Here is a 72089-nt window from a genome sequence, read left to right on the forward strand (position 1 = left end):
AAGTCTTGGAGTTGCATACACTTTACATTGTTGTAATAAAATGGGTCTACTTAATTAGTTGTTGTTTATCTCCTTGACTTAAAGTCTATTGAGTATAGTTGGACAGTCGGTATCACAAAAGGATGGTATCTGTAGTCCCTCACGCCTCTCCTTGGGCTCAGTAGTGCGGGCTCGGGGCGGGGTGCGACAGCACATCCAATTTCTCTAATTTTTCCCACTCTCTCTTTTCCATTCTTTTAAATTAAAAGTATACACCTTCCTTCCTTCGTTGTTTTCTCTTTCACGGTCTCTCTTTGAAATTCAAAACATATTATTTGCTCTATCTTCCTAGTGCTATTGATGAAAAGGCTAGGAATTTTAAGCAAAAATGGTTGATACATGTAGTTGAAAAAATTGGCGTGGATGTTGAAGTTTGTGCATTTGGTGAAGGAAGAAAAGTGAAATGCTTACACATGTATATTATAGAGAGTAAAGTATTTATGAAAATGAAAATTAAGAGAACAAGTGGTTGACATATCGAAGAGAAGTATCTTGTTTGTCATACACAAGTGGTTTTACTATTTTGTTTGTTAAACTATATTTAATAAGATACAAGTGGTTCTACAATTAGTTATTGGCATGTATTCGTATGTGTTTAGTTTTAGTTTATTCAATTAAAAATATAGACTTAAATTCTCAACAAAATATATGCATGGCTATCACTCCAATCTCCTCCCTAAAGATTATTATGAGTTTTTTCCTTCCTCCCTCATTCTCAATCTTCTCCTCCCATGATTTATCCCGCTTATTCTCTTTTCTCTAGAAAAAGCCCATCTTCATCTAAGATAATTACATAAACATATAAACTTTCAATGGACACCATAATTATCTCTGAATTGGATTATTTGCCTATTACTGTTCTCTTCTTCAATCCTATGAATCTTATCAAATCGATTTCTCTTTTCTTTTCTTTTTTTTAAATCCAAAGTCTTTAAATTACATGTGTCCATAAAAGGATTACGAAATTAGAGTGGATTAAAAGAGGAATCGGAGTGGAGAAACTACTGAAGTGTGAGCATGCCAAATTTATATCTATATATATTTCCAAACTAAAGAGACGGTTGGAAAGAGAGGTTGGAATTTGAAATAGAGAAGATACAAAGGGAAGTGGAGATTTACACATGTTCATCGTTGGTTGATTTAAATTGCAAATAGAATTACATTTACGCATGTATCCCTAATAAATAGAGATTGCATTTAGACTTGTCATTTTTATATGATATCCTAAAAAAATGTATTTAAATTAGGTGTAGACGTGTGTCACAAATGATTTTAAATATAATATTTTTCTTTAATATATTTTATTGATAATATAAATCCAATTTTTCTAATTCACTCCGGATCTCTTTCATTCTTTTAAAACAAACAAACTTCTTCCTTGGCATAATCCACACCTCTATAAAAACTAAATGGACGAGTCATTAAAGAGAGAAATAGGAAATTGAAACATAGAGAAAATTTCTTTTGTTGAAGAGACGTAAGTATAATATTATACTAATAATAAATTTTCTTGTGGATGAAGAATTTGAGTTTCAATTTCCTATTTTTCTCCTTAATACATCACCATATTATTTATAGAGGTGTGTATTAGATAAGGAAGAAAGATTGTTTTAAGAAAAAAGAAATCACGGGTAAATTAGAGATATTGAATTTATATTATCAATTAAATACATTAAAAACAAAGATTATATTTAAAATCATTTGCGATACCTATCAATACCTTATTTGTATATATTTATGGATAGCATAAAAATGACACTGACACTCCCCTAAATGCAATCCCTATTTATTAGGAATACATGATTAAATTAAAATCTCTTTTGCGGTTTCAATCAACTAACTGTCAACATGTGTAAATCTTCACTTCTATATATCTATATCTTATCCATTTCAAATCTCGACTTTTCTTCTAATCTCTTTAATTTGAAAATATATATAGATATAAGTTTTCCATAGCCACACTTCAATCTAGTCTCTCCACCCAATGATCATGATCCAAAAAAAGAAAAGAAAATATTGACAATTTGGATTTATATTCTCAAACAAATAAACTAAAGCAAAAAATTATAATTAAATTTATTTGTTACACATCCAACAATTAATTTTGAATGATTATGATTTTTGATCAATTAATCCTTAAATATTATGCATGTATCCCTAATAAATAGGAATTGCATGATAGATGCCACTTTTTCTCTTAAAAATATAATAGACCATCTTCTCTATCGTAATACATACTTCTATAAGATCTTAGTCGAAAAAAGATGGTGAAGGAGAGAAATAGTAAATTGAAACTCAAAATTCTTCATCCACGATGAAGTTTCTTTTGTGAAGTGATGTGAGAATAATTTCAAGGCAAATTTGTTTTAGTGCAAAAGGGATTGGGATCCTAAAGGAAATTCAAGAGGGAGAAGATATCATAAAATATTTTGTTCAATTAAAACAACTAAGAAGATATGCATTTGGGATCACAATATATTTATTATATCTACTCAAAGATCTCTCTCCTACAATTAAAGTGGGCACAATTAATGGAGATTCAAATCATATTATTTACTCAATCTTTTATCTTTTTATTGTTAGGTTGATGAAAAGGCTACTAAATTCAAGCCAAAAATTGTTGATGTAAGTGAAGAAAAAAATGCTACTAAGATAGTGAAGTTTGAGCATTTAATTGGAGGAAAAAAAAAGTAAAATGTTTAGACATCTAGACTATATATAGATTACACATATTTATTAAAATTAAAGTCAAAAGAACAAGTGGTTAATATTCAAAAGGAAGTATCTATTTTAACGCATGTACCCCTAATGAAATATTGATGTATTATGATCGACATCCCATAAAAGTATCTCTGTTCTACATCTTCTCTCTCTTATATATATATATGTTTTGGATTATTATTCATTACTTATTTGTCTATCCTTCAAACACAACATTAGTTTTCCTCTAAAGCTCCAAGTTCTTATATGTTTGTGGGAAATTGTTGATTTAAGGAGAAAATTTCTACAAATGGACATTGAAATTGGAGTATTTGATTAGGTGTTGGAAGAGAATGGTAATAAATCAAAAGAGGAAAAGAAGTGGAGAGACGACATTGAAATGTGGGTATGTCAAATATTTTTGTTTTTCTGAGATAAAAATTTGTAACTTGAAAGGGAGAAGCTAAAGGAGATGATATCTTCATTAGTGATAGATAGAGGAGACAATAAAAAGAAAGAGATCATGAAATAGTTTGTTAAGAAATTGTTTTAATTTTAGTTTAAGTTGGATATCTCTCTAATAACATCGAAAAATTAATCTTAGTCTATATTATTATTCTCCCTTTGCTAAAGAATAAAAGAGATTTGTTTACACTCTATTCCACATAGAGCACAAATTTTCATACATACTTGACACGTGGTTGATTAAATCTACAAAAGACTAAAAATATTACATTTATGCATGTATCCCTAATATATAGGGATTGCAACTAGATAGAAATAGGAGTGTCAGTATCATTTTTCTACTCTCTAGAAATTCATACAAATTAGATGTGGACAAGTGTCATTGATGATTTTAAATATAAGATTTTATTGATAACAAAAATCCAATTTTTCTAATTTTTCAACGTTATCTCTTTTCTAGAGAACAAGAACATAAAAAGAAAAAAGGAGAAAAATGTAAATTGCTTTAGTGCAATATAAAAAGGAAAATAATGAAGAAATCAAGGAGATGGAAAATTTGGGATTTTCGATGGAATTCAAAAATCAAAAGAGAGAGAGGATCGTGATAAAATATCTTTTTGAAAATTTGCATTATAATGTGAGAGTTTCTAAACCTAACTTAGATGGTCAAATAGAATGCAAACAATCAACAGAAATAAATCGAAAACAGATAATCAACGAAATCACCAATCTGTAATTTGAAGTATCCACTGATATCGAGAGATCCGCACACAACGTCGCCTCTGAAAACGGAGAACAACCCGTTGCAAAACAGCCCAAAATAGCGTACTACCCGCCTCTGACCGGCGAACCATGCGCAGACCCACGCGTATCTCTCACCGACAACCGTTGCCAGATGAATCGCTGCTTAGACCGAACCTCTCCAGACAGGACCGTCCGAACCCCACACTGACGGAAACCCGCCCACGCCTTGAGCTTCCCAGACCGGACCGCCACCGACGCTCGAACTGGCGCTGCTCTTCTCCGAACCGCCGCCCAAGAACCAGCCAAGCGACTCCAAGATCCAGCCGAGTGACTCTTCAAGGACGGCTACTCACAGGCGGCTTCAGGCGTCTTCTTCTTCAAGTCGGCCGCGCGCCTCCTTTCCTTCACAGACGGCTGCAAATTTCGTTTCTAAAAAAAAACACGCAATACTGCCTAAGAGGAGAAGAAAAGGGTAATTACAAAAATGCCCCTGCTAATGCCATTGGCCTTTAATTTTTCAAAAAACCCAATAAAATCCACTTAAAAAACTTTATTTTCTACAAATAATAAGATCATTAAGAAATACTTTACATGTAACACCTCAAACCAACTATTAACAATTTTCGTAGGTACATGACTATTATGTGCAAGTCAACATATGGCTATCATGTGCACATTTTCACCCTTTTGTTTTTCCTTTTCAAAGAAATTAATTAGGAGATAAAGTTGTTGTGATTTGGAAATTGTTTTTATGTTTTCAATTAATTAGAAATTAAACATCTATACGTATACTTATTTGTAAAACTTTTTGGGTATAAGAAAATTCTACTGCCAAAAAAATTACCCAAATATTTTCTCTTAGATATTGAGAAAGGAAAAAGAGGATTTGGGGATAAATTTTTGGGTTACAACCTGACAGATTAAATTTGAAATGTAAAAGAAAACAAGTATACTATTTAATAAAAAAATCCTTTATTAAAATTATAAAAATTGGCAAATAGTGAAAATTTAATGGAAGCTTATGCAAAACATTGTTTTTTTTTTNTTTTAACTTGATAGAAATAGTCTATGTTTTTAAGTAGATATCTCTTTCATAACATCGGAAAACTATTTTCATCCAAATTATATATCACCACGAGAAGTTAATCAATAGTATTTTGATTTGTTATTTTCTCAATATCTATCATGCTCCTTCATATAAAAGATTTTTGTCCCCCTCCTTGTTAAGAATAAAAACAAATATTCTCTTCACTTATCTAGACCACACAAAGAGCAAATTTACAAAATAAAAGATCACACAAATCTATGCAAACATTTTTATTTAAACGCTAAAAAGATTTATTTATGCAAGTACCCTTAATAAATTGGGATTGTAAATATTTAGATAGATACATGCATATTAGTATAATTTTAAATACATATATATTAGTTGTGGACATGTGTCACAAAAGAGTTTAAATATAAATTATGCTTTAATATATTTGATTGATAATGTAAATCTAATATCTCTATTTTCTTCAAAGCAATGATTTGGGGTCACATGACAAATTTTTACTTGCGGCAGTTATTTGTCTCCACAATCTTTCTCCTATTCTTTGTTTTTTTTTCTAAAACAAAATTTTTCATATTAGTAAAATGCACCTCTATTTAAATTGGGTTATTTACTCAATCTTACTCGTTGTATTAAAATTCTTCCTAAAAATCGATTTTGTGAAGGATGTTAAAATGGAAAAAATGTAAATTGTTTAAATATAGATTTTATTGAAGTTTATTTGATTGAAATTATAAATCCAATTGGTCAACTAAAAATTTATGCTAAAAATTCTTTGTAAAATTTTCTTTGATGAGAGATGGAAGGAGTTGGGATTTGTGAGGGAATTCAAGAGAAAGGGGATCACTATAAAATATTTTGTGGAAAAAATGCATTAGTATGTTCATTTAAATAACTAAAATATTTCATTTTAAAATATTTATTAAAAAACTAAAAAGATAATTATTTATACTTGATTTTTTTGTTTATAACAATTGCTTTTCCTTAACTATTATCAAATAATTTAAATTAAACAATATAGCATAGAATTTAAACCATATAAACTTGTTAACAATTGATTTATTATATAATAGGATATTAATAATCAAAATACAAATAATATTCATGTGATTGGTCAAACACTTTAATCTACTTTTTCAATTTGAAATTTTAGAACTTTCACATTCTTCTAAAACCATATATATACCCGTCATTACCTTAAAACCTACAATATCAATCACAAACTAATTCTTAGTCACTATCTATTTTATCTATTATTGTGAAACCCAGATTTTCATTATTCCTACTTAAGCAGGTGGTTAAGGAAATTAACTAAGTAGAAGTTAAATCCTATGTTGAAGTGAAGGAAATTTCTAGGTGTTGAATAGATTTTCCTTGAGTAATTTTGAGTTAAGTTTTAATTGATGAAATTTGGCTAAGTATAAGGTCAAAAGGACCCATGCGTGAAGTATTAGGAGACATTAACGAATAAGTTGAAAAGGCAACCATGCGTTTGTAAGGTTGGACGCATGATTGGCTGAAGTAGTGGCAAGAGGCATTACCAAGAGTTGTCATGCGTTGGAAGCCAAGGAGAAAAATGGCTAAGTATTGGACTATGCGTTGATGTGGTGCTATGCATTGGCCATAAGATCTTGGAGAGATTATTTGGGCAAAGGGAGGAGAAAAAAGGGAATTTGGAAGCTTGACTTTTGGGAAAAAAACTTGGAAAATTTTGGCTAAGTATAAAATTTTGCGTTGGATGATGGATGTGTTGGATGCATTGGATGCATTGGAAGCGTTGGATGCGTTGGATGTGTTGGATGCGTTGGATGCGTTGGATGTGTTGGATGATGGATGCGTTGGAAGGGACCAATGCGTTGGAAGGATTGTGTTGATGTGTTGGAAGGGTTGTTGGTGATGACATGCGGCTGAAGGAAGAAAGATGGAGGTGACGCATTGGAAGGCACAAGGGTAGGTAAGGCATGCATTGGAAGGTAGCCCATGCGTCAAGCGGTCGAAGCCAAACGCCCTTGCCCCTGTCTCTTATACACATCTAGATGTGTATAAGAGACAGGCTATGTGTTGATTATAGGCTATGCGTTGATTATGGACTATGTGTTGAACATCCAAGAGTTGGACGCATATAAAGGATGAGATCACCTAAAAAACGTCATTAAATCATGTGTCTTCTTAGGAGAAAGCCTTAAGCCTTAAGAATTTGAGGTGGTTGCATCAGATTGGAAGCTCATGCGTTGGCTACATAGGAGAAGGACACTTAGATTGCGTTGATCAAAGAATTGCGTTGTTGGTGTGAGGAGAAAACACTTAGACATGCAGCCAAGTAGGAGGTGTCGACTTTGGAGAAGGTTTGGACACCTATAAATAGGGCCAAAAGACTTCATTTTCAGATTAAAAAGAGTGGGAGAGTTAAGCAAACCTTGTGTTGAGGCCAAAATCCATGTGTTAATCATAGAATTTCAAAGAGAACACATTGGACAGTGAAGCTTGGAAAGCAGCATCAATTTGGAACGAGAAGTTCTCCCAATTTACTCGTGTGTTTGGAGTGATTCTAAAATGATCTGAAAGCTTCGGAAGTCTAGTTTTCAGGGTAGGGCTTCTGGAGAAAAAGCTCGAAGGGATCGGGCTGGAAATTAAGAAGAAAGCAGAAGGGTCAGATTGTCGGATAAGCTTGGGCCAGTCTTGATATTTTGATTTTTTCAGCCAAACCACGAGGAGTTAGGAGTTAATATTTTGAGGTAAGCTTCCTAAGACATTTTAGAGCATATTTGTGGAAGGAAGTATCTCGAGATAAAGCCTAGAACTATAAGTAATCTGAGCTTTAAATTGAATTTGGATTTTAGGGTTCAAAAGGGATCCCGAGGTGACAAAGGAACTTCTAGAGAGAGAGGTTCCTAAACGATCAAAGTGAGTGACTAAATTATTTAAAATGTTTTAAGAAACCACGTGCTAAAGAAAGATCTTTCAGATAAATACATGTTTTCTAAGTTTTATTAAAGAAAGTCATTGTATGACTAGTTTTACTTGAAACTCGATACCAAAGGACATTTGAGAAGGTATCTGAGTAGCTCGATACTGAAGGACACAGTTGAGAAGGTATCTGAGAAAAAGTACCCAAGTGTGGGGTAGTTCTTTTGATAAAAATCAGTTTTCTAGTCACTCACTGGGCTTTATAGCTCATGTTTTCCAAATGTTTTTTTTTTCTTCCCAGGTAGCGAAAGGTGAGGAGTTCCAGGGTGCTGCTAAGGTCAAGGTCTGCCACATGCCACAGTTACACTTCTGGAGGATTTTACAGTTGTTGTTGTAAACTTGTAATTAAGTCTTGGAGTTGTATAAATATTACATTGTTGTAAAATAAAATGGGCCTACTTAATCAGTTGATTGTTCAATTTGTACATTGGTATCAGAGTTATTTTAGCAAGAGTTATTAGGTAGTAAGTGTCAACGAAAGGGTTGATAACTGTTGCAGTCATGCCCTTCCTCAGGCTCAGAGGGTAGTCTGGGGCGGAGTGTGACAATTATACACTTATATTGGAATGGTTATTGTTCTTTTAATTTAGTTGAATTACTTATTTTTAAATTTTATTCAAGTCATAACTTTTTCTCATAACATCGAAAAATTATTCATTCTGTAGTGGTGTTGGTTTTGGTTATTAGTCACTACTCATCATGCAACTTCATAGTGAAGAGTTCGGACTTCCCTTCCTTGATTAAAATAATAATTAAAAAGAATAATTTCTTTTGCACATCTAGACTGTATAGAGTAAATATTTTTTTAAAAAAAGGTTAGGAGAACAAGTGGTTGATATGCAAAAGGGAAGTATCTAAGTATAGCACAATAGTGATGTTTTGCTAGATAGATGCATGTAGAAAGTAGAATTTGTACTATTTATGCATGTATAAAATTAGTCGTTGACACATGTCACAAATTAAGTTTAATAATAGTTTTGACTTTATATTATTTGATTGAAAATATAAATCAAATTTGTCAACCAAATATGATTATCACATCTCTTCTCCTCCTTGTTAAAATCAAAATATAGTTTTTCATTCTCTAATATCTTCATCTTTGTGATTTCTCTTTATTCTCTTTTCGATAAAAGACCAATCTTCTCTATTTAGGACGATCACATAAAGGAATAATATTTTAATGGACAAAATGTTAATTCTCAAATTGGATTACTATTCTCTTCTTCATATACAGTTATATTTATTCCAAATATCTCTCAAACCCATTGGGTTTTCTTTCCTTTGAGTTTCCAAGTTCCTATTTTTTGTGGTGTGATGAAAAGAGCTAAGGAAGATAGAAGTGGAAAATTGTTGATTAAGAAGAAAATTTCAAAATACGAGAGTTGTCGAGAGTCTTGAAGTGCTTTTTCATATTAGGTGTTGAAATATAGTGTTTAAATGTTTGTGTTGTGAGAAGGGATAAGAAAAAATGAGGTGACATAAGTATTAAAATGTTTACATATATAGATTAGATAGATCAACACACATACAAAGGAGAACAAGTGACTGATATATAAAAAGAGAGAGGAGAGATCTGTTAATTAAGGTAAATCAAGATGGTACTATCTAGACATGTATATAATTAGCCGTTGACATGTATCCGTATATGTTTAATTTTAGTTGATTTAATTAAAAATATAAAGTTGAAATAGTCAAACAAAAACATATCTCCTCCTCCCATGGTTTCTCTCTTATTATCTTATCTATAAAACCAATCTTCTCTTATTTAGGATGATTTCGTAAAGGTATAAAATTTCAATGTATATATATAAATACTACTTTAGTCCTATACTTTTTGTTTTGGTTTATTTTGGTCCTTATACTCTCAAATTGTTCATTTTGGTCATTATACTTTCAACTTTGGTTCATTTTGGTTTCTATTTAAAAATGTTCATTTTAGTCTTTTAATTTTGGTTCATTTTGATCCTTATACTTTTAAAAAGTTGTCCTCTCATTTTCACTTGGATAAAAAAAATATTTTTTTTAGTTCAAGGACCAAAATGAACAAAAGTTACAAATACAAAGACTAAAATGAATAAAAATCAAAAGTACAAGGACCAAAGTAGTATATATATATATATATATGAACATTGAAGTTGGGTATGGAAATCTTTTTTCTTTTTCTTTTTACTTCACCATTTCTCTCCTTTTCTCTTTTAAACAATTTCTCGGATACAAAATGGAGATTCGAAGTATGTCAGTGCTCAATCTTCATTGTTGTGTTGATGAAAAATAAGCTTAGGAAATTAAACCTAAAATAGTTGATGTAGTTGAAAAAATAGATGTGTGAATGTTGTAGTTTGAGCATTTGGTGAAGTAAAATTGTTTACACACATGTGTAAACTATATAAATTACACATATTTACAAAAACAAAAATTGGAGTGGACAGAGACGAGATTGAACTATGGACATACTAAATTATGCTAAATTTATATTTACGTATATTTTCAAATTAAAGAGATCAGAGAATATAAGAAGGGAGATTGATAGATTTGCAATAGATCATAAGGATATATAGCAGATATAACATAATGTAAAAAAAATTATAAATGTGACCAAATTTAAATAGTCACAGTCTATCGCTGATAGAAGTCTATCGCTAATAGACTTGGGAGTCTATCAACGATATAAGTCTATCGTTGATAGACTTGACTATATTTGTAATTTTTTTAAAAATGATGTTATACACTTAGTTATTATTCTTAAAAATGCTACCAATTGAAATTACCCTAGATAATATACGATTCCATCTCAAAAACAATTAACAATGAAAAGAATAGTCACACATGATAATCAATTAATAGGAATAATAGGTGCAGCTAGTAACGGAGGCATAGTTTAGGATTGATATTGTAGATTTAAAGGTAATTATTGACAAACGTGCTTTTAGAAAAACTACTCATAACATAAAATTATTGTATGAAAATTTTCCATTTTAAAATTGAAAAAGTAGGGATTATAGTATTTGACCAAAGCATACATATTATTTGTATATTGATATTTAATATCTAGTTTATATCAATTAATTGTTAAGAAATGGATTATGATTTAAATTTTACGTTATTTTGTTTAATTTAAATTATTATCATTCTTAGAACCAAACCAAAACAAATGGATCAATTAAAAAAAATAGGGCAAATTGCAAAAACCACCTCTAAAGTATGGTCATAGTTGCAATTATACCCTTAAATTTTCAATAGTAACAATTTGGCCCCTAAACTTCTAAAAATGTTAAAATTGGATACTCAAACTTACAATAATTGTAAAAATTGAACCCACATATGATAAAAAAAATGAACTCTCAATCTTGTACAAGTGTTACAATTTACACAATTATATAAGTTTAAAAGTTCAATTTTAACATTTGGATAAGGTTGAGGGTTCAATTTTTAAATTTAAAAGTTTAAGAATATAATTGGAACTATCATCATATTTTAAGGTTAGTTTTACTATTTGCCAAAGAATTTGAAAGGATAGAATGTGAATTTTTATAATATTATATTATTTCTAGGAAAGTTGTTTTTAGAAGTTGTTACACTTTAGACATGATTTTTAATATTAATCAATATTAGTGATACTTTGTTGACATTTTAGTTACATTTTTCGATTTTTCTATAATATAATGAAACGTTATATACCTTCTGTTAATTTTGAACCTATAAACATATGAATAGGTAGGTAGAAAATGTTGACATAAATTTAAACCCTACCCAAAATTGACTGGGGATAAAAAATTAATAACCCAAATAATCTTTTCACCACACGCATTTTTTTTCATTTGTCGTGTGTATATTTACAAAAGCAATTCTTTTTAAGATACTATATATATAATATTTAATAGTTTTTTAGAGAATAGATATCATAAGGAAAAATTAGAGAAGTTTGATTTATATTATCGATCAAATATATTAAAGAAAATCTTAAATTACAAATCATTAGTGGTCATTAGTGACACTTGTCCACACTTAATTTTTATGGATTTCTAGGTAGTGGAAAGACGGTACAAAGTATGTCAAATACTATTGGGTGTTATCTACACATACTATGTCAGCATGCCAAATATTTTTCATTTTCTTTTTTCACTCTTTTTTTCTCCTAGAAAAGAGATTAAAAGATACAAAGTTTGTGATTTGAAAGGAAGAAGAGAATATATCTTAACTAATGAAAGATAGAGGAGAGAGTAAACGAAAGAGATCGTGATATGTTTAATTTGTTAAGAAAGCACATTTAAATAAAAGAAAAAAAAATAGGAATAACATTGAAAAACTAACCTGAGTTCATAACACATTATTATCTATAAAAATTTAATTAATGAATAGTATTTTGATTGATAAATTATTCGCGATCTGTTATGCCTCTTCATATTATATAGAAGCATTTTGCCCCTCTCATTGTAAAGAATAAAAGAAATTTATTTCCACTCTATTCCATATAGAGCACAAATTTACAAATACATTTGACTATTGGTTGATTTAAACTATGAAAGACTAAAAATATTACATTTATGCATATATTCCTAATAAATAAGGGATGCAGTTAGACATAAATAGGAGTGTTAGTACTCATCTAGAAATCTATACAAATTAGGTGTGGACAAGTGTCACTAATAATTTTAAATATAAACTTTTGTTTAATATATTAATTCATAATACAAATTCAATTTCTCTAATTTTCCCACTTTTTCTTTTCTATTCTCTTAAAAAATATACACCTCCCTTCCTTCCTTCGTTATTTTCTCCTCCACGATCTCTCTTTTTCTCTTGGATACAATGGAGATTCAAAGCATATTATTTGCTCTATCTTCATAGTTATATTGATGAAAAGGCTAGGAATTTGAAGAAAAAATGGCTGTTGCATTTAGTTGAAAAAAATTGGTATGAATGTTGAAGTTTGAGCATTTGGTGAAGGAAGAAAACAGAAATACTTACACATGTATACTACAGAGAGTAAAATATCTATAAAAATGAAAATTAAGAGAACAAGTAGCTGATATGTCGAAGAAAAATATCCTTGTTTATGATATACGGATAGTTCTACCATTTTGTTAATTAAACTACATTTAATTAGATAAAGGTGATTCAACCATTGGTTATTGCATGTGTTTAGTTTTAGTTTGTTCAATTAAAAATATAAACTTAAATTCTCTACAAAATATATGCATGGCTATCATTCCATCTCCTTCCTAAAGATTATTTTGAGTTCTTTCCTTCCTCCATTCTCAATCTTCTCCTCCTCTCTCTTATCCTCTTTTCTCTTTTTTTTTTTTAAAAAAAAAAAAAATTCCATATCTTCATCTAAGATAATTACATAAACATATAAATTTCAATGGACACCTTTTCAAAAAGAAAAACTTTCAATGGATACCATAGTTATTTACTTGTTAGGCCTCTTCTTCTTCGACCACCCTATAAATCTTATCAAATTGATTCTCTTTTCTTTTCTCCTTTTTTAAACTCCAAAATCTTTTAATTCTATGTATCGATGAAAGGGCTATGAAATTAAATGAGAGTGGAGTGGAGATATTGAAGTGTGGTTATGCAAAAGTTAGTCAACATTTTTATATGATATCCAGAAATAATGTAATTAAATTAGATGTAGACAAGTGTCATAAATGATTTTAAATATAATTTTTTTCTTTAATATTTTTGTTGATAATATAAAATCCAATTTTTTTTTTTAATTTACTTATGATCTCTTTTTTTCCCCTTTAAAAAAAACAAACAAACTTCTTCCTCAGCATAATGCAAACCTCTATAAAAAAACTAAAATGAAAAAATATGATGAGGTATCAAAGAGAGAATAGGAAATTGAAACTTAGAGAAAATTTCTTTTGTTGAAGAGATGTAAGTTATAATATAATACTAATAATAAATGAAATTTTTTTGCAAACAATACAAATTTCTTGGACACGCTCTCTTCTCAAAAGCATATTGTTTTCTTAATCTTCATAACCACAAAAGAAAATTTTCTTGTGGACAAAAAATTGAGTTCGATTTCCTATTTTTCTCCTTAATGCATCACCATATTATTTATAAAGGTGTGTATTAGATAAGGAAGAAAGTTTTATTTTAAGAAAAAAGAGATCACAGGTAAATTAGAAATATTAGACTTATATTATCAATTAGATACATTAAAATCATTTGTGACACTTGTCACTACCTAATATGTATGCATTTCTGGATAGTATATAAATGACACTGACACTTTTCCCTAAATGTAATTTCTATTTATTAGGGATACATGTATAAATTAAAATCTTCACTTCTATATATTTACATCTTCTCCATTTTAAATCTTAACTTGTCTTCTAATCTCTGTAATTTCTGTAATTTGGAAATATGTACAGGTATAAATTTTCCATGGCCACATACCTCTCCACCCAATGATCATGATCCAAAAAGGAAGGAAAAGATGTGATAAACTCATTTGTTTGACAATTTGGATTTATATTCTCAAGCAAATAAACTAAAACAAAAATTATAATTAAACTTATTGTTACACATGCCAAACAATTAATTTTACACATGTCTAAAGTAACAAAGATTCTTCTATCAATAAAAATACTTTTGTGGTAGTTTTAGAAATTTGAAACAGATATATCTCTAATGATACATGCATAAATGTACTTTAACAAACACGAATTTTATCAATGAAATAAATATTTTTCTTTTGCATATCTGTCAAGATGGATATGTTTCTAATGTTTCTAATATTTTTTCAATCGAATAAACCCAAAGAATATTTTTAAACTCATATGGAAAATTTTGTCAACAATTAATCCGACACAACATGAGTAACAAAAAAAAATTCTATGCATGTCACGATGGATACTTATGTATTCGATTTTAGGATACTTGTATAAATGTTATATGGTCTAGATATGTAAAGATATCCTTATAGACATATATCATTTCACAAAGAGAGAGAATGAGAACTGGTAAAATTTTCAGTATTACAAAAGTATAGTACTCTTTATATTCATACTATAATTCTACTTTCATACCTATTCTTTTAATGGCAGTGGACCCAACTTATTTTTAAAAGAAGGCTGATATATGACAACCAATTAATGGGAGTTATAGGTGTAGCTAGTGACTAAGGCTAGTTAGGATTGATGTTGGTAGCTTTAAAAGTAATTATTGACAACCGTGCTTTTAGAAAAACAATAAATTAGTGTGTGAAAATTTTCAATTTTAAAATTGAAAAAGAAAAGAATATAGTATTTGACCAAAGCATACATGTTATTTGTATATTGGTATTTAATATCTAGTTTATAATCAATTAATTGTAAAGAAATTTATTATGATTTAAATTTTAAGTTATTTTGTTTAATTTACTATGATTTAAATTTTAAGCTATCAATCAAATATATTAAAGAAAATCTTATACTTGAAATCATTAATGACATCTATCCACGCTTAGTTTGTATGGATATGTAGATAGAAATGTCTATATGTTGATATAAATTTAAGATACTCAAATTGATTGAGGATGAAAATTAATAACCTAAATAATCTTCACACAAATTCCTCTCTTATTTGTCTATCGTACTTCAAACACACCATTGGTTTTTTCTTTGCCTTTAAAGCTCCAAGTTCTTATTTGTTTGTGGGAAATTGATGACTTAGAGAGAAAATTTCTACAAATGGACATTGAAATTGGAGTATTTGATTAGGTGTTGGAAGAGAATGGTAATAAAACAAAAGAGGAAAAGAAGTGGAGAGACGACATTGAAATGTGGGTATGTCAAATATTTTTGTTCTTATACCTCATTTTTACCCAAAAAAAGAGATTAGAGAGATAAAAACTTGTAACTTGAAAGGAAGAAGATGAAGGAGATGATATCTTCATTAGTGATAGATAGAGGAGACAATAAAAAGAAAGAGATCATGAAATAGTTTGTTAAGAAATTGTTTTAATTTTAGTTTAAGTTGGATATCTACCTAATAACGTTGAAAAATTAATCTTAGTTTACATTATTATCCTCCTTTTGTTAAAGAATAAAAGAGATTTGTTTACACTCTATTCCACATATAGCACAAATTTTCAAATACATTTTGACACTTGGTTGATCTAAATTATGCATGTATTCCTAATAAATAGGAATTGCAGTTTGACAGAAATAGGAGTGTCACTATCATTTTTCTACTCTCTAGAAATCCATACAAATTAGATGTGGATAGTACTTTGTACCATTTTTCTGTTATCTAGAAATTCATACAAATTAGTTGTGGACATGTGTCACTTATAATTTTAAATATAAAGTTTTATTGATAATAACAAAAATCCAATTTTTCTAATTTTTCTACACTATCTCTTTTCTATTCTCTAAAAAAATATTTTATATGCATATATATAAGTAAGAAGAAAACAAGAATATAAACAAGAAAAAAAAGGAGAAAAATGTAAATGGCACTAAAAATATAAATTGGTTGAGTGCACTATACAAAGAAAAAGTGGAGAAATTTAGGAGATGGAAGAATTGGGATTTTTGATGGAATTATAAAATCAAAAGAGAGAGGATCTTGATCAAAAATCTTTTTGAAAATTTGTATTATACGTTCAAATGGAATTAGATAACTAAAAATATATATTTTAAAAAATAATAAATAATAAGATAATTAAGGAGAAGAATACTTTATATGTAACACATGAAGCAAAAGTATTAACAATTTTTATAGGTAATCTTAATAAAAGATACAAATTTTGAAAGATGACGTAAATTGATAATTTATACATTCAGAATTAATGATTAGAAAAATAGAAGAATCATGTATTATTCTAATATACCGGATAAAGTTTTAAAACTACCATCAAATACTTCTCAAAGTATAAAAATTTTGATTTGTGAGGAATAGAGGGCATATCAATTACAACCTTTCAACATGGTGTGTTTGAGAGATTGGCGAATAAAGTTAAATGGACAAAAATTATAAATATAAATTCTATTTTTATTTTTATTATTTTTTTAGCAATATTTACGTACAGTTTAGTTTCACTTTCCCCTATATATATATATATCATTTTTAAAAGAAAAATTAGTATGTCTCAATTTTTAATTAGATGCAATAGGAATTGTCCTATTTTTCTATATTTTTTTATTCTAATTGTAAAAGATTCGAATTTCTAATTTCTAAATTGATAATGAGTTGTTTATAATTTACTATATAACTTTATACGCACAGAATTTGTTATTCCTTTCCCATATATGTTATTAATCAATTCAACTCAATATATATTATTAATTAACTATCATAGGTGGCCACTGAAAAAATATTTTCATTCCACATTTATCCCTATTTTATTCCTTTAAATTCTATGTGTGTATATATATATATATATAGAGTTTATAGAAAATTAAAAGAGCAACCTAGAAGAGAAGTTAATACTTCTAATTTCCGGCCTATTTTTCGTATAGTTTTTATTTCATTGTTTATCTCTTTAAAATCAAAATACAAGATTATAACTTATATTGGTTATATTAAATTACAAGCTTGGTTTTTAAACTTCAATTTGTATTTATTTAATTCTAAATTTTTAAATTTGTTTAATAAATCTCTCAATGAAAAGTGAAAAATTGCATCACATCTCGTCCTCTCACTTGTAATGAGGATCTTAGAATTCTTTATCCATCCTTCTTACCTCTCCTAATTCAAGACAAAAATCGTTGATCATGTAGATGAAAAAAGTACTATGTGAGAAGGAAGCAAAGTATAAATCGTTACTTTTACATGTCTAGACCATATAGATACATATTTATAAAAATGAAAGTTATGCGAAAAGGCTATCGATGTATTGAAAAGAAGTATTTGTTTTGACGATATGGTTTATATATGTTAAAGTACATTTATACATGTACTCCTTATGAAATATAGATATATCTATTTTAAATTTCTACTGTACAATATATGTGTAAAATTATTAATTGACAATTGCAACAAAATTTATATCAACTAGAATTTCTTCTACTCAATCATGTGGTTGACGTGTCACACAAATAAGTCTTTACTGTAATTGATTTGATTGAAAATATAAATCCAAATTTTCATCTAGCTACTCCTCGTTTTTCTTATATAAGTGAGTTGGTTTTAAAATTTATTGACATATCAAAATATTTACATCGACATTTTCATATATCTGGGTTTGATATCGATATAAATGGTATATATCTAGTGACATTTCCATTATTATATATGATAGAAAATTCAAAATACAATGTTACCTCTCACATCTCCTTTCTTTTCTTATCTTTGGGTAAACCCTCCTCTTCATTTACACATTAATGTAAATTCAAATAGGATTATTCTCTCAATGTTTATGGTAATGTTGATGCAAGGACTTGAAAATTGGAGTTGAAAATCATGTCAAATACCTAGCGACATATTCCTACTTTATTCATTAGATTTTGATATATTTTTTAGTTCAACGATACATGGAGATTTGAACAACTTTTAACATATGTAATACCTTAACAAAATTTAACTATAAGCTCAAGGTGGTTTAAATGTTGCTTGTTAAAACAACATAATTTTAACTTTTTTTAATTAGTAATATGTTTTTTTAACATGTGAAACATTTTTAAAAGAAACAATAAAAGTCATACAATTTTTAGAAAAAAATTTGATTTTGCCCCTTACATATCCCAAATAGATAATTTTAATTCTAACCCTAAATATGAATAAGTTGAAATTTCGATACCTTCACATAACCAAATTGAAAAAAAAAAAAAAAAAAAAAAAAAAAAAAAAAACAACCCATAAAACATAAAATCCAACAACAATCAAATAGCCAAATGCTGAAACCCACCTAAAAAGAATCTAACACAACTTTGCAACAAATATTCAAAACACAATAAAATACTTTCCATATTTTTAACGCAAAATTTCATTGCATAAAAAAAATATATTGAAAAAAAAAACTTGTGTTTCATATACTCATCTTTAAAAATTAAAAAAAAAAAAAAATTGTGGCAGAAATAGTGTTTATAAACTTAATTGTAAAAAACTAATACCTTATATCCCGTTTGGTGACTATTTTATTTTTTGTTTTTTGTTTTTTAAAATTAAGTCTATAGACACTATTTCCACATCCAAATTTCTTCCTTTATTATTTATCTTTAGTTTAAAAAACCAAGTCAAATTTTGGAAAAAAAAAATTAGCTTTTAAAAACTTGTTTTTGTTTTTGGAATTTGGCTAAGAAACTTAGGAAAAATGCAAATCATTATAAGAAATGAGGAGGAAATAGACTTAATTTTCAAAAACCAAAAATAAAAAACGAAATCGTTATCAAATGAGGCCTAGTTAATAATTATTCAAGTCTTGTTTCCTAACTATTTGATTTTTTGATTTTTTAGTTTTTTAGAATTAAGCTTATAAACACTCTTTCACTATCTAAATTTCTTATTTTGTTGTCTATTTTTTTACCGATGTTTTCAAAAACTAAGCCAAATTTTGACCAAATTTTGAAAACCAACCTATCTAAATTTCTTACTTTGTTGTCTATTTTTTTACCGATGTTTTCAAAAACTAAGCCAAATTTTGACCAAATTTTGAAAACCAAACAAAGTAGTTTTTAAAAACTTGTTATTGTTTATGGAATTTAACTAAGAATTCAATTCTTTTACTTAAAGAAGATGCAAATCTTTGTTAGAAATTGAAAGGAAATAGACTTACTTTTCAAAAACTAAATAGTTACCAAATGTAGCCTTAATTTTTTGTTTTTGATAACTGAGCTTATAAAACACTATTTTTACCTATTGGCTTCTTTGTTTTATTATGTACTTTTTCTAAGTATTTCAGTTTCTTTGTTTTATTATGTACTTTTTCTAAGTATTTTTAGTTTCCTTGTTTTACTATCTACTTTTTCTAAGTATTTTCAAAATCCAAGCTTTTGAAAAAAAAAACGGTACTCTTAAAAACTTGTTTTTAATTTTCGAATTTGAACAAGAATTTAAGGTTTACCTAGGAAAACGGTAGGAAAAAAAACCATGATAAGAAAATTATGCTTGAGAAAATTGTTTAAAAATTACGAGAAACATACACAATTTTCAAAAACCGAATAGTCATGGCAATATATATTCAATTGAAATTCATATATCAATTTGTAGCATCACATCCCCAAAATTTCATATTTTTTTAGTCATATCCTTGGCATGTTCACTTTGAAGGAAAAAAAATGGCACATTATGGTGGCAATTTAAGTGTGTGAAATTAAACCAAAGCACTTCTAATATTGTTAATCCAAAAAATAAACACTGATAAGCATGGGAAGCCTGTGGTTCACCAAGCAACATCCTGCCTTTGATATGTTAGGCAAGTTTTGGGTTTGATATAGTTGAAAAATCTCTTCCATTAATTCCAACTTATAATTTGAGAGATTACTCCTAAAAGCAAAACTTAATCCTCTCTCTCTCTCTCTAAATTACAACATGGAAATTAGGAGAGAAGATGAAATTCAAGACATTTCATTATCTCCCTCAACCATGCAAATTACAAACACCAATGCCTTAGGAGGCCATAACATTATTGATTTCATCTCACAACCTTCCATAAAAAATAACCACTCTGAGGTTAGCATTCAAATTCAGACTTGTGATACCAGTAGAAGTTGCCCACTTCCAATTTTTCTCAAGGTAAATATTTCATCGTGATTATCATATCGATCGACTAAGTAATGTCGCTTCTCGTTTTAAGATCTCGTGACAATATTATATAACCTTGATTTTTAGATTTACATTTTGTTTTAATCCTTGAACTTTTATTTGCCTTTTCTTTGTAATATGAGGAAGAGGGTATCGAACCTCTGACTTCGAAGTTGAAAGTACCATCTTCATGTCAATTGAACTTTCAAATAACATCTTTTTGTTTCATTTCATTTCTTTTCTTTTCTTTTAATACAACAACTGTGAAGATGGGAGATCAAACTTTCGACTTCTAAGGAGAAAGGTTATGTCAATTACCATTGAGCTAAACTCACTTTAGTTCATACACTATCTTTTCATTTTGGTTTCTAAACATTTAAATATTTTTTTAACTTATATTAATATTCCAATAGAATAATCTAGGTTGGTTCTTATTTTTATTTTTTTAAAAAATTTTTAAAACAAAACTGTCATATTTGATTGGGAAACTTGGTACATAACCTTGTTAATATTGCACGCCAAAGTGAACATAGCTCAACGTTAATTGATGTGATCTTTCTCTTCAGAGGTCAGAGATTTGATCTCCCACTCCCACAATTACTGTACTCCAAAAAAAACAAACAAAAAGCAGATAGAACAAAACAAGTACAACAGTTCAAGATTTTGTGATTCCTTGTGAGATTCTATCATTTTTTTTTTTTTTTTGGTCATTGAATAACCTTTATATCATATCATTCATTTAGCAACATTTTTTAACGACGACGAGGACGTCGTTGGTACATGTTTTAGCGACATTTTTGGACGATCTATCACATGTCGTTGGTGTGACTGAATTACAATTCCTTGTAATAACTATATACATTCAATTAATGAATTATGATCTATTTTCACTTGTAGTTTGAGGATGTGGAATACAAAGTGAGGAATAAGCAAGGGTCCACCAAGAACAACCCATTGAAGGCAGTGATATCAAAGGTTGGCTCACAAATCAAAATGGACCAACAAGACAGCTACAAGAAGATTTTAAAGGGCATAACAGGAAGGGTTGGGCCAGGGGAAATACTTGCTTTAATGGGTGCTTCAGGCAGTGGCAAAACAACATTACTGAAAGTGATTGGAGGAAGAGTACTTGACAATGTCAAAGGAAATATTACTTACAATGACATTCCATATACTGCTGCTCTTAAAAGAAGGTCACTTTCTCTGTTTTCAAAACCAAACAAATGTCTCTCTAACATATAATAACCTCTTTCTTAACCACTCTTTGGCAACAGAATTGGTTTCGTGACTCAAGACGACGTTCTATTCCCACAATTGACGGTTGAAGAGACCTTACTTGTCTCAGCATTTCTTCGGCTACCGAGTAATATGAACCGACAGCAAAAGTACGAGAGAGTTGACATGATAGTGAAAGAGTTAGGACTTGAAAGGTGTGTTCGTTAAGGTAGCAAGTGATGATCTAGCTTCGATTTCGCCTCTTTTAAATGATGACTTTTCTTTTTGAACTGTAGATGTCGGAACACGAAGATCGGTGGTGGTTTTGGTAAAGGAATATCAGGGGGAGAAAGAAAAAGAACAAGTATAGGCTATGAAGTTCTTATTGATCCTTCACTTCTATTACTAGACGAACCAACTTCAGGCCTTGATTCGAACTCGGCTAATAGGCTTCTTCTTGTTCTCAAAGGACTTGCCAAGGTACAATTAGGAATTGTTTAAGTACAACATGTTTATAAATCTTGAGATTAAACTCGATCATTTGCAGGCAGGACGAACAATAATCACAACAATACACCAGCCATCAAGCAGAATGTTTCACATGTTTGACAAACTTTTGCTGATAGCAGAAGGCTATCCTGTATACTATGGGAAAGCTAAAGAATCAATGGAATACTTTTCATCTTTGAGATTTACCCCACAAATTCCCATGAACCCTGCAGAGTTCTTGCTTGATCTAGCAACAGGACAAGTCGGCGACATAAGTCTTCCCGAAGATCTATCGACATCTCAAGGCTCTCTTGACACAGACAAATCAATTATCAAGGTGGGAATCTCTTTAGTTACTGCCATATTACTTTCAAAGCATTTGTTTTTTGATCCATTTTTGTCAATATGTATATGTATGATTAGTATCTGCAACTCAAGTACAAAACTCAATTGGAGGGTCAAGAAAGAACCAAGAATGAAGCTGCAAAGACACCAGAGCATCTACAACTAGCTGTACAAGTAGGGAAAGATTGGACAATAAGCTGGTGGGAGCAATTTAGGATTGTTTCAAAGAGAACATTCAAAGAAAGGAGTAAGGATTACTTTGACAAGCTAAGGCTACTTCAAGCAGTTGGAGTTGCATTGTTGTTGGGACTTCTTTGGTGGAAATCCAAGATTGACACCGAACCTCAACTACGAGACCAGGTAGTTTCGTTTTTTTCTTTTTTACATCTTTCAACACAATATCATATCAATAAACTACTACTGGATCTAAAAGCTTAAATAGTCAACTTTTAACTTGTTTTCAGATCGGCTTATTGTTCTACATTTGCATATTTTGGACATCTTCATCAATCTTTGGAGCGGTATACGTGTTTCCATTTGAAAAGCTCTATTTGGTGAAAGAACAAAAAGCGGATATGTATCGACTAAGCGTGTACTATGTGAGCAGCACGTTGTGCGACATGGTTGCACATGTGCTCTATCCAACATTGTTCATGCTGATTCTATACTTTATGGTTGATTTCAAGAGAACAGTTTCATGTTTCTTGCTAACATTGTTTGCAATATTATTGGTAGCTGTGACAAGCCAGGTGTCTGGATTGAAACTATTCCAAGACTGTCTTTGTTTTATGAATGATTTGTGAATGGAGATTAAATGAATTTAATTTTTGTTTTATGTGTGATTAGGGGGCAGGAGAATTGTTTGGAGCTGCAGTTTTGAGTATTAGAAGGGCTGGGATGGTTGCCTCTTTGATACTTATGTTATTTCTTTTAACAGGAGGCTACTATGTACAGGTAATTAATTCCTTTTACTTAAAACTCCATTTCTTATTTTCTTTTCTAAGTCTGAGAACAATAAATTTAATGAGGGAAAAAATGTAAACTGAAAATTAAAATAAATCCTCTCTTAGCCTGAATCAATCTTTGTTTATATCCTATTTGGCTGCTTGAAATTTTGAACACAATTTTGCAGCCCTTCCTCAGAACTCAGAGGTGCGTATATATCCATTGAAACTGAGTGTTATAATTCATGATTAACATAGTATTAACATATCTTCAAGAATCAAAATTCTTAATGTCGATGCCAATAAAATGTCAGTATAGAATGTTGATGATTGATATTCCTAAAAGATCATAAATGTTAATATTAAAAAAATAAATAAATAAATAAATAAAAATAATTAAAAAAAAAAAACCTTTAAAGAAACACTTATATGATTATAGAAATTATATCAATTGAATGTTCCAATCTCAATCATTTGAAGATCCAATTTCTACGACTATTAGTTTGAGAGTCCAATTTTAACATTTGTATAAGTTTGAAACTCATCTTTTACCTTCGTATGCTTAAAGATATAATTGTAACTACCACCATACTTCATTTTCACAATTTGCCTTAGAAAAACTTATTAAAGAAGTATGGTAATAAAATATAGATTCACTCCTTGGTAAATTCGAGTCCATGGACATTTGAGAACATCTAACATGTTCTCAGAAATTTAAAATCCTATTAAGAACTTAGTTATAGTTTGAAGAAGGATAAAAGAAAAAAAGAGCAATACTTAGATGCACCCATCTTTATACATCCCTTCTCATCACTCATATCAAAAAAATATTAAAATATTTCAAAAAAAAAAAAAAGCAAAATTTGCCTGACAAGTTATGATTGGATAATTTGATGAGATGCACAAAAATAGGTGATATCTAATATGCACTAAGTATTAAAAAATAAAAAATAAATAAATAAATAAATAAATCTAGTGATTGTAGAATATGTAAAATCTTTTTTTCTTTTCTTTTCTTTTTCTTTCTATGGCAGCATATACCGAAGTTCATGCGGTGGATGAAGTATGTATCATTCATGTATTATGGGTTCAGACTACTCCTAAAAGTGCAATACTCGGGAGATCAGTTATATGAGTGTCAAACCACACAAGGCTGCAGAACTCTGCAGTCTTCTTCTTCCTTCGACACTGTTAACCTCAATGGTGGCTTACAAGAGGTCTGGATTCTCCTAGCCATGGTCCTCACCTACAGAATATGTGCCTACTTCTGCTTGCATAAAAGGATCAGCCAATCTAATATTTGAACACAAAAACACCATTACCATGTAAAATATGAGCTTAAGACAGGTTCTCATGGAAACCATTTTAATATTCATTTGTCCAATCCTTTGTACTTCATCCAATTCAGAAGACAAACTAAAACATTCAGTCCACATTTAGTCTTTTCAATGCATTTATGATACACATGTGTTCTTCTCACGCTGGACTTACTCGGTTCTTAGATTATGATAGCCATGTTACTTCATGTACTTCTGCAAGAATTTTCGGTGGAAGTCATTCCTAATCGTGTCGTTTATAAAGCGCTTAGGAGTCTTTGATTCACCACGGGCCTGATTCTTGAACACAACATCATCATCCCATCTGTTCCAAAAGTTTAAAGGAGGTTGAATGATCATCAGATGGAAGTTCATGTTAGACACACCAAACAAACAAGTATAGTTATGGAAAATGGCTAAAATCAAGCTAACCAACCTTCTTTTGACGCTAAAAGAGGAGGGTTGCTCATTAAGTAGTGGATTTCCTCTGAGCAACTCTGCTTCCTTTACTTTAAGCTCTTCCTCCCGCTCTTGTCTTTCCTATACATTATAACGCAGATTTAAGCAACTGATGAAGCAAAATTCAAAATCAGCTCATTAATCTTAAAAGATTACTCATCATATAAGTAATCCCAGTTACTAAGCACTCAACTCATGGTGCATTCTTCTCAAATCTTGGAGAATAAAAAAGGGACTGCAAGCACAACTTCAGATCGTGAAGCTATCTGGGTGAACTAAAGGCTCACCTTCCGAAGCTTTTCCTCTGCTCTTTCCTTCTTTATTTGTTCCAGCTCAGCCAAAAGAGCTTCAGTATCATCCTCGTCATCGTCGTCGTCGTCATCACTACCATAAGAAATAAGATACTTCAATACTAAACCCCAAAACAAGCTAGATTACCAGGTCTTGGACCAAGGATTTGAATTAGCAACTAAAGCTTTCTCTAATAAGCATAAAGAGAAAAGGCTAGGAAACTAATATAATAAAAAATTCATAAAATGGAAAGCCAACTAACAAACCTTTCATCATCACTTTTGACATCCACATCAGAATCATCCGCATCTAAACTTCGTGGTATAATACGATCTTCAATATCTCTCTTCCCACCTAAAAGCATAAATAATAACTCATTACAAACAATCAATGGAAGTTGTTATTAAATGTAAGCATAAAGGAGCTGATGAATTCACCTTCTAACAGAAGTTGGCTTCCTTTTCTATGATCTCTATCATCTACAAATCATGCAAGTGAAACACGATAAACTCATTGCAAACACGTCATAAAACACAGCATGGAAAAAGCAATATTTGAACAAAACCATAGCAACTGACATGAAAACCAAACAAAGAAACTCATTCTACATTTTTCTAAAGAATGGATGTCTTTACCATATGACTTGTTCTTTGATGAAAAATGCCTCCTTTCCCGATCTTCTAACTCATCCCTGAGATTCCTCCTTTGCAATTCATCATGGGTATCTTGTCCTTCCTTTCTACATACATCATTAATGACAAGTATATAGAGGTTACGAATCTCGGAAGAAAAGACAACAACATATCCAAGGAAATATAAAAGAAAGGAAATATAAAAGAAAGGAAAATAGCCATTACCCAATAACAAATAGATGAGTGAATGCTCATTTTGAGAGAAGAACAATGCTGATATGGCTCATGTATAATACTAGGTTAACGTACTCGGTAACTAATTATGATTATGGGAACTTCTTGTTGGCACTCTCTTCTCGTATATAGAGACTTTAAAGCCGTCCATTATTTTTGTGAAGGGTTCATTGAATTTTTAAATAGAAGTGATAGGCCCCCAATTATAAACTAAGAAGCACCGACACTTCAATTTGGTTAACATGACACCTGTCCACGTGTTGATCGGTGGACACATATTGAACACTAAGTAGTGCAATAGATGTGCCCTGTTTATACAAAGTCAAAGTAGGTTCAACATTTTGATAGGAATGCTATTAGGATAAGAAATAGAGATATTAGTGGGTATTAGTAATTTGTGAAAGAGTTCTATATGAACTTTGGTTATAAATAGATGGAAGGGGAATGAGGAAGGGAAGCGATATTTTGGTGAGTGATTTAAAGCTCGAGAGAGAACCCAAGCAAGGGAGGATTTAAGTACCACGAACACTTAGTTTATCTAGTAATTCCATTTCCGTTTATATTTCAATATTTTTGGGTTTTATCACATTAGTTAGACATGCATCGAACACTTGTTAAGTATACTAAACAAATACAAATATGACAAAAATAATAAATTTTGAAAGCAAAATACATCAGACTAATGTTTTAAGCATACAAATGCATAAACTCATTCACTTCGAATTTACCTATTCATATGAACACTGTCCTTCACCAACTTGCTGGATACAGAATAAAGTGATTGGTTACAGTTTCTAGATCACATTAACGGGCCATTTGGTTTGAGAGGATAGAGTGTGGGAATGGGCATGGATATATATAAAATCTTGTTTGATTTGAGAATTTGAGGTATTTACGTGGAAAAACATTTTTCCGCATCAAGTCTTTGCATGCTTTTTGCATGCTTTAATTTCCCACCAGTAATTGATGGGTTTTTAATAAACCCTCCACTTTTGTTTCTTCTTTTTTTTTTTTCCCTCCGTTTTTTATTCCTTTTTCCTTTATTTGTTTCTCTCTCTTTTTTCATTCATTATTTTTATCTTCTTTCATATTTATTATTTCGACTTTTTTTAATAATTTTTTCTGCCTTATGTGATATTTTTACATGTTTTTCTTTTCTTTTTTTTCTTTAATATTTTTATTTTTTTATTTTTCTCTTCTTCATTCTATCTATTATTCATCTTTTCTATTTTCTATTTTTTTCTTTTAATTTTATTATTATATTTCCTTTCATTCTTATCATTTTATTCTCATGCTTTTCCCTTATATGAATGAAGATTAAATTAAATTGTTTTGTTTAAAATTATTTTGATGTAAATTAATTATTGGAAGGTAAATAAAATTTATGTTTTATAATTACTCATTATTCTAGTAACTTTAATTATAAATTACTCATTTTACAAATAATTATAATTAATAATTAAATTAATATTATTATTTGATTGTTAAATAATTATTTTTCTCAAAATTTTGAATTGAATTCATTGTTTATCAATTAATCTATAAAATTTTATAGAGATGTCACAATTAATCTTATAAATTAAATACAAACATAATTTGTTCCCATACAATTCAGATAGCATTTCCATGCACAACCAAACACAGTCATCCTTCATTCCCAACAATCTCATTCTCAGGCTTATAACTCCCAAGCATCCTTAATTCCTATGCATCTAGAAAACTTTAAACCAAACGACCCCTAAAGGTTTTACTTTATTAAATATCAGTAGGTGGAGAATCCAAAAAGTAGCTGTTGGACAACTATAGCTTTCTTTTCCTTAGCCAACTTTCATTGAGAGAGATTATTTTTTATATAAGAAACCAAGCTTTCATTAAGAATGATAAAAGGATATACAAGGACATACAAAAAAACCAAGTCCAAAAAACAACCAACCCCATGTCCAATTACAAAAAGGGGTAAAATCCAAAAAGAATAAGGCTAAGCTCATAATTACAAAAAGTCCTATGAGCAGACTCCCATAAAGAGGAATTAAATCTAATCAACTCTCAAAGCTCCTCCCCCAACCTCTTTACCCCATAAAAAATTCTGGAGATCCTGTTAAGCCAAATGCCACACAACATGGAAAAAAAGAAAGACTGTCGAAGAACCCTTCCTTTGTCACGGAAAGGAGGGTCCAAGAACACCTCCCCAAACATCGAACAAAATCCACTATTAGAAAACGCAGAACTCTTAAAGTCTTAAGGAAACAATTTCACAGAGAACTAACAAAATCATAATCACAAAAGGGAAGTTCAATCAAACCCCCCCCCCCCCCCCCCCCCCAAAAAAAAAGCAAAGATAGGAGGGTCATGACCACTGGTGTTTCCCTATCGAATGAATGACAGAAACCAAGCGAAAGAAAAAGGAGTGATAAACCTTTCTTCAATCATCTCACTAAAAGTGAGCTGACCTACTCTATTTCCTTTTGACTAGTGCCCACAATGGCATGCGGTCAAGCATCAAATGGTTTATACAACTAAACGCCTACTATGCTTCCTTTGCTTTCATGGTTTCACCCATTGTCCCTTGTGCAGAAAAGGACAGATAAAATTATTTGAAAGTGACAAACAATTGTCTATAAGTCTTAAAGTGGGTTCACATGTAACCCCTTGATTTTTTATATTTCAATTTTAGAATTATCCCTCCATTTCCAACCAAATAGAAAAAGAGATTGTCATCATTGGGGAAATGTTGAAGTTCATTGCCCCGAAAGGATCAAGTTCCTAATATGGGAGAATAGCCACTCTTGTCTTAATACCATGGATCGACTACAAACCAGATGTCCCTAGATCGAATTGCCCCCCTCATGGTGTTGCCTATGCAAAAGTAACAGTGGAACATTGAATCATTTGTTCTTCCACGGCCCTTTTGCTATTGGTATCTGGACTGAAATTTTCAGTGCCTTCAATTGGACCTTGGTCATCCCACATGGCTCTGTTGATTGGATCAGAATGTCAATACTTGACCGTCCTTTCAAAGACACAAAGACAGCTATATGGACCAGCACCATATGCCGGTTTTGTCAAAGATTTGGGAGGAAAGGGATGCTAGAATCTCCAGGAACAGCTGAAAATTCACCAAGGATATCATTGATGCATCTATTTTTATTACTCTTTATTGGTGTAAACAGCTCCAGCCTCTAAGAGATTTGGTGTAAACAGCTCCAGCCTCTAAGAGATCACAGCTTGAATTTCCTAGTTGCAAAATGAAAACATCTTTTGTACTCCTTATGAGAGGGCCCTTTTTTATTCTATTTAGATATTTCATTCATCAATAAAATTGTTTCTTATCCCACCAAAAAAACCAAAAACAAAAACAAAAAATTGTAGAAATAGTTAGGTTCTTTAGATATACAGAAAGAAAGAGCAGCCCATGCCCTTTCATGACTTAAACTCCCTAGCCTCCACCACAAGGTGTATGACTGGGCAAATTAATTAGATATTACAATGATTATTATCCTTGTGAATAAAAAAATAAACGAAAAGATGAGGATGAGCTGCAGTGGAAGCCAAATTAATTAACATCGTTCTTAGTTCCACACGGGCTAAACAAACAGTGATCAAAGGTATGGACTTGGTACGCTCAAGAAAATTTCCAAAGTTTTTGAGTTCAAGCGTCAAGTGGAAAGGTTAATGTATTAAAAATTTTGTTTTTCTCAGAGTGGGCAAAGTTTCTTGAGAACTAGTGGGTCCAATTTACGAAATGCAAGAAGTGGAGCCATCAATACCAACTTGTCAAACCCAAGTTCACCTAAGCTAAGATCAAGGTGAACTGAATGAAGATTCTGTCCAACAGATCGCATCCACATTAAAACCAACTCAATTCTTAGAATGAAGATACTAACCAACCCGGAGACCAATTCAGTTCTTAGAATTCCAGTTAAGAACTCTAAACCCACTAGAAAACTCAACTCACGTCACAAACAAAAAAACCCTGATGAATTCCTGCGTGGTCGTGCGATCAGTATCCCTCAGAAGCCACAACGCACAGACGATTATAAACAACCAAGAAAGAGATACTCGGTACAAAGAACTCAACCAAATGAGTACTTAATGAACAAACATGATCATCAAGCTATAGAAAATGCGCCCTCTGCCCCATCTTCCCAATACAATTAACAACAACATCTCTTAAATACACGCACCTGGGTTTCAAGGTAGTATGAGAAGCGATGTCTCTGGAGGAATATTTCTGGGATGGGCCGAAAATTCGAGTACCACCTTGCTCGTTTCCACCTTTAGCCGGTGCCCATGTGGGTCGAGCTGCAGTAGTCATCTCTAGATTTTTTCCTCGTCGCCTCGGCCCTTCAAATGCTAAGAAAATGGAAGACGGTACTTCAGATTCAGCATATTCACAAGATAAAAACGGAAGTATCCATAAGATGGGAAAAGCGCGCACACACAAACCGGAGAAAACCCTAGCTCGATAAACTTGATTGGAATCGAATTCAATGAACAAAAGACGAAACTTGATGTGCTTGAATTCATCAAATCGAAGAGGAATAGTAAGAGATTTACCTCAGAAGTCCCCTTTGTAATTGATTGACGATCTCACTGCGAATTTGGAAGGCCGAACGAAGAGAAAAATCGTCGTGGGTGAGGAAGATTGTTCTAAAGACTATCTTACAAATCGGGTCCCAAATTATAAAATCCCAAATGAAATGCCCAATGTCGGTTCCATGGCGGCGAACCGGCGGTCAATTTAGAGAAATTTCGACGGTTATTTAAAAAATATATATACAAAATATTATAAATAATTATAATTATAGTTAACATGAAGTGATTCCGTTATAATTATAGTTAACAAAAGAAATTCGATGCTTGTTTGATAATTATAGTTATGAAGTGATTCCGTTAGATTTCCTGGAATTGATGTTACTCTAGAACATGGATTTCTCGAGTAAATATTACAACTGTATGGATTGTTTTAAGAATAGATAATGTTTGAGAGATTTGGTAGGCAAGAGACAATATTTGTAAGAAGCAAAGGAATATTTCAGAAAGCTTAATAATAGCAGTGAAGGTTAGGAAGCTGCTAAGTAAAAGATGTGGAGCCTATTTAACCATGTGACGGTTTCGTGTTTCGTAGGATGAGAAACTGAAACCTGAGGATGTACCAGTTGTACAAGAATTCTTGGATGTTTTCCCTGAAAAGTTATCAGATTTACAATTTGACAAGGAAGTTGAGTTTACTATCGATTTAATTCCAGATACAACACCTATTTTTCAGATACCATTAAGGATGGTGCCAGAAGAACTTAAGAAATTGAAAGTTTAGTTATAGGAATTAATAAATAAGGGTTACATCAGATCCAGTGTGACACCTTGGGAAGCGCCGGTCTTCTATCAAGAAGAAAGACGGTACTCTCAGATACGTATGGATTATAAGCAGTTGGACAAGGTGAAGATCAGGAACAAGTACCTATTGTTTGGTGTAGGTGATCTCTTTGATCAGTTAAAGGGAACCACGATTTTCTCTAAAACAGATTTGAGATCAGGTTACCACCAGTTGAAGGTAGAGGCGGATGTTTAAAAAAAACTGCATTCAGGACGAGGTATGGACATTATGAGCTTTTAATAATGCCATTTGGATTAACGAATGCCCCTGTAGTATTTACGGACTTGATGAATAAGATATTTCGTCCCTACTCGGATCAGTTCATGATAATCTTCATTGATGACATATTGGTGTATTTAAGCAGTAGGGAAGATCATGGGAACCATTTGAGGATAGTTTTGTCGACACTGCGAGAGAAGCAGTTGTATGCCACGTTCAGCAAATGTGATTTCTGGTTAGACTAGGTTGTATTTCTTGGTCATATGGTTCTAGCAGCATGAGTGAGTGACTCTAGATACTTTAAATGTTTTAAGTAGATTGCTAAAGCCTATGAATGGTTAGCAATGCATGATTACTGAAAGCTATTTATGACAACTATTCTCAAATAGTTACCAAACAACACACCTCACATTAATGTTGTATTTATGCTATGATTTACAATGACCATGAGGATGTGTTAGTAAGGGATGTGTTTAGGCAATTAAGTTATTAAGAGATAAGAATATGCAAGCAAGTAAATATAAATAGCTCAGTACTGAGGTACATGAAGAAGGTACTGGAGCTTATACTAAAATGTGAATAACTCAGTACTAAAGCACATAGAGAAGATACTGAGGCCTTGCCCTAAAATTGGAATAGCTTGATACTGAAGGACACGGGGAAGATATCTGAGCAATAGTACCTAAGGTATGACAGTACTTGAACTAGAATTGTAGAATTAAGGGAAAAAATTGTGATTGATAGTGTCGAGAACACTCCATGCTAGCCATGAATTAATGTTGAGGGATTGAATAAAGATTCTCTCTCGACCAAGAATGCAAGTTATGATTGTAGGAAGATAACAAGAGGAGTTCCTTCCCAGTTAAGTAGTAACGCAGAAAAGAATGATAAGGAGTGAACAAAACGGCCACTCTAGACTAATAGACTAAGGCATAATCTAGCAAGATAGGAAAAGTACTATGTGATATTTGATTTGTCAACAAGTGAAACCTGGAAGGCAAAGGCCGGCAGGATTACTCAATCCACTACCGGTACCTAAGTGGAAGTCGGGAGTCACGCAGGTAAACATAGACTTTTCACTAGAAATAGAACGTATAGCAGGTTTGTTCAGAGGTTAGTGGCAAACGTGAAGTCTATTCTAGTGAATTCAGAGGAAATGATGTAATCTAGAGGAGGTCCTAGTCAGATTAATCATAAGAGGAGGGAAAAGATGAGCAGCAGTGAGCTCAAAATGTACCAGGGGTACATTGAGTATAAAAGTAAGGAACAAAATGGTCAGCAGAAAACAAAAGGAAAAGATTCAGATCTGCTGATGTTCTAGGTAATAGCTCGAAGTTTGAATTGTAACTGAGCTAGGGACTAGTACAGTTAAGAAAACCTTATGTATACAGTATGGTAAGTCGTAGTTGGGAAATGTTATAGTACAAAGAATGTTTTCTCCCAAGTATGGATAGAAAGGATATCCTAAGAAGAGTGTCCTCAGTTAGGTTGAGAAGTCTAGTTGACACAAATATTGATTTCACAACTAGCAAGTAATCCAAAGGTATGACAACTGGAAAAGAATGTTCCAGTGATATTGCTGGGAAATGGAAAAGGAACACCCTAATAATAAATGAATGCTATGATTCAATGGAAAATAGAAGAGTCATCAGAGGATGTGACAAATACAGTGAACTATGATGACTAAGTTGTTCATCACCATGAATAAGTTAGTATCAGAGTAACGCAGCGAAAGCGTAGTAAAAAAAAGGGAAGAAGAAAGAAAGGAGGAAGGTTGTAAATTTACGACCAAAGGATGTTGTCAAAGTCTAAGTTATAAGTAGATTCGAGCAAATTTCGAAGACGAAATTTCTTTTAGGGGGGAAGAATTTGTAAAACCCAAACCCTAATTACTTTAAGTAAGATTAAGTAATGTGATGTCTTCTAGTGAGTTAAATGAAGCCATAGTTTAGGAGGGATAGAGGATGGAAGCAAGAAGAAATAAGTTCTTGTGTAGCTTAGTGTAAACCTCGAATTCTAAGTTTCCTAAACAAGCATGTTTAGCCAAAGGAATGATATATTAAATATCTAATAAGTGAAAAGCTATGTTATTTATAGGAGTTGTTGAGGAAAAACATGTTAAATAAGGAAACTCATTTTTGGTTTGGCACGTGGCAGTTAATCCTTGAATTTGGGAGGCGGTAGGAAGATTAAAAGGGAAAATGAACTTCAGAAGTATGGTTTCGGTAATTGACAAGAGAAAATTTAGTGAAAGTATTACCATTTGAAAGTTAGTGAGAATCTAGTTTTCGAAGTTGTCTTGCCGGAGAAAGATTGCAAGAGAAGAAGAATAAAAGTGGAGAATTTGTAGAAGAGGCAGAATCTCGAATTAATCAGGGCTCAAGGTGAATATTGGAAGCTCTAGGCCAAATTATAGAGAATTTTTTATTGAAATTTTAAAGTAATAAAGTTAACTCAATTCTAAATAAGTTTGTAGAAGGAAGTTCCTTCAAAAGAGGTCTGGATTTTAAGTTATGAATTTTTGAATTTGTAATAGAGAAGCTGTGCATAAGCAGACAGCTACTTGGGAAGAACAAGCAAACAGCTCATATGGAGAATGAGGATCTCGCTTATGAAGGAAATCTCACTAATTTTGTGATGAGGATCTCGCTCTATAAGGAAATCTTGCTAGAAATTGGGCTGAATCTCGCTAGAAAGGTGAGTATTACTAGGATGAAGGATCTCACTCAGGAGGATCTCGCTCATGAGAAGAATGCACTCATGATGAGTATCTCGCTAGTAAAGCTGTCTTTGATGATGGAAGTTCCATTAGTAAATAAACTATTTGAGGTATTTTGCTAAGAATTCTAAGTAGTTAATCGGGAATTATGTCCTTTCAGACCAAAAAGAGCTAGGAGAGGCGCTAAGAGGTCAACGAGCTGTGAGTGACTATGTGATGATTTAATATTTTAATGATTTAGAAACTATGATTTCTTAGAAGATATTTCTCATGCTAAGTGTTCAAATGAAGTGCCAAGCAACATATGTTTGAAGCTATTTCTCATGCTAAGTAAAGCATGTTTTCCACAGAAATTGACACGATTTAAATATGTTATCTTGTCCAAATATTTTCAGCATGTTTTAGTAAATCCATTTTCATAATGTTTACTAGTGTATGGGTTTTCCAAGTATGTTTTCCATGTCTAATGCATGCTAGTAGTTTTTACAAGTTGGTTCAGTATGTTTTAAGCCAACTTATTTCACAAAGTATGAAGCATGTGTTAGGGTTAAAGCTAAGGTTGAATGAAGCTTGATCTACTATGTTTTAAATACCTAAGGTTGTCGAAGTAAATGCGTTGGTATTCCTAAACAAAATGAAAAGGGATACTGAAGGTAAGAAAGGTATCCTAAAGAGTTTTCTATGCTATATTTGAAAACTATTCTTTCAATGCTCTTCGAGAACTTGATAGCTTAAGTGAGTCGGATACTGAAGGTAAAGAAGGTATCTGAATAAATGTACCGAAGGTGTTGATGGTCATAGAAAACACCACGTGCATGTTGGTAATACGACGTCGAGGGATTGAGCAAAAGGGTTCTCCCCGACAAAGGTTGACGTTGAGGGATTGAGCAAAAGGGTTCTCCCCGACTAAGGTTGACATTGAGGGTTAGATCTAGTAGTTCACTCTTAACTAAGGATAAAGGGAGGTCGAAGTATGGGTATCCTAGGCTACCAACAAAGGGAGGCCGAAGTATGAGTCTCTTGGCCGGTAACAGACGTTGGGAGCTAGAGCGATATATGCTCGTTCTCAACTAAGGAATAATGATGTTTAATGGTAGTTTTAAAGGTTTTGTGTACACGTTTGCTTGGTACATTTTAGTTCCAGTATTATGTTTTCGAGTTTTCAGTTTAAGCATGAGATTTATGTCTTTATTAAGTCACTCACTGGGCTTCTAGCTCACGTTTTGAAATGTTTTTCTTTTCAGGTAGCGATCAGTTCCCAAAATACTTTTCCGCTGCTGCTTTGCCACTCAAAGAAACAAGTTGAAGGAAGTGTAATTGAAAACCTGTATTAGTTAATACATATGTGTCTGTCTAGTGACTAGTATACTAGATGAGGCTCACTAAGTTGTAATATTCATGTATGAAAAATGCTGCGAAACCCTGTAATGTAAATGTGTTAAGTTCTGAGTTATATGTTGGTATATTTATGATGTGTATGTATTCAGGGTTTGAGTAAAAGTTAACAGATTAGTTAGGTAGTAAGTGCCAGCAAAAGGGTTGGTAACTGCTGCAGTCACCATTCCATCCAGGTTAAGAGGGTAATCTGGAGTGGGGTGTGACATGCTATTTTGCATGCAGCGTCACTTGTATGCATTAGGTTAGTATCTTATCATAAGTACTCGTCATTACAATAAGCTTATGGCCATAAGCCAAATATTTCCCATCTAAGAATTTTTGGATGTGCAGTATATATTCCAATTGCTCTACCACAACGTACAAAGATGGGTTCTCAAAAGAGGTTTGAAATATATATTGGATATGATTCTTCATCAATTATCAAATATTTTGAACCTTTGACGGGTGATGTATGCATTGCACGATTTATTGATTATCATTTTAATGAGACAAAATTTTCAATATTAGGGGGGAAATTAAGAAATTAGAAAAAAAAATTACATGGAATGCATCGTTATTGTCTCATTTAGATCCCCATACAAATCAATGTGAACTTGAAGTTCAGAAAATAATTCATTTACAAAAAAATAGCAAGTCAGTTACCAAATGCATTTATAGATGCAAAGAAAGTTATTAAATCACATATACCAGCTGCAAATGTTCCACCGAAAATTGATATCCCAATACGGCAAGTTGTAGCTAATGAGTCTGGAACACGCCAAAAGTGCCAATAGGTTCCAAAGATAAAAATCCTAGAAAAAGAAAAATAATTAGTAGTTAAGAAGACTTGGTTGAGGATGTAAATACTCATGAAGAAATCCTTGACATGACTAGTGAGAAAGGTGAAATACCTAAGATAATAATGAGATTTCAATAAACTATGTCATGATAGGAAAAATATGGAAACGAACTAATGCAGTTATTGACAACATTTTTGCGTATAATGTTGCTCTTGATATTGTATCTAAAAATGAGGATCCTGAACCAAAATCTATTGAAGAATGTCATCATCGAAAAGATTAGCTTAAGTGGAAAGAAGCAATCGAGGCAAAATTAAACTCACTTTCAAAACATCGAATTTTTTTATCAATAGTCCAAACACCAAAAGGTGTTAAACCTATGAGATACAAATGGGTATTTGAGAGGAAAAAATTGAAAATAATGAGGTCAAAAGATATAAAGCAAGACTAATTGCACCAGGTTTTTCATAAAGACCTAGTATTAATTATGAAGAGACATATTCCCCGGTAGTGGATGCAATTACGCTAAGATATTGCATCTTATGAATATAGTCAAAACATATTTATATGGATCTCTTAATAGTGATATTTATATGAGAATCCCATAAAAATTTAAGGTACCTCACACATATAAATCAGATTCTCGAGAATTGTATTCAATAAAGTTACAGAGATCGCTATATAGATGAAACAATTAGGACGAATGTGGTACAATTGTCTGAGTGGATATTTGTTGAAAGAAGGAACCAAAATAATCCAATATATCCGTGTGTTTTTATAAAGAAATCACAGTCAGGATTTGCAATTATAACTGTATATGTTGACTTAAATATAATTAGAACTCTCAAAGAGCTTTCAAAGGCAATAGAATATCTTAAGAAAGAATTTGAGATGAAAGATATAAAAAAAGAAAAAGAAAATTTTGTCTTGGTTTACAAATTGAGCATTTAGCATATGGGATATTTGTTCATCAGTCAACTTATACAGAAAAATTTTTGAAAAGATTTTATACGGACAAAACACATCCATTGAACATTCTAATAGAAGTTCGTTCAACGTCAGGAATGATATATGTTGACCTCGAGATGATAATGAAGAACTGGTCTTGAAGTACTATATCTTAGTGCAATTTGTGCACTTATGTATCTTGCTAATAATACAAGACCAGATATTGCATTTTCAGTAAATTTATTGTCTAGATATAGTTCTTCTCCAACAAAAAAACATTTGAATGGAATTAAGCATATACTATGTTATCTTCGATGAATGGTTGATGTGGGTTTGTTTTATGCAAATAAATCAAATTTTGATCTAGTTGGTTATGCAAATTCTGATCTGATTCACACAAAACTAGATCTCAAACAGGTTATCTATTCATATGTGAAGGAATTGTTGTATCATGACAGTCAATGAAAAAACCATAACGATTACTTCATCAAATCATGCTGAAATTCTTGCAATTCACAAGGTTAGCCGAGAATGTGTATGGCTAAGATCAATGACTCAACACATTCGTGAAACATGTGGCTTGTCTTCTAATAAAAATCTTTCGACAATATTATACGACGACAACACAACATGCATATTCCAAATCAAAGGAGGATATATTAAAGGAGAAAGCATAAAACATATTTCACCAAAGCTTTTATGCACTCATGATCTTGAAGAGAATGGTGACATCACTGTACAATAAATTTGTTTGAAAGATAACCAGACAGACTTATTTACAGAATCATTACCAACCGTAACCTTTGAGAAATTGGTGCACAACATTGGAATGCAACGACTTAGAGATCTTAAGTGATATTTTCATGAGGGGGAGTAAATATATCGTATTCTTTTAGAAGTATATATTATATGAAATATGTACTTTTTTTCCCCTTCACTTGGGTTTTTTTCCATTGGATTTTTCCTGCTAAGATTTTAATGAGGCATATTTCATACATATAATGGACATCTAAGGGGAGTATTATAAATATTATAATATGTGTTAGATAGATGCCTAAGCATAGTGTCAAAAGTCAAGTGTCCTCATTCCACTACCACATGTGTTGTGAATGAACTCTTAAAAACAGAGAACCTATGAGCAGAAGCAGATCGTTCCAAACCCCATTGTGAAAAAACATGAACATTTACAATCCAACAGAATAATTATGCATTAAATCTAAATTACAACATGCTTCAAAAAGAAAATACTAGAGATCGAGTAAACGTACCCTTGAAGAACCTTTTCTTATTATATTTCCTCAATCAATCAACCCAACGTTCAACAACACGAATGCCACGGGAACAAATCTGTAAACTACACGAACTGGTAAAATCTCGAACATAATCAAGTAACACTCGACCCTCGACCCTCGAACAACAACTTGACACTACCATGAGGCTACCTTGGTATTCTCGGTGTGAGAATCCATGAGGTATGGGCTCTATATGGATTTAGTAGAGGGAAAGAGGAACTAAACGATCGGGTAGATGATCGAGTAAGTGGGAGAAGACTGAAGTCTATCGTGTAGACTTGGGTACTCTATCGTTTAGCAGTGAGTAACTATCGTACAGTATACTCTTTCTTTGATCGTTTACTCTCTCAAAGCTATCATATAGCTTTTTCTTTATGCATGTTGGATTATGAGAAAATGAAAATGATTTTCATTTTATCCATCAGTTACTAAAAACTTATTATACCTTTCCACTTAGTTGGTTATTAGGAGAAAAAACCAAAATCAATTATCTCATAATTAATTTTTTTATAAATAAATATAACAACTAATTTATTATATTATATTTGTAAACTATAGTTTTAATATCACATCTCATGCAATATATAAACCATAGTCATTTTTCTCTTTTGTGGCATTTAATATAAATTATATTTATATTAATTCCTCCAAATAATGTATTTAATACATCAAATCAATTATATCACATATAATTGAATCAATTTAGTTATATCACATATAATCAAATTCTCTCTTGTTAATTTGAACATTTCAAATTAACCCAAAAACTGATTCTCAACATGAATCCATTGAGCTACCAAAGGGACCTTATGGACCTGTAGCTTGAAGCTCCAAACGGTATGTGAACTGTTGGGCATCCGTTAACTCTTTAATCACGATATCAACCATCCGTTAACTGTTGGGCATTCCACTAGAGATCGACAGCTGCACTCTTCGCACTACAGATATATTTCTATGTTCATCAGATATAACCAATCAATAGTACATGACCCTTCACAAATCGCTCGTAAGTACAGCTGGGCCAACTTACCATTTTGCCCCTATAGTTACATCTAACTCCTTAAGTAACATTGATTTCTCTAATGAACAATACATCATAGTCCTACTATGAGTAAACTCTTCTCGAGCCAAGAGAAGGTGTGGTACCACATTGTTCAAGCCCCAGAATCAGCCTTAAAAGGAGCAATTTATCTACTTACCCATGCTTCGGGGAACGAGTGAATTTCGTCTTGTGTAGCTGAGTTCGCAGCTCCCCTTTCAAACGAATCCCCAAAGTGGTAGGTTTGAGTCAGCGATCTGGCCACTCGCACCCATGTAAATCAAAGGACTGCCCTCATAGGCAGGAGTTTCTAACTCACTCAGGATCAAGGTCATGTTACCTATGGTCATCCTAGTGAAATGAAAGTCTCTCTCATGAACGGCGTTATATAATGAGACTAAAATTTTGTGGTCCGGTCTTATACAAATTCTTTTGTATAGAGCATCCCCGCTCACATATCTAACACATGAATGGTCAGGATTAGACCATTTGTAGCACTTTACAACACTTGTAACATCTACAAAGCTGGCCACACTCGTAGCATCACCAGGATAAGGTTTCCCTCCTTTATCCATATACTACAGACCATTTAGGTTATCACTTAAAGCACGATCCACGTATATGTCTCCACATACATGCTTAAGTTACAACGATAACCAGGGATCTTAGTTTATTGGTTTGTGGTTAATACAACTAAAATATCTTATATTTCATATACTGAAGTGAATAAAATATCTCACATTATAAATCACCAAATGTTTGTCCATACAGGTGTTTATAAACTACAGAACCCTACGAGATTTAGAGCATCAACCCCAACAATCTCCCACTTGTCCTAAAGCTAGTGGGATATAAAAGATAATTACAAGTACAAAACAATAAACTTGGGCACAAAGGCCCAGTACAACAATACTCCAACTTGCCCTAGTCCAACCACCTATGCTCTGTAGGTAACCCTCAAACACTGTAGTCATGAGAGCCTTCATAAACAGATCAACAATGTTGTGCTCTGAAGCTATCTTTGTGATTTTCATGTCCCCTCGATGCACAATCTCTCTGATGAGATGGTATTTTCGCTCAATATGTTTGCCGCAATTGTGACTCCGAGGCTCTCTAGAATTTGTCACAACACGACTATTATCACAATATAGGGTGATGGGCCTAGACATGGAACAATTTCCAGATCAGGCAGGAACTTCCTGAGCCAAACGGCCTCCTTAGCAGCTTCACAAGTTACTATATACTCAGCCTCCATGGTGGAGTCAGAGATGCACCCCTGCTTAGTGTTTCACTATACTACAACTTCTCCATTAAGAGTGAACACTAATCCTGAAGTGAATTTATGAGAATCCTTGTCAGTCTGAAAATTAGAGTCCATGTATTCTGTAAGGATCAAATCCTTAGAAACATACACAAACATTTAGTCCCTCATTCTCCAAAGATACTTGAGGATATTCTTGACGGTTGTCCAGTGACCCTGTCATGGATTAGACTGATAGCTACTAACTATCCTCACAATGTACAGATGTCAGGTCTAGTACATAACATTGCGTACATCAAACTGCCAATGGCAGATGCATAGGGGACTCGTCTCATTTCCTCAACCTCTTGAGGAGTCTTACGACACTGCTCCTTAGTCAATGTAACTCCATGCCAAAAAGGCAAAAGGCCCTTTTTGAAGTTCTTTATCGAGTACTTGATCAGCATCTTGTCAATATACGATGTCTGAGACAGTGCTAGCACATTGTTCTTTCAATCTCAAAAGATCTGAATCCCAAGAACAAACTGAGCCTTTCCCAAATCTTTCATTTGGAATTGGATCACTAGCCAGTTCTTAACTGAAGTCAGTAAACCTACATCATTCCCAATTAGTAGGATATCGTCGACATATAACACTAGGAAAACTACTGAACTATTGATGATCTTCTTGTAGACACAAGGCTCATCAACATTTTGGTCAAAGCCATAAGATTTGATCGCAATATCAAACCTTATGTACCAAGTTCGAGATGCCTATTTCAGTCTATAAATGGACCGATTCAGCTTGCAAACCTTTTGCTCTTGACCTTGGGCTATGAATCCCTTGGGTTGTACCATGTAAATGATCTCCTCAAGATTACCATTTAGAAAGGCAGTCTTGACATCCATTTCTCATATCTCATAGTCATAATATGAGGCAATGGATAGGAGGATGCATATAGACTTAAGCATGGCAACAGGCGAGAAAGTCTCCTCATAGTCAACTCTCTCTACATGGGTATAACCCTTTTGCCATAAGTCTAGCCTTAAAGGTTTGCACCTTCCCATCAGCACCTCGTTTCCTCTTGTTGATCCATTTACAACCTATAGGTTTAACCTCATCAGGTTGATCGATAAGATCCCAAACTAAGTTGAAGTACATAGACTCCATCTCGAGATCCATGGCTTTGACCCATTCATCTCTGTCAACATCCTCAATTGCCTTCTTATAAGACAACGGATCCTCAACCTTGCCTTCGGCTACCATAGCCAAGATTTCTGTTAAACCCATATAGCGAACAGGTGGGTTCGCAACCCTCCCACTATGTTGAGGTTCCCTCAACTCTTGAGGTGGATGTGCTCGACTAGATGAATTCCTATCAACAACCCTTGTTGATGTAGCAAGCTCTTCAACAACTCTTGTTGAAGTTTCAGTAGTTTCTTTGAAAATCTCACTCAACATGATTTTACTTCTTGGATTGTGCTTCCTTATATGATCCTCCTCAAGGAAGGCAGCGTTTGTCAACATAAACACCTTGTTTTCCTTAGGGTCATAAAAGTAACTCCCTCGTGTTTCTTTAGGGTAGCTTACAAATAGGCACAACCTCGAACGTGATTCCAGTTTCTTAGGATTAGCCTCAAGCACATGTGTTGGACAACCCCAGATGCGGAAGTGACACAAACTAGCTTTACGCTCGTTCTACAACTCCAAAGGTGTTATGGCAACACTCTTGGAGGGAACAAAATTCAGGATATAAGCTACAGTCTCTACTGCAAAACCCCAAAACGAGTCCGGTAAGGAAGTGTAACTCATCATCGATCGAACCATGTCTAATAGGGTTCTGTTTCTCCTCTCCGATACACCATTCTACTGAGCTGTACCAGGTGCTGAGAGTTGGGAAATGATTCCATGTTCTATCAAATAGTTCTGAAATTCTGAATCCAAAAACTCTCCACCTCGATCAGATCGAAGTGTTTTAATCTGTTTATCTAATGGTTTTTCAACTTCAACCTTGAACTCTTTGAACTTTTCAAAGGATTCTGACTTATGTTGTATCAAATAAACATACCCATACCTCGAATAATCATCATTAAAGGTAATGAAATACTCGTAGTCTCTTCTGGCTCGCACATTCATTGAACCACAAATTGTTGGGATTGGTGTCCTAATTCTCCCGGAGTCTCGTAGTTTGTAAACTTTGTATATATTGTTATGAATAAAATAAGAATTATTTTATTTACATTTACTCATATTCAATAAACAAAGATATGTGGTTATTGTATGTAAACTTAATCATGTATAGGAGATATACAAGAGGATCATGCCTTAAGTAATAACCTAAAAGGTCTGTAGTATAAGGATAAAAGAGGGATACCTTATCCTGTTGACACTATGGATATGGCCCGCTTTGTAGAGGTTTACAAGTGTTGTGAACTACTACAGATGGTCTGATCCTGACCATTCATGTAGAGACATGCAAGCAGGGGTGTCTTATACAAAGAGTTTGTATAAGACCGGACCATGAGATGATTCGTCTTTGTATTTAACACCATTGATAATTGAGACTTACATCTCATTTAAATGACCATAGGTGACATGACCTTAATCCGGAGTGTTTTGGGAACTTCTACCTATGAGGGTGATCCTTTGATTAGTATGGGTGAGAGTGGCCAGATTGCCAACTCAACATGCCTATCTTTTTGGGGATTTGTCTGATTGAGAAGCTGGAAACTCAGTTACACAAGACGGAATTCACTCCTTCCCCGAAGTAGGGGTAAGTTGATAGATTACTCCCTTAAGGGCTGATTCCGAGTCTTGAACATAGTGGCCACATCCTCTCTTTCAAAGAAAAGACCCAGTCATAGTAGGACTATGACTTATGTTCATTAGAGGAATCAGTGGTACTTAAGGAGTTAGATGTAACTATAGGGACAAAACGATAAATTGGCTCAACTGTACTTACGAGCGATCTGTGAAGGGTTATGGCACCGTTGATTGGTTGATATGGACATAAAAATATATTTGTAGTGAAGAGAGTACAGTTGTTGGTCTTTAGTGAAGTGCCCAGCAATTAACAGATGGTGGATCCCGTGACTAAAGAGTTTAGTCAGTTGTTCATGTACTGTTGGATCTTCAAGCTACAGGTCCATAAGGTCCCCTTGGTAGCTTAATGAATTCAAGTTGAGAATCAGTTCTTGGGGTTGATTTAAAGTGTTCAAATTAACAAGAGAAAATTCAATTATATATGATATAATTAGTGTGATGTATATGACATTAGGGATGATGCCCTAAACGCTCATGTCCTGTAGTTGTAAACACGGTTTTGAACAAATGCTTATGATGTATAATATATGATATTTTCTTCACTTAATTGCCTATGAACATTGGATTTGAGGGCAGTCCTTTGATTTGCATGGGTGCGAGTGGTCAGGTCGCCGACTCAATCCTACCACTTTGGAAATTCATCTGATTTGGGAGCTGAGATCTCAGCTACACAAAATGGAATTCACTCATTTCCGAAGTAGGGGTAAGTAGATAGATTGCTCCTTTAAGGGCTGATCCCGGGGCTCGAACGATGTGGCGCCATACACTTTCTCATAGCTCAAGAGGTGTCCATACATAGTAAGACTATGTTGTCAGTGGTACTTAAGGAGTTAGATGTAACTACAGGAGTAAAACGGTAAATTGGCCCAGCTGTACTTTCGAACATCTGTGAAGGATTATCGTACTATTGATTGGTTATATCTGATGGACACAGAAATATATCTGTGGTAAGAAGAGTTCAGCTATCGGTCGTTAGTAGAATGCTTGGCAATTAACGGATGGTGGATCTCGTGACTAAAGAGTTTAATCAGCTATTCATGTACTGTTGAAGCTTCGAGCCATAGGTCCATAAGGTTCCCTTGGTAGCTTAATGGATTCAAGTTGAGAATCAGTTTTTGGGTCAATTTGAAATGTTCAAATTGACAAGAGGGAGTTCGATTATATATGATATGATTGAACTGGTTAATTGTATTTGATATGATTGACTTTATGTATGAGATACATTAATTGAAGGAAAATGGATATAAATATGATTTATATCTAGTGGAGGAGAAAACACTATGGTTTATATGTGATATTAAACTATAGATTAATGAATATAATATGACTATATTTATTATTTTTAATTGGACAATTATTGGATAATTGGGCTGTTGTTTTCTCCATAACTGTGTGATAGTGAGAAGTTTAATTCAGTTTTCGTAACTGAAGAATAAAATGAAAATCGTTTTCATTTTGCAAGATATCGGTCATTCGCTCAAGTAAAGTGTATACTGGCTATCACTTAGTAAACTGAGAGACTATATGATAGCTTAAAGTTACTACACGATCGTATACTCGTGCACATCTTTCTAAACGATCGCCTAAGTTTTACTAAATGATCATCTAGTGCCCAGGCGTTTACTAAACGATCGTCTATACGATCGCAGACTTTTTACTACATGATCATGTACTTCTTCTAAACGATCAAGCATTGTCTATATGATAGACCTTGCCATTCTCCCACTTGCTTGGTCATTGCATACAATCTTCTTTCCTCTTTCCCTCTACCAAATTCCAACAGAGCCCACACTTTGGATTTTCACACCGAGAATACCGATGGTTCTAAGTGGTGGTGTCATCCCCATTCTTTTGGTCGTGTGGAGGCTATTCGTGAGTAGACGATCGGAGTTTTGGTGAACAATTGCTTGGACGTTCCAGCGAGAGCGAGAGCAGTAGTTCCCTTGGAGAGAACGAGTTTTTTTGTGGAGAAGTGTTCTTCAACTGTTACGTATTTTTTGTTCTCTTATTTTTAGTTTGAAAGCAAGTCGATAATTTGTTGTTTAATGCATATTTCTTCTGTTTGAATGTAAATGTGGTAATTCTGTCACAATGTATTTGGAACAATCCGCTTCCGCTCAGAGGTACTCTTGTATAAGAGTTCCTTCATGAGTTACATCAAGTGGAGGATTAATGTAAATATGATTTACATTAAGTACCATAAAATAGAAAAAGAACTATTGTTTGTATGTTTCATGAGATGAAATATTAAAACTATAGGTTATAAATATAATATGGTAAGTTGGTTATCTTAATTATTTATAATATATTAATTATTTGATAATTAAATCTTTTTCTCTAATAACCGATTGAGTAGGAGGTTATTGGTGGTTTTATGGTAACCGTGAGATAAAAAGGAAAAATGTTTTCCTAATTTTAAGGAGTTGACACTTTCGGAAAGAACTTATAGATAAGCTATCAGGTGAAAGTGTTTCACTAAGCGATAGTGTGCAGAGACTAAAAGATCGTGGAGCATTGACTATATGATAGTTCATCAGCTGATCGTAGCTAAACGATCACGTGGCTAAGTCTATATGATAGACTGCCATTTACTACAGGATCGAACACATCGTCTATATGATAGATGCTTCTCATCTCCCACTTGATCGATCGTCTACACAATCGTTATCCTCCAGTCTCTTCCTCAAGCCAAGTTTATACAGAGCCCACAACTCCTGGATTCTCACACCTAGAATACCAAGGTAACCATTGTAATGATGTCCTCACTCAACTCGATTGGTGTCGAGGAGTCGTTGGTTGTTTGTTGTGTTCGTGCTGTTGATCGTGCTATGCACCGATCGTTGCATTCATGTTATTGTGCTGTGGACGTTTGTAGATTGATCGAGGGAGTTTGAAGAACGGTTCTTCAAAGGTATGCATACTCTATCCCTTGATTCTATCGTTTAGCATGTTGTAATTTTTTTTTGTGCATGACCTGTTAGTTTCCGTTTTAAGATTATGATTGTTTATGTCCAACTCGAATGAAATTTGGAACAATCCTTCCGCTGCTCATGAAATCCTCATGCTTGATTTCCTTCAATTGATATCAGAGCCAGGTTGTTCTGATATTCCAAATTTCATTTCTCTTTTGAACTTCTCTTATAGTCATGGTGGGTTTTAAGGTTCTGCATTGCGTTTAAGGGTTAAATGCGCTTGTGGATGTGTTGATGAATGTTTACGGGTTAATTACCTCTGTTTAAAGCTTTCTTTTCTATTACAAAATGTTAATTTGTAAGGGCCCTTACATTTTTGGGCATAATTAACAACAATCAAGTCTGTAATTCAAAGTGTTTAAGTTTGTTGAGTCATTCGTGATGAAGTTTCAAAGCATTGAGATGCAGTTCTCATCGAGGAAGAAGACCAAAGGTTGGTCGTATCGTGTAGCCTAAGGTAAATGACGTGTAGAAAAGTTTTGCGCGATCATGTAGTATTTACTAAACGATCGTTTAACATAGGGGTAAAGCGTTTTCTCTATCGTGTAGCGTTGGTTGCTTGATCGCGTGGATGCTGGAGGTAAACGATCACGTAGAGCATTTGATGCTCATCGTTTAATAAAAGGCGTGCGCACTAAACGATCGTGTAGTTAGCATGCCTCATCGCATAGTCACTGACTACACGATCATGCGGTATACGATAACTCGTGCTTGCTCAGCGATCGTTTAGACGATTGTGCTTCACCACATCGTTGTCATTTAGTCGATCACTTAAGGCTTGCGTTGCACATTACATGCTGCACAATTGCATGCCTTCATACTTCATCACATAGTAAAAGGTACACGATCGTTGCTAAATGATCATTTAAGCTTATAAAGCATTGGTAAACGATTGAGTAAAGTGTTTATTCTTTCGTGTAGGCGATCACAAGGATTTGGTACAAGATCAAGGAGACATGTTTCTTTGGCCGGACGGTTCAAGACCCGGTCGCCTATTTGAACCGGAGACTTTTTGCTATTTGTAATAGTTAGCTTTGGTTTTGAGGATTTGAGGTTAATTATCCCGATTCATCAACTTTTATTTAATGTACATGTGATGTATGCTGGTTTATATAATATAGTGTATGACATATAGAATTGAAACCCACCTTAGGTTATGCAATTATTCATGATTCATATATTATAAGTGTTATAATATAGCTTTTGGCATGATGAAATTACAGGAGAGCATGCGCATGCGCATGCATCATGAAATATAAAAGTTATATTTATGCATGCAATAAGCATATTCATGCATCATCTTTCTATTATAAGAATTATAGTATAAGAGTGAATGGAAGCATGTTTGCTTGGTTCATTGCTTGGTTGTATAAGTGTTACATAAAAGTAGCAATGAATGAACAAAGCATAGAGCATGACACTTAGGCTTGTTTGTAAATGTTATGAATGCCTTGTATGTGTTTGCTCCGCGTTGTGGATGGTTTTGGTTGTTTCTGTTATAAGCGTTATAATGGAAATTAGAACTAAAATCGATAAGAAAGAGTTGCATACGAACTTAGGCGAACTCATGTTTTAAAAGGGTTTTAAAATTGGATTGAGATAGACCTAAGTTCAAGGTTGTAATGCGATTAGATACCTAAGTTTAATATTTTAAATCGGTTTAATAAGATTAAATTGATTGGTATAAAAGATTAAAATTGTATTAAATCTATCTATAAGAGACCTTTTCTCTAAGACGGGTTCTGCCTCGGCTGGGGTACTTAAGCTGATAGAAACGAAACCTGTCTCTTATACACATCTAGATGTGTATAAGAGACAGGTATGTGTTTGCTCCGCGTTGTGGATGGTTTTGGTTGTTTCTGTTATAAGCCTGTCTCTTATACACATCTAGATGTGTATAAGAGACAGGTTTTTGCATGAGTCAATATCAAGGTGAATGGAGAGAGTATTTATAGTAAGCGGGTGAAAGGTGTGTGTCAACACGTCCTACAATCTCCTTCATTGGTTCACACCGTGAGATCATTCTTGCACTCCCTTGTTGCGCTTTGGGAGCGTCCCCCTTCTGATGGGTTTTGTGCAGTTGGTCAATATCAAGGTGAATTCTAGAAATGGATAGGGTCACTTTAGTTTTTACCCCAATCGGATTTTTTTCCTTCAGATTGGCTGCTTGGGGTGGAACTCTAGGGCCTAAAATTATGGGTCACACTTATGCGAAATTGTTTATCGAGTTAATTTCTTGCCCAAATCAATGATGGCTAGTCGTTATAGGAGCAAAAGTTGTTCTAGTATTAATGGCTGGTTGAGAATGTCTCAATTTAGAGGAGGGATAAATTGACCACACTTTGATAGCTTTTGTCCTAAACCTTTGAAGTGTCATTGCGAAACTAGATGTCACACGAGGTTCATTTCAGTTTTGCTAAACCGTATTGGATGTCGTTTGTTTTTCAATGAGTATTTGCTTAAAACCTAATGTAAGTCAATGTGTTTCTTTTTCAGCAACATGAATGTTTTTCTGTTAAATGCCTCTAGTTTGACCGATTATATATAGTGGAAAGAGTCTATTAAAACATATTTCGTGGTAAATGATATCGAGTTTGTCATGGTTGAGAAGTATCCTCAAGTCTCGACCCTTGATGCACCACGAAATGTCGGAGGCGTGGATGAAGGCTAATTCATTGGCTCGACTTCACATTTTGGCTAGTATACCTAATGCGTTGGCCAAAAGGGTTGAGAACATGGTCATTGCACGTGAGATCATGAACTCGTTGCAAGAATTGTTTGAACGTCAGTTCTCACTTTTCGAGCACAAAGGGATGGATGACAAAAAAATCAGTAGTGTCAATTCCCAAGTTAACCTCCAGTTAGAGAAAGCAAGTGTTGCTGACTCTAATAAAGTTCATTGATGAGAAGTGTTCTCTGAAATGAAACTGGGAGCTTATTTAGGTTTTCATATTGATCCCACTACTCTCCAAAAGAAGAGGAAGTCTAAAGACAGTCAATGTGATTTATTTGTCTTGGAGATGTGTTTGGTAGAGAATGATGATTTTGCCTGGATCCTTGATTCGGGTACTACTAACCACGTCAGTTCTTCCTACCAAGGATTTAATTCCTGGCAAACATTGCTATAGGGAGAGTTGACTCTTTGATTCGGTATTGGTGAGGTTGTTTCAGCCGTTGCTATAGGCAGGCTAAAGTTATTTTTGGACAAGAAACGTTATCTGTTACTGAATAATGTTTTTGTAGTTCCTCATATCAAGAGGAACTTAATCTCGGTTTCTTGTCTCGTTGAACAATGTTATACTGTCTCCTTTTCTGAGATTAAAGTGTTCATGTTCAAGAATGGTATGGAGATTGGTTTTGGTTCAATGGAAAATAACTTATATGTACTAAGGCCATTAGTCATAAAAGCCTTGTTTAATACTGAAATGTTCAGTATGGCGACAACAGCTAAAAGACCAAAGGTTTCTCCTAAGGAAAACGCCCATTTTTGGCATCTAAGGTTAGGTCACATCAACCTCAATAGGATTAAGTAGTTGGTGAAATGTGAACTTCTAAAGAGTTTAGAAGAAAACTCCTTGCCTGTGTGTGAATCATGCCTTGAAGGCAAGATGACCAAACAACCTTTTACTGGAAAAGGTTACAGAGTCAAGAAAACCTTGGAGCTTATACATTCAAACATCTATGGTTCAATGAGTGTTAGGGGTTGGTATGAATATTTCATCTCTTTCTTAGATGATTATTCAAGGTATGAGTATCTATACCTAATGCAATGTAAGTCTAAAACTCTTGCCAAGTTCAAGGAGTATAAAGTTGAAGTCTAAAATTTGTTAGGTAAGAAGATAAAAACACTACGTCTGATTGTGGTGGAGAGTATATGGACCTTGAATTCCAGAATTATATGATAGAACATGGAATCACTTCCCAACTTTCGACCCCAGGTACACCTCAGCAGAATGGTGTATCATAAAGGAGAAACAGAACCTTGTTAGACATGGTTCGGTCTATGATGAGTTATGCTCATCTTTCAGACTCGTTTTGGGGTTTTGCAGTAGAAACTGCATGTTACATTTTGAACAACGTTCCTTTGAAAAAGTGTTTCTTAAACACTTTTTGAGTTGTGAGAGGCCGTAAAGGTATTTACGCCACTTCAGGATTTAGGGATGTCCGACCCACGTGCTTGTGGCTAACCCAAAGATGTTGGAACCACGTTCGAAAGTTTGCCTCTTTATAGGCTACCCCAGGGAAACGAGGGATGGATAATTCTATGATCCAGGTGAGAATAAAGTGTTTATGTTGATAAATGCTATATTCTTTGAAGAAGATCACATCAGGGATCATAAACCACGAAGTAAACTTGTTTTACATGAGATTTCTAGTGAGACTACTGAGAGTTCAATAAAAGTTGTTGAACAGACTGACAGATCAACAAGAGTTGTTGATGTCAGTTCATCTAATCAACCATCTCAAGAGTTGAGACTGCTTCGACGTAGTAGGAGGGTTGTGCACCCACCAGAATGCTACATGGGTTTGACTGAAGTCCAGAACATCATTTCTGATGATGGGGTCGAGGATCCATTGTCTTATAAGCAAGCAATGGAGAATGTTGACAAAGATGAATGGATTAAAGCCATGAACCAGGAAATGGAGTTTATGTACTTCAATAATGTCTGGGAACTTGTGGATCAGCCTGATGGGGTAAAACCCTACAGGGTGTAAGTGGATCTACAAGCAAAAACGAGGTGTAGATAGAAAGGTACAGACCTTTAAGGCTAGACTCATAGCAAAGGGTTATACCTAGGTCGAGGGAGTGGACTATGAGGAAACTTTCTCACCTGTTGTCATGTTGAAGTCTATCAGGATACTCCTGTTTATAGCCACATGTTTTTATTATGAGATATGGCAAATGGACGTCAAGACTGCCTTTCTTAATGATAATCTTGAGGAGACCATCTACATGGCTCAACCAGAGGGGTTCATTGTTCCAGACCAAGAGCAAAGAGTTTCCAAGCTTAATAGGTCCATTTATGGGCTGAAACAAGCATCTAGATCGTGGAACATTAGATTTGATAGTGCGATCAAATCGTTTGCCTTTGATTAGAATATTGATGAGTCTTGTGTTTACAAGAAAATTATCAACAACTCAATAACTTTCCTGGTACTGTATGTGGATGATATCCTACTCATTAGGAATGATGTAGGTTTTCTGTCTAACAATAAAAAATGGCTAGCCGCCAAATTCCAAATGAAAAATTTGGGAGAGGCACAGTATGTTTTAGGAATCTAAATCATTCGGGATCATAAGAGCAAGAGGTTAGTCTTGTCTCAGTAATCGTACATTGATCAAATGTTGATCAGGTACAAGATGTAGGATTCCAAAAGAAGTTAATTACCCTTCAGGCATGGAATTGTTTTGTCTAAGGATCAATGTCCTAAGACACCTCAAGAAGTTTAGAAGATGAGACAGATTCCCTATGCTTCGGCTATTGGAAGCTTAATGTATGCAATGTTATGTACTAGATTTGATATTTGCTATGCAGTAGGGATTGTCAGTCTTTATCAATCCAATCTAGGATTAGATCACTGGACGGCTGTCAAAACGATCCTCAAGTATCTTTGGAGAACGAGAAACTACATGCTCGTGTATGGAGATAAGGATTTGATCCTTATAGGATATACAGACCTTGGCTTTTAGACTGATAGAGATTCTCGAAAATCGACATTAGGGTCAGTTTTCACTCTGAATGGAGGGGCTGTAGTTTAGCGAAGCATCAAGCAAAGATGCATTGCGAACTTCACTATGGAAGCCAAATACGTAGCCGCTTGTGAAGTTGCTAAAGAGGCTATTTGGCTTAGGAAGTTCCTTACAGATTTAGAAGTTGTTCCAAATATGTCTTTTCCGACCATCCTCTATTATAATAACAGCGGGGCTGTGGCAAATTCAAAGGAACCTCGAAGTCATCGTAGAGGCAAGCATATAGAACGAAAATATAATTTGATCAGGGAGATTGTGCATCACGATGATGTGATAGTCACGAAGATCACATTGGAGCACAACGTTGCTGAACTGTTTACAAAGGCTCTCACGACTAAAGTATTCGAGGGTCATCTGAAGAGTCTGGGTCTACGGGACATGCGACATCATCTCTAGGGCAAGTGGGAGATGATACTAAGGTACAGAATATGCCCTACTTTATTGTATATTGTACTTGTTTTTTCATGTATTGTACATTAGTCTCCCGAGGCATTAGGACAAGTGGGAGATTGTTGGGATTGGTGTCCTAATTCTCCCGGAGTCTCGTAGTTTGTAAACTTTGTACACATTGTTATGAATAAAATAAGAGTTATTTTATTTGCATTTACTCATATCCAATAAACAAAGATCCGTGGTTATTGTATGTAAACTTAAGCATCTATATGAGATATACAAGTAGATCATGCCTTAAGTAATATCCTAAAAGGTCTGTAGTATAAGGATAAAGGAGAGGTATCTTATCCTGGTGACATTACGGATACAACCCGTTTGTAGAAATTTACAAGTGTTGTGAACTACTACAGATGGTTTGATCCTTACCATTCATGTGGAGACATTTATAAGACCGAACCACGAGATGATTTGTCTCTGTATATAATGCCGTTGATACTAGAGATTTACATCTCACCTAAATAACCATAGGTGACATGACCTCAATCCTGAGTGTCTTGGGAACTCTTGCCTTTGAGGACAGTTCTTTGATTAGTATGAGTGAGAGTGGCCAGATTGCCAACTCAACATGCCTACCTTTTTGGTGACTTGTCTGATTTGGGAGCTGGGAACTCAGTTACACAAGATGGAACTCAGTTACCCCGACACAGGGGTAAGTAGATTGATTGCTCCCTTAAGAGCTGATTTCAGTTCTTGAACATAGTGGCCACATCCTCTATTTGGAAGAGAGGACCCAGTCATAGTAGGACTATGACTTATGTTCATTAGAGGAATCAGTGGTACTTAAGAAGTTAGATGTAACTACAGGGGCAAAACGATAAATTGGCCCAACTTTACTAACGAGCGATCTATGAAGGGTTATTGTAGTGTTGATTGGTCGATATGGACATAGAAATATATCTGTAGTGAGGATAGTGCAACTGTCAAACTTTAGTGGAGTGCCGGATAGTTAACGGATGGTGGATCCCGTGACTAAAGAGTTTAGTCAGTTATTCACGTACCGTTTGAGCTTCAAGCTATAAGTCCATAAGGTCCCCTTGGTAGCTCAATGAATTCAAGTTGAGAATCAGTTCCTGGGGTTGATTTGAAGTGTTCAAATTATCAAGAGAAAATTCAATTACATATGATATAATTGGTGTGATGTATGAGATACATCAAGTGGAGGATTAATGTAAATATGATTTACATTAAGTACCATAAAATAGAAAAAGAACTATGGTTTGTATGTTTCATGAGATGAAATATTAAAACTGCAGATTATAAATATAATATGGTAAGTTGGTTATCATATTTATTTATAATATAATAATTATTTGATAATTAAATTCTTTTCTCTAATAACCGATTGAGTGGGAGGTTATTGATAGTTTTATGGTAATCGTGAGATAAAAAGGAAAAATATTTTCCTTATTTTAGGGAGTTGCCACTTTTAGAAAGAACTCACGGATAAGCTATCAAGTGAATGTGTTTCACTAAGCGATAATGTGCAGAGACTAAGTGATCGTGGAGCATTGACTATACGATAGTTCATCAGCTGATCGTAGTTAAACGATCGTGTGGCTAAGTCTATATGATAGGTTGCCATTTACTACATGATCAAGCACATCATCTATACGATAGACAATTCTCATCTTCCACTTGCTCGATCGTTACACGATCATTGTCCTCCAGTCTTTTCCTCAAGCCAAGTTCATACAGAGCCCACAACTCCTAGATTCTCACACTTAGAATACCAAGGTAACCATTATGGTGGTGTCCTCACTCAACTCGATTAGTGTTGAGGAGTCGTTGGCCGTTCGTTGTGTTTGTGTTGTTAATCGTATTGTGTACCGATCGTTGTGCTGTGGATTCTTGTAGATTGATAGAGGGAGTTTGAAAAATGGTTCTTCAAAGGTATGCATACTCTATCCCTTGATTCTATCGTTTAACATGTTGTAATTTTGTTTTGTGCATGACTTGTTAGTTTCCGTTTTAAGATTGTGATTGTTTATGTTCAACTCAAATGGAATTTGGAACGATCCTTCTGCTGCTCATGTAAATCCTCATGCTTGATTTCCTTCATAAAGGTCTGAATGCACTAACTATAGAGGCTCTTTGGCTCTATAACCTTTTCTAGTAAAAGGTCTTTTAGTCATCTTGCCTTCAAGGCATGACTCACACACAGGTAAAGAATTGGCTTCTTACTCGTTTAAAAGTTCAGTCTTCACTAACCTCTCAATCTTATTGAGATTGATGTGCCCCAAACGAAGGTGCCAAAGTTGGGCATTTTCTTTAGGAGAAACTTTAAGTCGCTTGTTTTGAGTTACGGAAGATTTAAGCATCTCTATGTTATGGAGGGAATTTGTTGCTAATGGCCTTAGCACATACAAATTATTTTCAGTTTAGCTGAGCAGATCTCAACACCATCTTTCAGAATAAACACTTTATTAATTGAAAAATTGTATTTACATTCAAGCAAAGACTTTACAGAAATCAAGTTTCTTTTTAACTCGAGAACAACATACACATCATTCAAAATGATAAATCTATTATGTAAAGTCAACCAGAGGCCTCCCACTGCCATAGCTGAGACGATGTGTCTGGTGCCAACTAATATCGTCATCTCACCAGTCTCAAGAAGAAGGTGTAAACTTAGTTCCTGAGGTCGAACCTCGAAGGAACTTTTTAGATGATGAAGCAGCATTTGCTGCACCAACCTTCTTCTCCTTGCTTTTCAGCAAGGATTGGAATGTTTGCAACTTGTTGAGGAGAGTTGTAAAGGTGTAATCAACCCTGTTTATAACAATGTTGCTTACGAAGTGCAGGAAGCTTTTTGGAAACGTGTCCAGAATAATGATAACCAGGTTGCCCTCATCGATGCAAGCCCCGTTCATCTCCGCCACATTAAAGTGGACCATCATGTTCAGAACATGTTCTCGAATAGATGTATCATCCTTCATTTTGGAGTTGAAGATGAATTTTAGAGCTTCATGTTTGAGCTGCCCGGATGATTGTTCGAACATTCCCTTCAGATACTCCATGATCTCACTAGTAGAAACCATGGGCTCATGCTTCTTGGCCAAGACGTCGTTCAGGCTGGCCAAGATATAAGATTAGGCCTTCTCATTTGCCCGTGTCCATTTCTCATAAGCCTTCCAAACATTTCGAGTGGTGTTTTGAGTTGGAATAGGAGGACACTCCTCCGTAAGGACGAACCGGAGGTCATCGATGATAAGTATTGTGGTTATTGTATTCTTCCAACTAGCGTAGTTATCGCCAGTCAATTTGTCGACGGCTAAAAGAGCTAAAGTAACAGTTGCCATTAATTAAAAGTTGCTGAAAATAAGAACAAACTTAATAAGTCTATTTGCATTACCACTGTTAAGACCAATTTTAGGTTTTAGCAAAATAGTTCTTATGTACCCTAAGTGAAGTAGCATCTATTTTGCAATGATGCCTCAGCGAGGCAGGACAAAAGTCACCGTTGGGGTGATCAAGTGACCCTTCACTGGGATGAGACATTCCCAACCATTAGACAGAAACAACTCTTGTAACTGACTCTAACAGTCACCATTGTTCGGTCCATAATTTGTTAACAATCTTAACAATTTCGCGTAAGTGTAACCTCTTATTTTAGGCCCTAGAGTCCCGCCCTAATGTGCCCACCTAGGGAAAAAAATAAATTAGGACAAGAGACTAAAGCAACCTTATCCTTTTCAGGAGATTAGATAAAGAATTGTACAAATGCAACCATCCTTTAGGGGTGAAGGAAATCTAAACAAAGATCTCCATGAGCAGCAGAAGTGGATCATTCCAAATTCCATTTAGAATGAACACAACAATTACAGTCTTAAATGGAAATGAACAGATTATGCATAAACAGAAATTACAGCATGCTACAAGAGGATACAAGAGATAGAGTATGCGTACCTTTGAAGAACTATTCTTCAAGTATCCCTCGATCAGTCTCCAATGCATCCAAAGCAGCACTCGAACGCAATGAACAAAACATAACCTCCTTGAACGTCTGAATGCACCTCGAACCCAATCGAGTCCAACTCGATCCTCGAACTGAGTTAGAACACCACCATAAGTGTTACCTTGGTATTCTCGGTGTGAGAATCCAAAAGTTATGGGCTCTTTATGATCTTGGATTGAGGAAGATAGGAGGTATACGATCGAGTAAGTAGGAGATATGAAGATTGTCTATCATATAGACGATGTACTCGATCATTTAGAAGATGAAGCCTATCGTATAGACTTTGCTACTCGAGCGTGTAGCAACGATCAACGAGTAACTATCGTATAGTCAACTCTTAGCTTGATCCTGTATACTATCAACGGCTATCGCTTAGTAAAAACACTTTTTACTTGATAGCCTTTTTCGTAAGATTTTTTTGAATGATTTATCTACTAATTTTGGAAAATAATTTTCTTTTTTATCTCATGGTTACCATAAAACTTCCAATAACCTCCCACTCAATTCGGTTATTAGAGAAAAAGAATTAATTATCATATAATTAATATATTATAAATTAAATATGATAACCAACTTATCATATTATATTTATAACCTATAGTTTTAATATTTCATCATATGAAACATATAAACCATAATTCTTTTTCTATTTTACGGTACTTAATATAAATCATATTTATATTAATTCCTCTAATTAATGTATCTAATACATCATATCAATTATATCACATATAAGTAAATTTCCTCTTGTTAATTTGAACACTTCAAACTAAACCAAAATCTGATTCTCAACTTGAACCCATTGAGTTATCAAGGGGACCTCATGGACCTATAGTTTGAAACTCCAACGGTACGTGAATAACTGACTAAACTCTTTAGTCACAAGATCCACCATTCATTAACTGTTGGTCACTCCACTAAAGACCGACAGCTGCACTCTTCGCACTACATATATATTTTTGTGTTCATATGACCAATCAACAGTGCCACAACCCTTCATAAATCGCTCGTAAGTACAGTTGGGCCAATTTTCCGTTTTGCCCCTATAGTTACATCTAACTCCTTAAGTACCACTGATTCCTCTAATGAACAATAAGTCATAGTCCTACTATGACTGAGTCCTCTCTTTTAAAGAAAAGGTGTGGCCACTATGTTCAAGACCCGGAATCAACCCTTAAGGGAGCAATTTATCTACTTACCCCTACTTAAGAAAAAGAGTGAATTCCGTCTTGTGTAGTTGAGTTCCCAGCTTCTCAATCAGACGAATCCCTAAAAAGGTAGGCTTGTTGAGTTGGCAATCTGGCCACTCTCACCCATACTAATCAAAGGACTGCCCTCATAGGCAGGAGTTTCCAACTCACTCAGGATTAAGGTCATGTTACCTATAGTCATTTTAGTGAAATGTAAGTCTCAATTATCAACGGCGTTATATAAAGAGACTAATCATCTCGTGGTCTGGTCTTATACAAACTTTTTGTATAAGACACCCCCGCTCGTATGTCTTCACATGAATAGTCAGGATCAGACCATTTGTAGCACTTTACAACACTTGTAACATCTACAAAGCGGGTCGTATCCGTAGTGTCACAAGAATAAGGTATCCTTCCTTTATCCTTATACTACAAATCATTTAGACTATTACTTAAAGCATGATCCACTTGTATGTCTCACATACATGCTTAAGTTACATGAAATAACCACAGATCTTAGTTTATTGGATATGAGTAAATGAAAATAAAATAACATTTAGTTTATTAATAACAATGTGTACAAAATGTTTACAAACTATAAGACCATTGGAAAAAATAGGACACCAATCGCAACGAGGGGGACACTCCCAGGGTGCCTCGAGGCGATGCACAAAAACGCTATCCAACATAATGAGAGAGACCGTGGGATATGTTGTCACACGTCCCGCTCCCACTTACTATGAACATTCTCTCCATTCACCTTGGTATTGACCTAACCAAACACCATCCTTTAGGGGGACACTCCCAGGGTGCCACGAGGTGAGGATAGATTTCACGGTATGATCTTTTAGGTAGAAACGTGTAGAGGTTTAAGTGAAGTATCATATACCCTAAGTACCTCCCATTGAATGTTCTACCTAGGGATTCATTAACTTAGATAATCCGGCTGCTGATTTTAACTAAATGTATGTTTCATTTTCTCAAAAATAACTCTTGTTTTTGATAATTAAACAAGTTTGAATCAAGTCTTATTAAACATTTTAACAGACTATCATCAAATTTGCATGCATGCAGCAAATCTATCTAATTCACCTTTTCAAGTAGGTTCCCAGGTAGGGGTGTTCCGTTTTCGTCAGCTTAAAGACCCTAACCTAGTCAAAACCCGCCTTAGACAAAAGGTCCCTTATAGAAAGATTTGGTAGTCAATTTAATCCTATTAAACCGAATTAAAAGATTAAACTTACATTTATAATCTTATTAGAACTGTGGTCTTAAGTCTATCTCAATCAAATTTTAAAACTCTTTTAAAACATGATTAAACCTAAGTTTGCATGCATGTCTTTCTTATTGATTTTAGTTTTAATTTCTATTATAACACTTATAAAGAGAAACAACTAAAACCAACAACATTGCTAAGCTAGACTACGTATTTATAACTTTTATAAATTAACCTAAGTGTCATGCTTTATGCAATGTTCATTCATTACTATATATAACTCTTATATAAGTTGTAGTGAACCAAGCATACATGCTTTTTATACGCCCTTATACTATAACACTTATAACATAAAGATGATGCATGGATATGCTTAATGCATACATATATTATAACTCTTATATTATATGATGTATGAGCATGCTTTAATGTAATTTAATCATGCAAGCTATTATATTATAACTCTTATAATATAAATATAATGCATGAATAAATGCATAACCTATGGTGGGTTTTAAAATTATATGGCATACTTTATGACATATAATTCAACATACATCATATATGCATTCATCAAAAATCAATGGATCGAGATAATTAGCCTAAAAAACCTGAAAAATAAAAGCTATCTATTACAAAAGCTATCGAGCCAACCGATTCAAACAAGCGAACCGGGTCTTGAACCGCCCTTGCGAAGCCTCGTTCCTTGATCGTATAGCAGCTTCTTGTGATCGTCGAGTAACACTGAACGAGTATAAACGATCATGTAGCATAGATCGAGTACCTATGACTATGTGATGAAGCATGAAGGCCATGCGATCATGTAGTGCACATCGTGTAACGCATGCCTAAACGATCAAGTAGACGACAACTATGCGATGAAGCATGATCGTCTAAACAATCGTGGAGCAAGCGTCAAGTATCTCATACCAAGTGATCGAGTAGGCAGTGATTATGCGATGAGCATGTTGGCCTACTCAATTGTTTAGTGCGCACGCCTACCATGCGTTGAGTATCATATACTCAACGATCGTTTACCTCAGCGTCTACGTGATCGAGTAACCAACGCAACACGATTGAGCAAACTCTTTACTCGATCGCGTAGCATCAACCATGCGATTGTTTAGCAAATACTACATCTAATGCTTAAATGCATTGCAGACTCATAAAACCCAGCAAGACTGCAAATGTAATTCAATGCATCAATGGAATTTGGAATATCAGAACAACCTGGCTCTGATACCAATTGAAGAAACTCTTAAAAACAGAGAACCTATGAGCGGAAGTAGATCGTTTCAAATCCCATTGTGAAAGAACATGAACATTTACAATCCAACATAACAGTTATGCATTAAATCTAAATTACAGCATGCTTCAAAAAAGAAAATACTAGATATCGAGTAAACGTACCCTTGAAGAAACTTTCTTCTTGTATTTCCTTGATCAATCAACCCAACGTTCAACAGCACGAACGACACGCGAACAAATCTGCAAACTGCACGGACTGGTAAAATCTCGAACACAATCGATAACACTCGACCCTCAACCCTCAAATAGTAACTTGACACTACCACAAGGCTACCTTGGTATTCTCGGTGTGAGAATCCAGGAGGTGTGGGCTCTGTATGGATTTGGTAGAGGGAAGGAGGAACTAAATGATCGTGTAGACGATCGAATAAGTGGGAGAAGATTGAAGTCTATCGTGTAGACTTGGGTACTCGATCGTTTAGCAGTGAGTAACTATCGTATAGTATACTCTTTCTTTGATCGTTTACTCTCTCAAAGCTATCGTATAGCTTTTTCTTTATGCATGTTGGATTATGAAAAAATGAAAACAATTTTCATTTTATCCATCAGTTACCAAAAACTGGTTATAATTTCCTACTAAGTTGGTTATTAGGAGAAAAGATCGAAACCAATTATCTCATAATTGATTTATTTATGAATAAATATAATAACTAATTTATCATATTATATTTATAACCTATAATTTTAATATCACATCTCATGCAATATATAAACCATAGTGATTTTCCCCTTTATGGCTTTAATATAAATCATATTTATATTAGTTTCTCCAAATAATGTATCTAATACATGAAATCAATTATATCATATATAATTGAATCAATTTAATTATATCACATATAATCAAATTCCCTCTTGTTAATTTAAACATTTCAAATTAACCCAAAAACTAATTCTCAATGAATCCATTGAGCTACCAAGGGGACCTTATGGACCTGTAGCTTGAAGCTCCAACGGTACGTGAATAACTGACTAAACTTTTTAATCACGATTCCACCATCCTTAACTGTCGGACATTCCACTAAAGATCGACAGCTGCATTATTCGCACTACAAATATATTTCTATGTCCATTGGATATAACCAATCAACAGTACGATGACCCTTCATAAATCGCTCGTAAGTACAGTTGGACCAATTTACCGTTTTGCCCCTGTAGTTACATCTAACTCCTTAAGTACCACTGATTCCTCTAATGAACAATACATCATAGTTCTACTATGAGTAAACCCTTCTCGGGCCAAGAGAAGATATTGGTGTCACATTGTTTAAGCCCCAGAATCAGCTCTTAAGGGAGCAATGTATCTACTTACCCCTACTTCGGGGAAGGAGTGAATTTCGTCTTGTGTAGCTGAGTTCCCAGCTCCCCCATCAAACGAATCCCCAAAGTGGTGGGTTTGAGTCGGTGATCTGGTCACTCGCACCCATGCAAATCCAAGGACAGCCCTCATAGGCAGGAGTTCCCAACTCACTCAGGATTAAGGTCATGTTACTTATGGTCATCTTAGTGAAATGAAAGTCTCTGTCATGAATGACATTATATAGCGAGACTAAACATTTCATGGTCCGGTCTTATACAAACTCTTTTGTATAGAGCATCCCACTCGCATGTCTAACACATGAATGGTCAAGATCAAACCATTTGTGACACTTTACAACACTTGTAACATCTACAAAGCGGGCTACACTCGTAGCATCACCAGGATAAGGTTTCCCTCCTTTATCCATATACTATAGACCATTTAGGTTATCACTTAAAGCACGATCCACTTGTATGTCTCCACATGCATGCTTAAGTTACAACGATAACCAGGGATCTTAGTTTATTGGTTTGTGGTTAATGCAACTAAAATATCTTATGTTTCATAGACTGAAGTGAATGAAATATCTCATATTATAAATCACCAAATGTTTGTTCATACAGGTGCTTAAAAACTACAGAACCCTACGAGATTTAGGGCATCAACCCAACATGTTGGCCATATGTTATACAACAACCTATGTTTGATGTCTAAATGTGTCCCAAAATCCCTATAAATAAGTGGTTGTCTGTGGATTTTAAAAACACTACATTGGGCACATTTCGTGAAAATTTGAGAAAGTGGAGAATTTAAAGAAATTTCTTATTTTATATTTTCCTAATTTATTTTATTTCGTTTATTTATATATTATCTTTATTTTATTTTAATATTTATTTATTATATTATTATATTATATTATATTTATTTTAATATTATATTTTATTGGTATCCGTATTCTTATTGTGCTCCTCAAGTTTACAATACAAAATTAAAAATGGATTAAATTTTTTTTTCTTTGCCATGTTGAAAACAATACTTCTAAATTTTTCCATTCACTTAAAAAAATACTCCTACGTTTCCATAAGTTTTTTTTAGAATAGGTGATATTATTATACAACAACAAAGGGGATCCCACAATCTGGGGGATCAAAGCATCAAAGAAACAAAGCATAAGCCAAGACAATGCAACAAAACCAAAACAAAGCCAACAAGATAAGACTAGAACAAAACCAACATAAAAATGCAAACTCGCAAACCACCATGGAGAAAGCCAGAGAAAAGAACCCAAAATGCCACAAACTAGGGACAACAGCAAAACAAAGAACCAAGAAAAGTTAAAAAAGAAAAAACATCTGTAAACACACTAGATAAGACCAAGAAGATCAACCCGCCAGGAGGCAGCACGAGCACGAACCGTAGAGACCATAAGGTGAACTAGAGTAGACACCGACCTCGGTTAACCTCCATGCAGCCGTCGATTACGCTCCTGCCAGATGTAGTATATGGAAGCACACCAGAAAACACAGAACAACTTACTATGCACCCCCTTACTCGATCCCACTTGACACAACTAACTCAACTCTACATCCCAACCCGCCACCCGATGCGACGAACCCAACTGACGCAACACACTAGACCACATCTCTCTCCCAAACCCACACTCAAAAAATAAATGATCCCGCGACTCCACACCTCCCCCACATAGAAGACACCCCCCTCTGACAACACACCCCAACTCCTCAACCAATCCCACGTTCCCAACCTGTCCCTCACAGCTAACCACGCACAGAATGAGTGACGCGGAATACCTCCCCCTGCCCACAAAATATCAACCCAAGACACACTAGGACGACGAGGACGCAAACTCTCCATCGTGCGATAGAAAACCTGGCCCTACACTAGCTATTCAAACCCATGAATTCCCCACCCTAGGCCACTGCCTGAATAAGACCCTAAATCTCAAGCACTCCAAACATATATAGGCACCTCAACCCTCCTCATATGAACTTCAACAACCGCGCTCCAAACTACTCCTTGCATCATTCAACCACCATAGATCCGTATGAATCCAAAATCATGCCCCCGACAACCAAGGATCCCACAAAAAAAAAAACAAGGACCGTTCATCGCCGGATCATCAAACGAACCGATTCTTGAATCTATCTCTACTTCGTAAGATAGCCCTTAAGTACCAAGACCTCCCAACCTCACCCCGAACAACCCACAAAAACCACTCTACGCAAAACATATGCTCCACCCACGCTACCTTTAATGATTCTGATTTAATTAAGATAAGCCAGAGCAACTCATAATAGTAACCTGGTTCCAGAGGCCACATGCTTCACACTCAACCTCCCCCCCCCAGCAAACACACCTCATCCCACGCCCACCCAGTGTACCACCCCGATCACCAAACTACCCTTCCATAAATAACTACGTAACAGACGATCAACTTCATGAGTTACACACGCAGGCAACACGGAGATGTTACATCAAAACACCTAAAAGGACTGTAAAATAGACCTCACAGGCTGCAACCTCTCAGCAATGGAGAGGGACACTACCTAGCTTCTAATACAACCTGTAATCCTCTGTATCAAAGGCGCACAATCCACAGCCCTTAACCGACCTGCCAATAAAGGTAAACCTAGATACCTAACAGGTAGCGAACCAAGAGAAAAACCCATAAATGCAGCAAGTTCCTCCGTCTCCCCATACTCCACACCCACAACAAACATGAAACTCTTCCTAACATTTGCAACTAACCCAAACAGCCCTGCAAAATCAGCTAGGACCGGCCTCACAACTCCAAAGAATCTCTCTTAGTTGAACAGAAAATCATCAAATCGTCTGCAAAAATAAAATTAGTCAGACCCACACTGATCATGGAACCTAAATCACACAGGAGGTTTATTCAATAACCTAGACAAGAGTTCCATCATCATCACAAACAAAAAAGAAGACAACGGATCCCCCTACCTCAACTCCTTCCTACCAGGAAAAAACCCTTCAAGGGAACCATTAATCATCACAGAGAACTTGGGCGAAGTAACACAAGCCCTCACCCAACTAACAAACTGAAGGGGCTGTCTCTTATACACATCTAGATGTGTATAAGAGACAGGGCGTACCTATAGCCAACAACACACCAAACAGAAAATCTCAATTTACCGAATCGTATGCCTTCTGAAGGTTTACCTTCAACACACAACGCGACTTCCCTCTGCCCTTCTTATAGCTCTCCACAAGCTCCTGACACAATAAAATGTTATCGAAAATCGACCTACCCGGAAGAAATGTAGACTGGTTACCACTGATGAAAGCAGGCAACCACAACCGCAATCTCTCAGCTAACATCCTCAAGATATACTTATACACAACATTGCAACAAGAGATAGGACGAAACTCCTCCATACGTTCAGCTCCCCGCTTCTTTGGGATAAGAGTAATAGCAGTAGAATTAACTCCACCATGCAGGTAATAAGTCTAAAAATAATTCAGCACAGCGTCACAGAAATCATCCCTAACCACACTTCAAGTAGCTCTGTAAAAATCCACCGAAAACCCATCAGGCCTAGGAGCCTTCCCAGACTTCATCGAGAATAAAGCCTTTTGAATCTCCTCTCGACTCACTGGCCGACCAAGTGCCTCCACCCCCTCCACAAACCATCTAAACTGCACAATATTCCCAATTCGGGTAGTAAGATCCTTATACCACACAAGTTGAGACCCTAAACAACCCCGAAAGAACTCTACCGCCACCCCTGCCACCCTGTCATGCACCGTCTGGCGAGTCCCCCCTGCATCCACGACCGTAAATAATCCACTACAACTGCGACGAGAACGAACACAGCGATGAAAAAAAGTTGTGTTCATATCACCTAACTCCAGCCACCGCACCCTGGCCTTCTGCCGAAGCGGCGCCTCCTCCAATCTCGCCACTACCCAGAACACCTCAGTGCCCTAAGTCGCCTCCGTACACATTGACTCTGAAGTAGGATCCCTTTCTACCTTAGCCTGAGCAGCCTCCATAACCTGCCTAGCCACCTACACCTCATCAGCTAACACAGAGATATGCCTACCAAATGATGCACGAAAAACCCGCTTCACTGCCTTCAAATTTCGCACAAAGCTAACCATAGGAGACACATCCTCAGACCTTTTCCACACTGACTTTATAGTCTCAATAAAACCCTCAGCCTCTGCCCAATGAGAAAAATAACGAAACATAGGAGGCGACCTACTCCTCGTCTCCCCTGTAGAGATCAGAAAAGGGCTATGATCAGAATCCCCCACTAGCCCATCCTTACCTCCGAATATGGAAAAGCTACCTTCCACGCCTCATTAGACAAGCAACGATCTAACCGACGCAAGATACCATTTTCCTGAAGTTTACTAGTCCAGGTAAACCAGTTACCTGTCACACCCAACTCAACCAGATCTGCCTCCAGTAACACCCCATCAAACTCCTGTATCTCCTTCAAGCTAGGGAAACCACCAAAATCCCCCGAACTACTACGAATAACATTAAAATCCCCTAAAACAACTCCAGGAAGCTGCCACGAGACACACACATCAATCAATTGAACCCACAAGTTCCTCTTCTCGCTCACGTGATTAGAGGCATACACAACATAAATATGTACCCTAGCACTAGATACAATATCCACTAAGGTTCCAAAAATGAACTGATCCCCACGAACATCAATAGAATAATCATAGACACTCTTCCACCACATCACCTAGATCCTCCTAACTCCTCACACACTATAGCTACACATACAACTCCAAACATCACCAAACTTGCCTATCACCATACCAAAATTCTCACGATGAATCCTCGTCTCAAGCAAACAGCAGAAAGTAACAGATGAGGAAGCCAGAAAGTTTGTCACCACCCTACACTTGACAGGGTCATTCAACCCCCTAACATTCCAGGAACACCACATCATGAACCTTGCAAGAAATCACACCTACCACCTCCCACTGGGCCATTGCTCAAACTCCCGAACATCCCATCCATAACAGATAACGGATCAAGATCTGCCTGTACTAGTACCAATGCCAACGAGTCTCCCCCTCATCACACAGAGCATCAAACTGATTACGATCATCAACATGCTTTAGAAACCCTGTAACTTCAGGGGACCCATAAACTACTCTGCTTTTCAAGGGCACCGAACCCGGTGACCTACTGGCACCTCTATGCCCTACACCTCTTCTATCACGCCTACAATGACTAACCATAGTAAAATCGTCAACTCTCCCCGCGCCTTTATTCTCATCCACTGGGCTAACTCCCCTCGCACCAATACCCAAGTCCCACCCCTTCCTCACACTCTCAATTCACCCATTCTCCCCCAAACACCCCCCATTAACTGCCACAATACACAACTCTCGACCATTTTCCACACCCTGTTTCTCACACACAACCCCAGTATGCCCAAAGGAACCACAGTAAGTACACCTACGAGGTTTCCACTCATACACTACTAGAATAATAAACTCCTTACCCTCACTCTCTAATAGTGACTGAAGAGGGCATTAACGAATCACCATCCACCTGAATACAAACCCTCGTATACGATAACCGTCACCGCTCTCTTGTTGCAACATCAAAAGAGACAGGTTTACTATTGCATTAGCTAACACTGCTAAACCTTTATCCGTCCACAACTTCAGGGGAACACGTTCAAGTTTAATCCAGATAAGAACAAAATAAAAAAACAAAGGTTTAAGGAACAATACCTGGGGAACACTGGTCGTAATAAGATGGGCTTGCAACCCAAATGCCACGGACCATTCTGCAACACCCAATCCTATGACTTCACCTTCTGAAATTTAAAGATAATCAAACCGTTCTCCAACAAAGTAATAATTGGCATCTTTACACGTCCCAAATTCTCTGAATAAGTCGACAAATAACAGAATACGAGAGTTCCACAAACTAACCAACCAAAGATTTCTCTCATAGACAAACACCCTCATCAATAATCTCCTCACAAGGTTCAACAATAACTTTATCATTTTCAACCAATAGGGGAATGAACTCTAAATTACCCCTCAACTTAGACCCAAAAAGGGCCGTCCACGAAATTCCCCCTTTCACGCCAAAAACCAGAACCACACCACTCCTCCAATGGTCCGAATTTGGACCAAATCCCCTAGCTAAATCGGAATTGTGAATCGGCTCCTCCCACTCATGAAGAACCCGTGTGTTCATTGAACGAGCCCTCACTTCCACAAAGCTCATCCCATGAAACCTCCTCACTGCCTGACTTCTGTCCCCTGAGCCTTCCAAATCCGACCCAGCACCACGCGGCCCACCCACCAAAGCTCCCACGTCTTTCGACCCTATCCCCAGCTCCCCTTATACCAGTCCACTTCCTTTACTTAGCCTCAGACCACCCCCAACAGGCCCGCCATCCCAGCTCCCTCAAGGCCTAACCCAACACCCTCACAACCCCGTTTACATCTTGGTCCCCAACACCCCCAAGGCTCCCAGGCACACCCTTCACTTCCTGGGCCCCAACTCCACACGAGCCCAAACTCCCTTGCCCATCAGCTAACCCAATACCCAGCCCACCCCGTTCATCCCTCACAACCCGATTTTCCATAAGTTAGAGCAACATTACTTTGAACTTTTCATCAAATATTTCGAAACTACTCACAAAGTAGAAATTTATTATAATGTTGGATGAAAATTTAGGTGACTAGATGAGATAGTGACCTAAAATAATTTGGTGCTATTCGAATTTCAGATCTTAATTTTTATTCAATATTCTAAAAGATCTATATTGCAATAATACTTTTGAAATATTAATGAAAAGCTAAAAAGACTTTGAGAAGATAGTGATATTTATTAAACAAATGTAAAATGTTTATGTAATTTATTATTTAAAAAATAAAATTTACCTTTAAACTTGTCGCGTCAATTTTCACCATATTTCATCGAACTAGTTTAATAACACGTGCATTGCACGTGGCTAATAATGTTTAAAATAGTAGTATGCAAGAATCTATAAATATATTTGTAGGTTAACCTAACAAATTTATGTATTGATGTGTTTTATCAATTGAATTATTTATAATTAATTTATTTTGTATTTCTTTAAAATATTTTTTTATATAAAATATGAATTAGATCATTAACATATAATATAAAATTCATGTATAAAATGAATATGCAAATCAAATTTAAAATTTTTATGTTTTTTAAGAAGTTTTGATTTAATTGCACAATTATTTGCTATATAATTTTGACATTTATTATTTCAAATATTTAAGTTTACTTTTAAACATATATAGATTTATATACAATTATATTATGTTTTAGGTCAACTATTGGTAACTAATTTAAATAATAAATTTAAAATAACTCATAATAACCGTGATAAAGCGGTATTCGTAGTATAACTTGATTGGTCGGATTATATATTTTCTTTATAAATTTTCACCTTGTAGAAGTCAATAAAATAAAATAATAATTTTATTTGATCGTGCCTAATGATTAGTGTTAAACTAAGCTTTCAAATATATAATTTAGTCATTTACATTTGTCAATTTATTATTAATACTTAAATTGATTTAATATTTTTAAAAGATGAAAAAATGAATAACTAAAAATTAAAGATTAAGTCATAATAGATCTGGATATAATATAATAATAATAATATTGGTATATTATGATATTTACTAAATATAATTTTTTTTATGGTCCACAAAGTTACTTTAATTATGCTTACTTCCAAGTTCTAAAAAATTATAAAGTCCTTCAATTAACTTTTTTTTTTCGTCCAACCAATCTTTAGTAGACATTTGACTCATCTATGGAAAACAAGTGGTTGGGTTAACATTTTTAGAAAATAATCTAAGAGATAGTATGGACAAAAACTAGATCTAAAATCGATTTTTTCTCCTTTGCAAGGCTCTGTTATATAAAAAATATATTTGAAACCATAGTTATTATCCAATCCATTTCATATTGCCTATAATTCAAAATTTTAGTTGCAAATTTTATGGAAATGAGTTTTTATATTTAAAATACAAGGCAATGATATAAAATACATCTAGAGAATGAAGATGGAGTAAAACAAATTGTTGGAGATTTATGTATTATGTGAATTGAAATGAATTTTATTAAGGTGAGTTATTATATTTAAACATAATGCAATAAGATAAAACAATAAGATAAAACAAGTTTAAAAGAGTGAAAGTTGGGTAACACAAATATATTGGAGATCATATATTTTATGAAATCAAATGAATTTATTTGGTTGTGTTATTTAATACACAATTCAATGAGATAAAACAAAATATAAAATAATAAAAGTTGGTGAAAGGAATATTGTGGATATCGTGTAATCTATTAAATCAAGTAAATTTTATTTTGGTGGATTTTCATATCTAAATACAATGCAATTAAATTTTAAAAAGAATAGAAAAAATTGAGTAAAAAACAAGTCATTTGATCCCACAATCTATGAAATCAAGGGAGGGAAGTAGAGATTATTGAGCATCTTCATTTGTTTCATTTCCTCCTCTTCCTTTGTCACATAATGCTCTTTCTTTTCAATTTTCGTGTAATATTAAATACAAATAAAATTGAATGGGTCACTGAAAATTAGAATAAATAAATTTAAATAAATCGTATACACTTGTCCCCTATTATAATCGAAAAAATAATGATCAAATTTTCCTAATTTGAATCAATCCTTCCAATAGAGTCAATATATGTAGACATAAATCATCAAACACCTTCTATACACTCCCCATTTGAAATTCAAATCTTATCTCTCCATGTAAATAAACCCTTAAATCAAATTCCTCAAAAAACTCAAAATCAAAAGACAAACGGACACATTTCAATACAACATCCAAAAAAAAAAATGGCCAAAAAAATTACATAGTGTAAAGATCCATTATCTACATTCATTGAGAAGATATTTCCATTGTCCTGCATTTGGATTTTTCCATTTAAATAAACTTCTAAATCAAACTCCTCCAAAATCTAAAAACAAACAAATAATTTTCACACTGTTTTGAAAATCCATTATCCACATAGGCAATTGAGAAGATTTTTTCTTCGTTTCGAATTTGAGTTTTTGAATATAAATAAATTTCTGAATCAAAACCCTTCAAAATCTAAAAACAAACAAATAAATTTCAATATAACATATCCAATAGAGCAAAATAATAAAACTAACCGTCTAAAATTGCTTTGATCAAAGATTTATTATCCACATGCAAAATGCTTAGGCTAAGAAGATTTCTTCTAGGCGTTTGGATTATTGGTGATCCATAGTTCTTCCATTTACACAAAACGGTCTATTGATCTTATTTCTCTCAGATTTCTTCAGTTTAGTAGTGAAGTAAAGTGGGGCCGAACTGAGAGTTGAATGCTCATGACCAAAGTTTGGACTCCAAATGGAAGAAGTTATATATTTGTGCCTATTTGTATCTCTTGGATGAAAGGTTTCATTTGAGTTGCGTTGTTTTGTAAATGAGATGTCTTTTCCATAGAGGGTTTTAATTGGA

General features: G+C 34.3%; 2 protein-coding genes across 2 annotated transcripts; one reads left to right on the forward strand and one right to left on the reverse strand.

Annotated features, from left to right (window-relative positions):
- Window positions 1-20434: 20434 nt before the first annotated feature.
- Window positions 20435-25256, forward strand: LOC120091754 (ABC transporter G family member 26). The gene is made up of 9 exons (XM_039049873.1): window positions 20435-20638; window positions 21545-21840; window positions 21922-22077; window positions 22159-22342; window positions 22410-22688; window positions 22775-23056; window positions 23161-23445; window positions 23543-23650; window positions 24675-25256. The coding sequence occupies exons 1-9, from the start codon at window positions 20435-20437 to the stop codon at window positions 24942-24944; spliced, it is 2064 nt and encodes a 687-aa protein (XP_038905801.1). The 3' UTR covers window positions 24945-25256.
- On the reverse strand, window positions 24992-31290 carry LOC120091755 (protein CWC15 homolog). The gene is made up of 8 exons (XM_039049874.1): window positions 31130-31290; window positions 30757-30925; window positions 26342-26445; window positions 26144-26185; window positions 25973-26060; window positions 25703-25799; window positions 25393-25496; window positions 24992-25281 (listed from the first exon to the last, which is right to left on the reverse strand). The coding sequence occupies exons 2-8, from the start codon at window positions 30885-30887 to the stop codon at window positions 25158-25160; spliced, it is 690 nt and encodes a 229-aa protein (XP_038905802.1). The 5' UTR covers window positions 30888-30925; window positions 31130-31290; the 3' UTR covers window positions 24992-25157.
- Between the last annotated feature and the right edge of the window lie 40799 nt (window positions 31291-72089).

Source organism: Benincasa hispida, chromosome 11, assembly GCF_009727055.1.
Source record: "Benincasa hispida cultivar B227 chromosome 11, ASM972705v1, whole genome shotgun sequence".
NCBI lineage: Eukaryota > Viridiplantae > Streptophyta > Magnoliopsida > Cucurbitales > Cucurbitaceae > Benincasa > Benincasa hispida.

Excerpts from the sequence above, each read along its gene's own strand:
- LOC120091755 (XM_039049874.1), bottom strand. The coding sequence starts at position 30,887 with ATGACTACTGCAGCTCGACCCACATGGGCACCGGCTAAAGGTGGAAAC. Across the intron at positions 26,446-30,756 it reads CATACTACCTTGAAACCCAG|AAAGGAAGGACAAGATACCC; the intron begins GTGCGTGTATTT and ends TGATGTATGTAG. Across the intron at positions 26,186-26,341 it reads ATCAAAGAACAAGTCATATG|ATGATAGAGATCATAGAAAA; the intron begins GTAAAGACATCC and ends CATGATTTGTAG.
- LOC120091754 (XM_039049873.1), top strand. The coding sequence starts at position 20,435 with ATGGAAATTAGGAGAGAAGATGAAATTCAAGACATTTCATTATCTCCC. Across the intron at positions 21,841-21,921 it reads ACTGCTGCTCTTAAAAGAAG|AATTGGTTTCGTGACTCAAG; the intron begins GTCACTTTCTCT and ends CTTTGGCAACAG. Across the intron at positions 23,651-24,674 it reads CAGGAGGCTACTATGTACAG|CATATACCGAAGTTCATGCG; the intron begins GTAATTAATTCC and ends TTTCTATGGCAG.